Below are 72,089 nucleotides of genomic sequence, written 5' to 3'. Positions count from 1 at the left end.
ACCAATGAGTGTGATTTCTGAGACCTTGTTGTGAATAATGTAACCTGAGGGCACATAAAGTACGTGTTAAAAAATGATTTTATGACTTTGATCATTTCCCATGACTAAGATAGGGTGAGTAAGCTGCTGCTGATGTGTTGGGACCTGGGTTTATGAAGGCTGGTATGGTGCTCTTGCAAGCTAATGATGACCCAGACTATGGTTACATTCCTGGAATGATTAATGACTCAAACTGCCTGGAAAGGGGAACAGTATGTTTGGAGTACAGATAATTGTTGGGTCTTATTGCTTAATCCTGCCGGTGGATTATGGTTCTCATGACATGTGGCTATGTGTTATGCAGTAAATATGCACAGTATGTCGTATCAGCTTGAATCACCACTGCTCTGTCCTTTTTTGTTACACCAGCAGTATTATGAATAAGACTTTCATCACAGAAACAAGGCTCATGTGTTTATACCTTATCTATGGATGGATGTCCACCATAAATGAAAACCTCCCCCAATGCCTAGCAGTCTTCTTGAATTCATTCAGGCTGCACTAAACTGCACACACTCAGATATCAGACCCATAAATGTCAAGATCATTATCAAGATCCATCAATAATTCCCTGGGAAAACTGTGAAATGTCAAATAAAACCCCTATCTTACAATGTTAAACTTTGAAATATCACACTCATGTGGTATGTCTTTCAATGCAGCAGCACCCTCTGAACGCCTGCTGCAACATCACGACCTGCTTTACAGCGTACATCACACGCCAACAACCAAACGGGAGCTAGCCGCTATAAGAGATAACTATCTCGCCATTCTTAGTTTGGACATCAATGCAGAGTGACATTGTCAGAGTAAATGAAGACAAGAGAAAGTGAGTGAGTAAGACACCAAACAAGAGGGAATGTCGGGGCATATTGTTGGTGAGAGTTAAACAAGCCCAACGGATTCACGACAGATGGTGATCTGGTAAATTATAAACTTCCGCTTGTTTGCTATGTCTTGTGCTGCTCTGCTTGCTTAACATTGAGCAGTGTAAGTGAAGTTGTCTACATTTTAATAGAGGTTTAGCAAGTTAGCCAAATAATTAAAAGTGAAATGATGAGCGGCATGATCGGACAACGTTAACTACATTGGCTATTTGCTTGCTGTGTCAGATTGTATGCTACTGTTCTACTCTGGGTTGAGTCTAGTAAATGTGCAAACATTTACAGCCAGACCCCAAAAATTGTGTGAGAATGAATCTTTAACTCAGTCCAGGAGAAGTTTTCAAGACATAACGTAACAAGTGCTATGACGACTCTGACTTTTGTTTGTGGTTTGCACATAGATTATATTCGACAACATTTTACAGAAGCCAGCTGTTAAGTTTTACTTTAGCATTGCTGCTGTACACACTCACTAGTTTTTCATCATAAACAGGTAAACCCATTTCGTTATAGGTTTAGGCAGCAAGTTAGCCACTTTAGGGTTAGTCAGGCTCAGACCACAACTCATATTTAAGACTGCGAATTATGCATCCCACCTGTAGGGGGAGCTGGAGTAGAACTGAGAGCAAATCTTGCATTGTGGCGCTTAGAATTCCTATGATTAGGTCCAGTCCAAATGCATCTCCTGTATATCAGCCTTATTTCAGGTTAAACACAACCATTTACTAACACCACAGTGTCATGGAGACACACAATTGACTTCAACAGAATTGGAAACTAGGTTAGTACAAGGTATTTCCCCCCAAATCCCTGTGAATCCAAAACCAGGAAGCTGCACACGGTTTGATAAAAAAAGACAGACAAAATGGCACCACATTGTTGTTTACTGTACCTGTCCTGACAATTATTTTCCAACCCAACATCACACAACACAATGGAAGCCATCAGCGAATACATCAGTGTTAAAAATAGAAATGTGCCAGAATCACGTACTGCACAGGTAGACAATTGTTTTCTTTTCTTTTTTTAGGAATTATGTCAACTGGTGCAGGGGTGGGCGAGATTTGCAGACCGTGAACACATTGAGTTTTGTTTCATCACTATTACCCAGGAGGTTTCTTTTCACTCCTTCACACCAGGTTCCAGTCGAGGTGCGTTGCTTTATTTCACAGGGTGCGGCAGAAATTGCTTTAATACACTTAAATGCTTCTAAAAACATACAATCCATGGTGGTGGCATTGATGTATGAGGGAAGAGCCACATCTGATTCAAGCGGGCTCCACTCACATTTATTGGCTAACAAGACAAGTGAGGTTTGCAATAAAAATAAAGTGTATTTAACACAAGCAATATTTACTTCAGTTTTCTATTTGACATTTGACCCTATGTTTTGCATGTTTTGATGCTCCTGTGTGTTATATTTAACCTGCGAGGAAGGGAGAAATGTAACACATGTTGACATGAATTAGCAACGAGTAAACAAAGGAAAACAAAGGTCTGTCACTAAGCTCTGTGGAAAGTGTTAACTTCAGAACACACGTGTCATCACTGCGCTTACACAACACAATGGGAAGCTGTCAGTGCCACCATCAGCAGTCAGATAATTACAGAACACTTCAGTTGTGCTCAGAGAAGAGGTCTGGCTCGAGTATCAAAGCAAAGATTACACATAAGTGGTGACTCTCAATGAAGCAGCACAAATTTTTGCATTTGGAAAAAACAAGAAACGAGGCCGGATTATTATTAACCGTGATGTAAACCGAGTGGAGGAATAAGAAATGTCAGCAAATATTCTTCCCAGGGAAACTAGTAAAAGCAGGTACTGTCTCCTGGAGGCATCCTTTGAAATGAAACTGCAAAATTAAGCAAAATGGGAATCATGATGAACTAAATACAGTCCAGTGTCTGTTATCATTACACTCACATTGCATGATTCTGCATCGCATAATGCTGGATGGGTGTCTGGCTGCCATTCAAGAATTTTCAATGTTTTTTTTTCTTGGGGAATTTTTCCTTTTCCAAATCGAGCATCTAAGGACAGAGATGATGTGATGTTGAGCTTTCTAACTTCAGTCCTTATAACCACAATCTTCAAACCAAATGTCAATGCTAATACATTTACTCAATTACTGTAAGGAAATACAGTTTTAAGGTACTTTACTTTAGCAGCTCCATCTTATGATATTTTATACTCCTACTTCACTACATTTCAGATTGAATATTGTATTTTTAGCTACATCAGATTTACGTCTCCAGTTACTGGTAACATGAAGAACAACATTTTTTATAAGTATAAATAAATACAAATTAATAAATAATAATTTGGTGCTGATAAAACAGACTATTTCTGTATTTAAATATCTATTTAATTATTTATTTCAAATTATGTTATTTTTTGTTCTACATAGTCACAAGTGAAGGGTTTTATCTAATTTGTGTGGTGAGCTCAGTGACTCTGGTTGATTAATACTTGAGTGGGTGAAACTATTTTTGTGACCAAACTCAGTTAAAACAGGTAACTGTTCTTAATCAAGAAGAAAATCACATCAGTGATGGGTCAGAATGAACTATTTCAAAACATGGATATACACGAATCAGATGGATCCTTAAAACTACAGGGTAATATATGGCCCTGAAAATTTTACATACAATATATATGATGACATTACAGATAGGATGTATTATTACCGATTAAACTATCCTGAACAGAATTTGCTCTACCTTGAATAACAACAACAAGTAATATATAAATATCTACAACTGACAGACTCCACTCTGTGTAACAAGTGTCTTTACTTTTGCTTCTTTAGTTATATATTCCTGATAGTACTTAATATGTTGAATGTTTACACGTAACAGTTTTCCACCATAGTAAACTTGCTATAACCATAATCTTACCATAAAACAGTTAATGTAAAAGAAATTAAAAGCTTCTTTGACTGAAATCTTTAAATGTCACTGTTGTTTTCAGGTGATGTAGAGGTTGTATCATGTGCGCTTAACAACTTGCTTTCCATTTCACCTTTGACCTGCCCACTTGCACTCAGATGGCAAACAGCAGCCAGAACCTACTCTCACCATGTGGAGCAGTCAATTGCTCAAGGCAAGTCAACAAAAATATGCAAAATATGATATGCACAGTCCTTTAAAATCAGTAGTATGTTTACTAACAGTATACAAATATTCAGTATAAACACCTCCTTCAGAATAAACTGGCTCTAATCAGCCACAGGGAGGTAGTTTAAACGTCTTCAGACATCTAACAAAAGTAAAAGACATTTTAACCGGATTACTCTGCAGCTCTCTCTCACTGTGCTTCCCTCCGTCATGTCAAATACATGTGGGGACAAATGCATGACTTGTTCATTTTGCCTGTCGCACAGCCGTCCCAATTAAATGGCTCAGTGCATCCAAACACCAGGATGCAAACAGTTAATGCCAAATTCATGATTTCAGTCACAATGAAAAAAACAAACCTAAAGTGTGTTCGTCAGATGTGCTGGTGTTTGAGCATCAAGCAGCTGCAGGTGTGTCTACACTGTCGAGGCTATCTTAAAGCCATCAGTCAGCAAAAAGAGTTGCATAAGGTCGTCACAAAAAACCCTTATCCAAACGATCTGTTGCCTTGTAAAACTTAGTGACTGTGTCTTTTTGAATAAATGATGTGATGATCTCATTACTTGGCAAAATGTATTCTTCATCAGTGTGTGGTATTTCAACACTGTCTCGATCCTTTCATTTTCTCCTTGACTCTCACCTTTATAAGTAACACTGCCCTGACTCAGACAAACATGCTCCCTGTAAGCGTTGATTTCATTTTCCCTTTGTGCTGTCACCCTCCTGACTGTCCCAGAAACACCCCTCCAGCCCTGTTCCGCTGAGCCGAGCCCTTCTAGGGCTTTCAGCAAAAATCTTGATATCCATGAAAGCTTTGCATTTATCTGATGCAACAGACTCTTAATAGCTGCGCTGCAAATCCTCCCCTCCCCTGGTGGATCTTTTCGTGAGAAGATGGTGCGCCAGAGAGTTGTCAGGGCAGAGCCGCCGCACGTGATGGTAGTGCTGTAACAATAACTCGTCGACAGCTCATCTTACCCCTGAACACCCTCATCTGCTTCCACCCTAAGCAGCCAAGGACAAGCATATCATAACTCAAACTGGCTGTGAACATTTTGGAAAAGAGGCTGCTAATAACAAAGTAAACAGGAAAAAACTAAAGTAAGTCAATGCAAAACAAATGCATTTAGATTTTTGGTCTTCACAAACTTATGTTGCTAATACCTGGGGCATTCAGAATGTGTGCGTGTGCCTGCAGAGCATTTCTCCCAGCAGGCGTGTTTGCGTGCAAACGTGTGACTGTGAGACTCAGGAGATTACAGAGCATTGCGTGCTTCTACACTACAACCTGGTCCATCCAGTTTGGTGTGTCCCATTCAGCCTGACAAACACACTCCATTACCTGGTGACAAACAGGAATTTAAACTACTAAGAATGTCAATGTAAAAAAAATAAAACACTCACACACACAGGGCTGAACACAGGCACTTTTATGAATGGACACATACCATTCATAAATCCAACTGAATCTGCAGGGAGCATGTGTGCTGGAGAAAACAGGGTCTGAGCTGCAGAGAGGAAAATGATTGGCCTACTTCATCTCACAAACTGCACATACTGTATATATTTAAACACATAAATATACCTGAAGTTGCAATTTTCTCCTCCTAAAAAGTTGCAATACTTGTGCACTGTAAATGCACTTGACAGTAGACTGTGTCTCGTCCATGGCAGCCAAATTAAACACAGGGAGGAAGCGTACGTTCCTGGAGCTTGTAAAAGTTATCTGAGGCTGTCAGTGCACATCAAAGCCCTGCTGACACAGAAGTAATCCAGAGTGACAGGCCAGCCTCGCACCTCTCTGCTAGACTACCAGAGCCATGACAGCACTTCTTCTTTCTGTCCAATCTCAAGTCAGAGAAATAAACAATCCCAGGGATCCTGGCAGTGCTTTGTACACCTTGTTAGCTCCTTGGCAACCGCCCGGCTTTACACTGCGACTGGATATACAGAGCAGAGCAGCATGGGAAAAAAGTTGCAGGAATCTTAAAAAAAAAAGATTGTAATTGATCATTCGTCTGGATCCAGTATCAGAACAACGATTTTCTTTAATCAGGGGTCATACAGGGGCCACAGTTTACACAACCAATTATATGTCCAACATCCGTTCACGTGCACATTTAATTCTAATCCTTGTTTAACATTAGCTCTGTAGCTTTGAGCAAAGCCACAAATCATGAATATATTTCGCAAGTTATTCCTTGTTCAAGCCCATTGTGTTCTTCCAAAAAACTTAGTAGTGTTAGTAAGTGACTAGTTTACTGAAATTAAAAAAAGACCACTGACAGGACAGCGACACTTCAGGGCCCAATCAGATTTCAGTTGGGGCCAGTGGCCCGTGGCCCTGCTCCTGTCTGGATCGCACTGTAAATGGAGGGTTGGCGTTTCTGTTTGAAGGCCTCGGAAGAAAGAGAACACAACACTCTCAGCGGAAGGACCATGATGCATCAGCGCCTTGGAGATCTTATTGTATCAACAGTGAGCAGTTGGAGGTCCGTCTGTCAATTCAGACAAGACAATTAGCGTTCAGTCTGAGTTATTAGAGCATGTCGACCGTTGGAGAAACCCAAACATCCACTGGCACCTACATCCACTTGACCACAATTGGACCTGTCAACATTTGTATTGTTGGTTCATCTAAAACATAATGACCATTGTACACAAGCGTTCTATTTAGATTGGCCAAAGATGGCTTTGAAAGTATACATGGCTTTGAGAGTAAAGAATACTTTTTTGGAAGATATGATTGAGATATTGGTTTTATGGAAATACAGAATTCCATTTTAAATCAAATTCTAATTGCCCCTAGATAGATAGTGATGTTTACAACTTAAATTAAACAATTTTGATCCTAAAAAGCAAAAGTTATGGAAGTGTGGGGCCTTGTCGACACTACTGCAGCTATTCTTTGGGATATTCTCACCTCCAATTTTAAAACAAGTTTTACAAAATATTTCCATCCAGACAAGAACACAGAAGTGACTAAAAATGCTCAAATAAGCATGCGGGGCCAGTAGGTGGCGATAAAGTCGACATCAGCGATCCGTCAAATGTCAGAGCGTGGTCCGAGTAATATCGGTTGAGGCGTATGTTTGTGAACACTGGTAGCGTGGTGCAGTGATGCTACATTTAGCTGCAAACTTGTAATTAGACCTAGCAGTGCTAGCTAAATGTAGAGAAACAATACATAGTTCCCATTGTTGTTATTGTTTCTGGTGCATGCTCATAACAAAAAGCAACAGTGGGAATGTGCAATTAAACTGTGATGTCATAGTTTTTGAAAATCTGCACTTTGTGAAAATCTCTGTTTAAGTGATTAAAAAAGCTGTTTGCTTGTTGACGAAAGGCCCAAACGCAGAAGAAAAAGGTTGTTTTACAAAAAAAATCCACATAAGTAGGGTCAGAGCGTGAATTTGGAGTTGTTCAAAATACCATTAGGCTGTATTATTGGGCTGCTGAGTATGCTCGGCAAGCACAGTGGGATTAACAAACCTTTTTCACAAAAATCAGGCAAATTCTGCAAACAGAGCTGATGAGAGCCGTCAGAGTGAACCAAAATAGTAGACCTGTGATGCTTGGATTCAAAACAATTAGCTGAAAGATCCTAAAATGGTCTCCTATGGTTGAGGAGGAATCTGGAGTCAGGTGATAATTTTTTGTGAGTTCAAAACCACATGCAACTCTTTTCACACTGCACACAATCATTTGATTTTAATGTAAAAAACATATTCAAATGCAGTTTAATGCAACATTTAGCAATTTCTCTTCATTTCAAATTAAAGACGTCCCTCTCAAAGTGTAGATAGACTTTTGTTGACCATTGTTGCACCACTACTGCTGGAAAAATGGTTCACTGCTCATTGCTCCCATGCCCCCAAAATCCTTCGCCGCTTTTCAAATGGATTGTCCAAGTGTTACCCGGATCTCCGCTGTCACCTTTATCTGCAACATGTTGAGGAGCTGTGACATTCTGACAATGTTGTGGCAACACGATGAGAACGTCATGCTTGAGAGATCGGCCGCCACGGTCTCACAGGAATTCTTTTTTGTGTGTGTGTGAGACCGTTTCCTCCCATCACAACAGGGGCCCACCGCGCTCTATGGGTTATTTACTTGGCGATGGTTCTTTTGTCATATAGGGGACAAATGACCACTGTCCTTCTATCACACTGATTCCCACAATCATCTGGGGCCTAGAGTCTGAGGTCTGATTTAAATTGGATTTCGAAGTTCTGCCGCTTAAATTATTTAAGTCTCAGATAATGAGCTGGATAAAAATCACATCCATCATTGCAGTTAAAAATGAATACTCGCTCATTTGTTTGCCTTCCTCGTTGATGATGAGCGCTGCCATTAAATGTCAACCTGGAACAAAAATTAACCAGGGTAGATCAATTACATGAAGTTACACCTCATACCACTTGTTTTATTTGATTGTATTTCACACATCATTAGAGAAAGTGTGTCAATCAAAATAAATCACATGCTTATGTGACCTCTACCTCTTCTCCTAATGTCATCACACAGTTTCCTCACTCTTATCTGTTGAACTAAACCCGGATCACACAGCACACACTAGTTCTAACCAATGACAGTGATCACAGTTGCTAAATTTAAATCACTATTTAAATTAAAAAATAGTGTCCTAAATACTTATATTGAATTTAAACACATTAGTGCTAGTTTTCTTTTCCTGTGTTGATGCTCTGGAGCTACTGCAGAATTGTTCCTTGTCAGTAGTGAGTCCTCCTGAAACAGTTCTACAATATACTGTCACTTTTTATTGTTTATGTGCTGGATGTTGTGTGCAGATCTTTCTATAGCAGTCGATGGTGCAGAGTGAAGATAGAAAACATTTTGTTTATCCTACCTGGTTTATCTACAATGAAGGTTTTATAGTAATGTTTTTCATGAAAGAAATTGAATTTGCTTTCTACACATATGTGGTTTAGATATAAGTTTGGGTGATTTACTAAGCTGTCGTTATTTTTTCATACATTACATGTCAGCCAGTTCAGAGGTAAGCAATCGATAATCTTCAGACCTAATAAGAGCACAACTTTTTAAAATAAAAGCTCTGTAATTAGCACAATGTAAAGAATTGCAGCAACGAACGTTGTGCTTTTACTTTGAAGACAAATTGCCAAACAGAAAGTGATTCTATGAATCATGTCCAAATCAAATCACACTGCACTTTCTCGGGTAATTTACAATGCACATTCAGTGTGTGAAACCAATGAGATTAACGGCTTGTAAGATATGCATTCCATATACAGACAGACAGACAGACAGACAGAGACATTTGTGAAATTAGTAGGTAGATACTGCATGTTTCATGATTAACAGTTTCCCTCCAGCTGTCATATAATAAAACAAAACTCAGTGACCTTTACGTGTGTGTGTGTGTGTGTGTGTGTGTGTGTGTGTGTGTGTGTGTGTGTGTTTGTTTGTGCGCGCATTACTGATGCTTTTAGCTCAGATATGTTTTACTGCGCCACTCTCTCTGTACATGTATTTCTCCACCCTTCCTTCTCTCAATAGAATCAGATCCGCTGGGATTTTATTTTCTTACAGGGGTATTTAATCACTGGTGGAGGAAGAGGGATGTGGGTGGAGAGGAAGTAGTTTGTTTATACTGTAGGTTATAGAAACATATTATGCAGCGGTATTTCTTTCTTTTGGTAGCTCTTTATGAAGGACCACCCATACCTCGCTCTCTGTTCTCTCAGTATCATTTCTCAAATAATTAAGAAATGAGTTTTCTCTTGAATCTGTATCAAAGCATTATACAATTATACAATATATGATATTTAAGATTATAAAACATTCAGAGATGTACAAATTTAATTGTAAGAATTAACATTGAATCTATGGTTGACTTTAATAAGATATTTTAATAGCCAGCCACTGTGGATCCATTTTTAATTCAAATAAATAAATTACTGCCCTTTGCAGGCACAAAGTGATCAATTGAAAAACATAAAAAAAATCTATGAAATAGTCAGAAACAAATCATTAAATTAAGTCACAAATACATAAATACGTTTTTCTAATATTTTACTTGCCTTTTTTTGGTTGAACATATAAACCTGCAGCTTTGCAAGACAACTGGAAAAAACACAAGAGGAGGGGAAACAGAGAGACATTTCTATTCCTCAACTATGGCCAATTACATCAATCAAAACACCAAAAGATAAATTCTGTTGCTTTTGCACTGGAGCACAAACTGCAATAGATGATTTTCCCTCATTTTTGTCAACACCACAATCGATCCTGCTTGTTGAGCTGAGCCATCGATAAATCCATAGAGCAGAAACAGGTAATGAGGTCAAATTTAAAATGACAACAATACCAGTTAAACAAAAACTGCACTAGCATGACTTAACCTGCCTCCATATGACTCTACCTGATAGACGGTAACGGCGTATGAGCAGCACCCACAGGCCCAAAGGAAATGCCAATGCCCCGATGAAACAATGAGCTCAGAGCCTGAATAGACTCACATATGGGTCTGAAGGGGAGGGGTCTCATGGGGCTTTCACCTGCAAGACCCATGTCCACTCGATGCCCTCTATGAACTGTACACTGCTATAAAATGACAGAATTTGTCCAAATGCTACAATGTCCATTGACTGGGACGGATTAGACAACATACATTTCTGCTGTGATTGAGCAACATTTCCATAAAAACCTTTCATGTAAATCAAGAAGAGCATTCTCTATGTTCTGTTTCCAGCCTTAGGGGAAATCGGGCCGTAGACAGGAGACTTTGCTGGTTCAGCATTGACAACTGACAAAGCAACCTAAAAACTGAATTATTGTGTGTATAGGACATATATCGCGTGAACATATGAAGTGTGCTTGTTTGTTTGGAGGGGCTAAGGACCAGGAGGCTCCATTAAAATTTTTTAGCATTGATGTTCTTGGGGATGAGACTCAACAATCTACTATTTTTGTAGCTTCTGCAGCTTTAAGTCATTTGATTTTCATGTCAAAAAAGTTGTATGGATATATCATTAAATTTAAAATTAGACATCATGTTATTTAGAAATGATATGCTCTCGCTATATAATCTGTATTAAAGGTGCTTCAACACTTAAAAATGCTTCAGGGATTCAGGATATAAATCAGTGCTTCTATGATCTGCTTCCTCACCCAAAGTATCATTATGTACAAAGTAAAACACAAGTTCGATAACCGTCCACAAAAATCCAATGCTGACTATATCTGCTTCATAGTGATGGCAGGATTTATTCATAAAATTCCAAGACTTTACACATGCAAATCCAGTCGTACATCCAGCAGATATTTATCCTCAGTGTTCCAATATAACTGTGTATTTTCAGTGCATCATCAGAACAGTACAGGTCCACAGAAATGCATCAAAATTGAGAAGACAGTGGTTCCAGTATTTAGAAGCTAATATTTCCCATCAATTGCAATGATTTCCTGAGTCTTTATCGTAACTGCTTGGAACTGCGTTGAATCAATACATCCGAGATGAAGTAAATCCAGTGTCTCTTTTTCCAATGTTGTTATAGAGGAAGTCTGGGGAAAGAGATTCCCTGGAGCTGGAGCAGAGAATTTACCTGGGCAAGGACTATTTCTTGGAGAAAGCAGCTCAGATTCCATTAGAGGACCTACGAGTCCACTGTCCGAATACGTTCTTCCTGATGATGTTCCTCTAAAAACTCCAACACAGCATCTCTGTGACGTTCAGCATCGGAACGAAAAAAACAGTCTACTGCAAATACCCGTCTCCGCGTAAACGTTATGGTCCTGTCTGCAACATTCGCTGTCTTGGGTTCCCAAATCAGATCATCCCACTGTTGTGGCTGGGCATTTTATACACCCTTTGTTTTCACATGACTGGCAAAATAAGTCACAGTTTACTGCTTCAGAGGACTGATGCTGGGTTTGTTTGGGCTTTTCCAGCCATGAAGACACAAACATAAGACAACAATTTGTAATGTGATACAAAGACCATCGGAGCTGTGTTGAATAACTGGCTCATTACGTGCTTCTATTTATGTTTCGGTCATATAAAGAGATTCTGCGACAACAACGACTAATTATTATCACCGCTCCTGTCATTGTCATCCAGTTTTAGTTGAAATTAAAGGTGAACTTTATACATTAATGTCAGTTTGCTTATCTCATGTATAATACTTTTATAATAAAATACCTCAGTGATGTTATCTTTGATTTGGTTTGGATTCACATTTATAACAGAGAAACTTTACAATAAACACTGGGACTGGAGTGAAAAAGAACTGCACACTAGCAAGGCAGCTGCATGACAGCGGCGTGACAAGGCTGTCCCATTTTGAAGACTCCTCCAAATGTGTCCTTTCATTCCAGAGGAACAAAGGCTCCAACAGGTGGATCTTTCCCCCGGCCCATCCAATCCTAGAATTCCTTTCTCTTCAGTGATGAACTGTTTTTTAAAGAGATAATGGCTCCAGCAATCCAATGACGTCCGATGCTTGAGTATCACAACTCAACCAAACGGTTACAAAACCAAGGGGGATTAAAAATGTCCTTGTCGTGTTGCTAGGCAACAACAATAAGGGGACGAGACAAGGTTGTGACGCTGATCACGAAAAGCTAATGTAGAGCAGAACATCTCATTCCAGTTTGAACTTTGTGATCTATAGAAAACTGTGTCCTCTGAAGGATGCAGCCCCTGAATTGAAACACAGCACAGGAGAGGAAAAGGCCAGACAGTCATAAAAATGGGAAGGAGTAATCATGTTGGTCAAATAAATGTGTTCACTAGATTTAATGCCAAGTTAAATCTAGTGAAGTCCATCTTCAAAAGTCCAATCAGAATTGTCCAAACGATCGAGGCCTCTTTCTCGATGCTATTAGGTTGCATGATGGAAAATGTAGGATCCCGTGTTATGGGTGCTTGACTAATATAAGGGAGCAGAAGCTCTGCTGCTTTGAATTTTACCAATATATTAGTCTGTTATGGAAGGACAAAATTAAACTGCTGAAGTCTCCCTTTAAATTAGTCTTCATCTGTTCTTGAAAAGTCTGTGTTCGTGCCAACTTTTGTAATTCAGAACAAGGCTTTTTTGCTACATTGCAAGACAAACAGATTGCATAAGCTAGAGTTCTCCTCCCTCAGATCATTTCAAAGATTTGCCCCTGAGCTCTCTGCTGGGCTAATTACTGATCATCATGGGTCTCTCCCATCTGCTTCTTCACTTGTTGCTGCTTTGGTTAATGCAGCAGATATAGGAGCTCTCTGCCTGGGACAAGAAGCAGCACCTCGCGTGACTTCCACCTCTGCAGGCTGCAGCCTATCGTGCATGACTGTCTGTCATCATTACTATCTTGTAAAAACACCAAAGACAGGCCCGGGGAGGGGGTCGCAGGGGAGAAGCTTAGCTCTCCTTTGAGCGCTGCTTCACCTTTGACCTCTCACAGGAGGAAAGAGATAAACACAAGGGGGGAGACGACTAAGCTTCAGTGACTTTTAACGACAGAGCTGGTTTGGGTTAGAATAGCACTGCTGTCATCATGCAGAGACTAGATGAGATTAGGCCTCATCAGGCAGAGGGAAGGAGAAGTCGTAGCCTCTGGTGCTGGGTTTTCCTCTGGATTCATCTGCATACTGTGTGAGCACAGATGTGTGATTTTACAAATACACACTTAAAGCTAACATCGGATATGAATTATGCTGATTAGGTTCACAGTTTCCTGCAGTGACCATTCATAAGCGCACCACTGTTTGAGATGCAGTTTGGGACAAAATTCACAAAGAGTAAAAATGTCCTCATTTTTACATCTGAGGTCCTGAACAAACATTCACTTTTACATAATCCTTGGTTCATTCCTCTCACACAGTGATCCCTAAAAAACACCTCTGCCTTCATTAAAAGCTAGTCACATTCTATTCACTTGTTATTTTCCATAGACTTCTTCTCAGTCTCTTCAATTAGGCCAATAAAAGCAACGACTGACGACAACAGCTACAAGGACAGAAGCGGGCATGGCTTTTTTAGCTGGCATGGTTTTGAAAAGCGCAGTCATGCGGCGGAACGCGTAATAAGCCGCCCATTCTTTCCAAAGAAGTGCCAACAGTTCAAATGGACTCTGCAGACCCTGAAAAGGTTTTTCCCCCAGTTACACAAAAAAAAAAAATCGGACATGCACGCTGATTCGGAATTCGGGGGGAAAATGCCCTTTTAGTGTGAGAATGGAAGGGGAGACGCCTTCACGGGCTGCTGACTACGCTTTGGCAAGGGCCTCCGAAGCACTTGGCCGGAAAAAAATAAGGCCATACAGATGGAGGTACCTCAATGAGCACTCAGTTAGTCTGAAAGGTCATTAAGATACTCGAAACACTCATTAGCATCATTCTCATGAACTTAGATGGAGAGGGCTGTTTTTTTTCCAGCACTGGAAAAGAAAAGAAAAAGCACAGGATTTGTGGACTTCTGGGAAATATTGGGGTGGCGGTTGGGGAGGAGGGGTTGTTGGACAGTTTGACATTTGGAGTCACCGGGGTCATTCAGTCGTAATGAGGCGCTCGCGGTCCGACCAAAGTAAAAGGGTTTGCCCCAGCGTTCAACTCTCCCTGACTCATCGCCAAGCCAGTTGACAGTTTGGTTTGGTGGTAGTCAGACCAATCACACGGCGGCAGGTTGATTCATCTCCAATGGAAAGTAATTAACAAGATGGGGCTTAACACACAATCTTGATGTGTGTGTCTGTGTGTGTCTCCCTGTTACTGCATGTGGGTGCATGCACTTGACTATTTGCACGTTTTCCTAATTGTTACATAAAGACAAACAATAAGACGCACAATTTGTGACAGTGGATTGTGAATATTTGTGGTCTTATCAACAATGCATTTCAAATCCAGTGTTTGTGTTTCTATTTCCTTATTTGTCATGCTTGCCTGTCAAGCAGTATTACTTAATTAATAAAAAATGTTGGCAACTTGAGGCTGTAGAAGAAAGAAGTGCTCATATGACATAAGTGGTGTAGCCATTATTAAGTTATCCTAATGTAGTAATGTGTTGTTGTGTTGAATATTCATTCTCAGTCCTTGCAGGTCTCTAAACTGCCCACTGAAACAAAAGGATTCTGACTTGCTTTAAGTAACTTTTTGTAATTTTAGTGCCTATAGACACTCACGTTTCATTTTAGAATAAAGGTTAAAAAACACCAGGATTTTTCAGTTTTGGATTTTGGTCCTCAAAATGCATTTTTGTTAGTAAGTTTTATCATATCAGAAACTTCCTCTTACATCTTCTGCTAATTTAAACCCCACTGGCACATCAGGACCTACACAAACGTTTTAACCAAATCTAAGTGTGTTAGCAGCGCAGTATTCTAAGCCTAACCCTGACAAGCCTGCAGAGGGTAGACCTGTGAAGATGTCAGAGGCTTTCCCCTCACTTGTCACCCCTGTGATGAAGCACATGTGCGTGACTGCTCGGCACCTTCAGAATAGCCTCGGGCAGTCCCCTCTGTTCCTCTGTTTTCCCCAGAAGTTCACAGCATTGATTCAGGCAGTGAGATAAGCACCGTAAGTGCTGTAGAAGGTGCGCAGCTCTTACAGGTCCTGTGAATGCAAACACTAATTATAGAAATAATTTTTATTTTGCTCCTGATGACATCGCTTCCTGACATGGTTTATACTGACTTCCCCTGCACGTAACTATGCTCTGAATGTGAGAAATGTTGTGGGGATCAGGCGTGATCACTGCCCTGCCAGGCTGGAAGTTCACAGTGTAACTGTACCTTTATTGTCTGAGCAAATCATCACCTGCACACACCTTCTTGAGCTCCTCCCTGACCTCCATGCTCACTCACACGCAATGAGCAATTGAGCTGTCAGTCAAGTGGGAAGGGAAACTGGTGTTGAAACTGAACTTGCTCAGAGTGAGGAGCTTTTGGGGCCCAAAGGCAGAGGCCCGTCGGTTGTGGCCCCCCTCCCCCCCTCCCCGACAGGTTGTTCTGTGGCTGAAGTCGCCGCACTGCACCTTTTAGGCAGATTACGTCAAAGGTTCTCCGAAACACAAACAAATGTGGGGCTTCAGGGCTATTTTTAGGAGTCTGACACAGAAACTGTTTAATGATGATAGATTCTACTCAGGAAACAGCACTGATGTCTATTAATATTAATGTTTGTATTCTAACAAAGATTAATTTGAAATATTGATATCTCATGCAAATATATGTTGTAGTGGTCTCCCTGTGCAAGGGTCAGTGGTCTAATGTTTTATCTCCCTCTAAACAGTTGCCAAATAAATAAAAAATGTGGAAAAAAATACTTTATTGGATAGATTTTTGCAATTAAAAAAAGACTAAATATCAGATTTGAAGCCCAAAAACCTGTGAAAATGGAGGAAATTGTATCTATGTCATATTCCGTGTTTATTTTGTAATGTCTGGGTGCATGAAAAAAGCTGTTTGCCTTTTACCAAATAAAGCACAATTTCCCCTTTGTTGTGTGTGACATTTAATGTCCTGGGATATGGATTAATTTGCTGTAGATTTCACCATTTAAGCACATGTGGTCTTTTAACAAAAGAGTTAAACCAAAGACTTAGTAACAGACGTCAGTCAAGGGATGTTCAGGATCACACACACACACATTTGACAGAGGTACAATATATGCAAGTGTATCTTATAAAAAATAAACTATTCTGGCTGGTAAATTTCCTACTACTACATCTACTACTACGAATAACAACAACAACAATAATAATAATTTATTATCAATACTAATAACAATAAATAAACAAATAAAGATATTGTATTTTAAATTTTGTGTTATCAACAAACTATACAATCAGCCATAGAAAATATTAGTTTCAACAATTACTGTTTTGCAAAAATGTTTTCAGAAGGGATGAGAGTAAAATGCAGCATGCTCTTTATGTGAATAAAAGGCAGGGGGACCTGCTGGGGTCTGGTCTAATAACTGGGTGCCGCCAGTGAAGGAGGCTGGGACCAGTTGTTCATTCACCAGCTTGTCTCCACCCTCACTGATCCAGTCACTGCTGGAATAAAGCAAGATCAGATACTTTGTTAGAGGTTCATCAAGGGGAGGACGACTGGAGGGCCCTGACTCAGTAAGTGTCTGAATTTTACTCAAATATATTTCTTAATTCTTTCTAAATTCTTAGAAATTCAAAGTTAAACTGTAAATTAAATAATACTGTTATATTTGGATCGCAATTTAAATGCATTATAAATAATCTGCTGATGACAATAATTGTGAACCAAGGACAATTACGTGACGTTATGTTTTTATGTGCAATAATGAAGCTATAGGACACAGGATAGTTTAGAATAAACTAAGCATAAGCCTGATCAAACCTATAATTTTATAAAAAATTAAAAATATATACATATATACATATATACATATATATATATATATGTATATAGCTAGTCTGGTTTCTAAATAACATTAACATATATATATATATATATATATAATATTTATTATACTCTGTAGACTAGTCACACCATGGCAATCTAATTGCAACCAAGTAAAGCAGGCTACTTGATATTTACATATACAGTATGTGTACTCAGAGTACTTCAGTATTTCTAATGATTGTCCTATTCTTAGATTCAAAGTTTTTCATTTTTTTCATTTTCGTTTACTCCAAAACAAAACATTTATCATTATCAAATCAAATGTGGCGGTAGTTTCTATTAAAACCTCTATTAAAACCTGGAGGGTCAGAGTGCATCATCATCATCATCATCATCATCGCCGTGTTTATTCGAGCCGCTGTCCGCGGTGCTGAAGCTGGATCCCCGCTCAGTCCAGATCTGAGGGGCCCGGGGACCCAGACATCCTCCACAGACTGAATAAAAGCACCCATACAAACTAAGAGAGTAAGCATGGGTGTGGAAGCAGAAACACGGACTCGGGCTGTGAAGGTCGTCAGCGCAGAGGAGCGCAACATTTACTGAACAGGGGCCGATGATTATCTCTTAGCTTTGTTTCTAGACTCACTCGTGATTTAACATCATTATTTTCTATTAGAGGAGCATGAAAGTGAATAGCAGAGACATAGTTTGTTAATTAGGAGTTAATGAGCGACAACACGGGGTTCGCCTCCTCCTGGTGGTTTGATGGGAAAACGCACCCTCAATTATGATGCAGCCTGTGGCACCAAAGAGAAAACAACACACGCACGTACTTCCATTCTCCACAAATGCATTAACAACACGCTTCTTGTGGAGGGGGGGCGGATTCCTGTGTGTAACTAAACTCGTCCACACTCGGTTTTTATTGTTGTATTAATAGATGTTTTTTTACCACGCGGAGCCCTGGCTGCATGTGATGTATATCTTCTTTTAATATCCATCCACACCTTCCAGTAGCTCGCATCCCCTCATTCCAAAAACTGGAGAAAATATTGAATTGTTCGTTTGCATGAACATCTTAATACAGTTATAAATATGCAGCTTGTTTTATTTGAATTTGTAAATTTACACTTCACATCTGCGTCAAAGCGGACTTTAAATACAAATTAATATTGAAATTTGAGCCGGATAACCTATAATTTCTGTTAAAAAGGTTGAACTCCGCTGACTGGTACATGTCGTGTATTATTACCTCCCCGCAGGCGGCTCCGCATGTTGTCACAAGCACTGTGACTCCGAGCCTTTATTGATGAGGAAGCCATGTAAAAATGGATATGAACAATTTGAAATAACTGAAATAATAATAATTATTTAAATTATAGTGATGATAATAATAGTAACAAGTCTTACAATTTGTATTGTTGTTGTTCATGATTGAGCACATGTACATGTGTGCTTGTGTGCTTTATAGTGCTACTATACTGATAAAGGTATAACCAGCTCCTAAAAAATATAACAATAATAACAAATAATTATTATTATTTATTATTATTATTTATTATTATTATTATAACATAAAATATATTTTAACAAACTAAAAAATGAAAATATTGTATTTGCAATTTTCCATAAGACAATGTATCGTCGGCTATGGAAATATGAGTTTCAATAAGGTTTGTTTTCATTAAAGATGAGGGGAAATTCTTCAATCTGTGAGGATAAAAGGCAGGAGACTTCTAGTCTGGACTAATAACTGGGGCTGCCAGTAATAATAATAATAATAATAATAATAACAACAATAATAATCTAATCATAATCATAATCATTGTTGACAGTTTATACAGAATACAGCAGCGTTTCCTATTATTTTAAAACATGATTTAAGTTGGACAGATCTCTAAAAAACAGTTTATATACAATATATATATAGTTTTTTTTGACTGTGCACAACCGGAGCTTCCATTTACAGTGAGTCCTGTGAGGGAGGGAGACAGCAGGAGAAGGAGGTGGGTGGAGGATGATGAGGGAGGTGGTGATGTTGGGTGTGTGGGGTGACACCCTCCGCAGCAACCCTGCCCACCGTGACTGGGCTCTCTCGGGCACACGCATGGCGCGGACGGGCCGTGATGCTGCGCCTGTGCGCGGATAAATGACTTGACTCGGTGCAGTGGGGCTATAAAGCCTGGACAGGCTTCGGACAGCTCTCACACTCACTCACACACACACACACACACACACACCCACACACTGTGGATGTTCAACAGGCTGCACACACTCTGAATGACTGTTTTCATCTGGTTGGTTTTCTATCTGTTGTTTTGGGGAGATTTTTCAGACTAATAACTAAATATTTTGATGGATAAAATGTAGTCCATTCATTTTTTATTTCTCTTTATTTTATTTTATTTTTGGGGGAAACGAAATCACCAGTAAATATTTGGGGGGGAATCGCTCAAGCCGATGAATCCAGGACATATCTAGGTAATTAATGACCTTATTCACCAGAACTGCTTTAAATGATACTGTACAGCCAGAGCTTTACCTTTAATGACCTGTGCATCTAATGTGAATGTTTTTGTGACACCCCCGCTGCAGGATCCCCACCATGGATGTGACACTGGCGGGGATCGACCCTGCGACTCTCAGAGCTTTGTTACTGTCCTGCGTGACTCTGCTCTTCTCCCTCCACCTGTGGCGGTGGCTCGGGCAGCGCTCGGTCCCGGGACCGCCCGGTCCTCTCGCCTGGCCGCTCATCGGCAACGCGGCGCAACTCGGCAACCTACCGCACCTGTACCTTACGCGCATGGCACAGAAGTACGGCAACGTGTTCCAGATCAGACTGGGCAGCCGCACCGTGGTGGTGCTGAACGGGGACTCCATCAAGCAGGCGCTCGTCAAGCAGGGAACCGACTTCGCAGGGAGACCGGACTTCGCCTCCTTCAAGTACGTCTTCAACGGGGACAGCCTCGCCTTTGGCCCCTTCACGGACTGGTGGAAGGTGCACCGCAGAGTGGCGCAGTCCACCGTGCGCATGTTTTCCACCGGGAACACGAACACTAAACAGACTTTCGAGCATCACGTCCTGTGCGAGTTCAGGGAGCTGCTGCAGCTGTTCGTGGTCAAGACCAAGCAGCACCGCTTCTTCCAGCCCATGACCTATCTGGTGGTGTCCACGGCGAACATCATGAGCGCGGTGTGCTTCGGGAAGAGGTACTCCTACGAGGACGAGGAGTTTCGGCAGGTGGTGGGCAGGAACGACCAGTTCACCCGGACTGTGGGCGCAGGGAGCATCGTGGACGTGATGCCCTGGCTCCAGTACTTCCCCAACCCCATCAAAACTATGTTTGACAACTTCAAGAAGCTGAATCTGGAGTTTGGCGTGTTTATCCGTGATAAAGTCAGTGAGCACAGGAAAACAATCCAGTCGAGCATCATCAGGGACATGACGGATGCTTTTATTGTGGCGCTGGACAAACTGGGAGATAAGACTGAACTCACAGGAGGGAAGGACTACGTGAGTCCCACTGTGGGAGATATATTTGGAGCAAGTCAAGACACTCTGTCCACAGCTCTGCAGTGGATCATCCTCATACTCGTCAAGTAAGTAACTTTTCTTGTATTTCACACAGAACACTTGAATACCCTGACCACATACTATCCAACATGAAGATACCAGCAGACAGTGAACCAGGCAGCTGAGGCTCCACACTTGAGGAAGCTGGGTAGTGTTATGTAACAGTATATGTGGTGGAGCTGAGGCACAGGCAGGTACTGGCAGCAGAACATAAAGAACTGTAACTGCACACCAGTGAGAGGGAATGAAGTGCCAAGTCAGCGTTTTCACTATACAAGTATCAAAGACCTTTGCCAGATTTAACATGAGTTCATTTTCTAATCTTGCTTAATTGTTTAATCCCATCAGTGCCCTTGGATTAAACAATAAAACCGGCTGCTGTAATTCAACACCAGCCTGAGCTTCCTGTTTTAAATGAAGATACAGTAATTCTAGAAGTTTTCCACAACAAAGTGAAGAGTTGGGCGAGGAAGGGAAAATAAATTTGGTCCTCAGATAAAATGCCATGATGCTTTGTCCTCTGTTACCACAGTCTTACGTCGCTGATTGAGATTAAGAAGACATGCATGTAACGTCCATCCTCTACAGTCGCTAAAACATGCTCACTGTCTACACAGGTATCCTGAGATGCAGCTACGTATCCAGCAGGAGGTGGATAAGGTGGTGGACCGCACCCGACTCCCCTCCATCGAGGACCAGCTGCAGCTGCCCTACATCATGGCCTTCGTTTACGAGGTGATGCGCTTCACCAGCTTCGTCCCCCTCACCATCCCACACTCCACCATCACGGACACCTCCATCATGGGCTACAACATACCAAAGAACACGGTCATCTTCATCAACCAGTGGTCCATCAACCACGACCCAGCCTTGTGGTCCCACCCGGAGACCTTCAACCCCCAGCGCTTCCTGGACCAGAATGGTGCTCTGAACAAGGACCTGACCAGCAGCGTGCTCATCTTCTCGCTGGGCAAGCGGCGCTGCATCGGCGAGGAGCTGTCCAAGCTGCAGCTGTTCCTTTTCACCGCCCTCATCGCCCACCAGTGCCACATCACCGCGGACCCGGCCAGGCCGCTCAAACTAGACTACAACTATGGTCTGACTCTGAAACCTCACGCCTTCTCCATAGCAGTATCTCTGCGTGGAGATATGTCGCTGTTAGACGAGGCTACGGGGAGCGTAAGTGCTGAGGAGGTCAAAGGCGAGCCCTCATCAGACTCACAAAACAAAAACTGAATAAAATAAAAAACATACGCATTAAAAATGAAGGCTGAAACAAAAAAGACTTGTGTAGACTGTGTAGCTCATGTTTGTGGGCTGAACTGTATTTATAACCTAAAATCTGAGGATAAATTATTTTCCTCTAATGTTGTTTTGGATGTAACATTGAGCTGAGAGTGATTTAACAGTTGTGATCACCGATTACTGATTTCTAAGTATTGCAGTGCCAGACGGAAACAGATGTGTTTCACAGGAGACATGGCGTGTAGTGTAGACACGCAACGTCTCATACAAGCAGCAGTTCACCTGGAGTGAATCTCCTCCTACATCAAACGCAATCTGACAAAGCACTTAGGAAGCATAGCATTTTCTTTTGATTCATCAAGGCGGAGGACTCCAGTCAGCTGCACATCACCAGCAAACAGCCTCAGCCTCGACGCAGGCAAACAGGCCTTACAAGTCCCAACAGCTGCAGGAACGCAAACCTTGCGATTTTGGTGTGAATGCCATCGCTGAGGAATTTATTGGGGACTTCATGGTGTTGTCATGCTCTCTCTTAGCATTTTTTTTTTGCCGTCAGATAAAAATAAGACCTCGAGTCTGCAAACTTTAAGCTTTTCATGAATCCCTTTAATTTAGCCACCAGTTTTATTCACTTTTTATTCCAGATCCTTTCAATGCCATTCACAACTTCTCAAAACAAACAAAAAAAATTTGATACTTGAAGGTTAAACAATCAATACTGGAGTTTTAAGATTTCTATGTCAGGTTAGATGCCAGACCAGTAAGTGAATCTACATGAACAGGTGAATATGCTCATGTCTACTAACAAACTACTTATATTTCTAGATTTATTAAAATATCTATATAATATATCATAGTTACTCAGGAGTAAGGCCTGTGAAATTCATCATACTGTTTTAGCTACAATGCTTTGTACAGTCATATATTCTAATACTTACTGTAGTCGTTGTTTGACAGGAGTGTAAAGGGTACACCAGAGCTGCTGCAAGGACTGCTCTGTTGGTGCATGCACCTATATGGACAGATGAATATTCTATCACTGTTATTTTGGCTCTTTTTTGGTTTAACTATGTATTTTGAGGATGCTGTTCTCTGGAAAACCTTTTTGCCCGTAACCCATCATTTAATTTCCATACTCAAGATGCCAGTAACCAAATTATTTGGTCTTCATGTTGTTATATTTACAGAAACATTCATGCATTTGCTGTCTCAGCGAGACTGACGCACTGACTGTAAAGTCTTGGATTTGAGCGTTTGTTAGCTTACGACCAAAGTGATTTGGAGCTAGAGTATCACCCAGTAGAGTCCACACTTCTGCCAAGGCCCGATTTCAATTCAAATCAAGCTGCAACAAATTTCACACAATCATAGATTCAGTCCAATAAATATACCTGATGTTAAAGAAAGTGAAAGGATTCCTGGATCCATCCCCCTGATCTGGATCCTTCCACCAGGTTTTTGGGAAAGTTGTTTGTATTTCTGTGTAATCTTGCTAAAAAACAAACAAAAACAACTAACCTAAAACAGACAGGGGTGAAAACAACACCTTGGAGGAAGATCTAACAATGAGAGGTCTTCCCACTGGCTCTGGTCGAGGAAATGGGATGAGTGGTGTCGTGCGCTAACTGGACGGGGCCTGAAGTTAAGACCTGAAACACCTGATGACCTCAGGTTGATCACTGACGACGTGTCCAGGCTGCACCTCGATGTGTGTCATGGAGCCACAAGTAGTTATTCTTCAAAATATCACGTGACTTCAATAGATCTGTTGTGAATTATATGGGAATCTAATCCATTTAAACACAACATTTTGATTTTATGGAGTCTAATGAATCTACGACTCTGACATGTTGGCCTCCTTGTTAGACAAAGTGATAAGATGCAAGTGTACTGGTGAACCCAGCATGTTGACATGGGTTACTGTACCCAAGTGTTGGCATTCAAATAAAGTTTAAAAGCTAAAACCCAAGAAATACCTCACATCCAAACTGTACACTATCTTTACCTCAAATTCTTCTTTTTAAAGAACTAAACTTAGATGAGTGAAAGGTTGAAGGTGACCCAACATTTATTACCGCTCAGTCTGGCATTGAGGTTCTTTAAGCTTTGGACTACACACATAACTGCAGCTGTGAATTTTGCTCTTCTGAGTATTTCCTCAAGCCACTTGCCTGAAAGTTTGTTTGAAATATTGTAATAAACAGACACTTTAACTATCCCGGTCTCTCACTGATGTCATTTATTTCTTTGAATGGTTAAAAGGTGAAAAACAGGTCACATAACAACGCATGTGATATCACCAAGCAGAGAAAATCGTCTGCAATAGAATCAGGATTAGCCACCGTACATATATTCCCGTTGGTTTGTTCAAAATCTTTGAAACAGATGTGAGGCCGATCAGCGTTTTTAACAGTCTCGCTGTGAGCTTCTAAATACAAATGCAACTATCTGTTGGCGTCGTGCCTGGTCAGGTGGGAACAAAGGAGAAGTGTTTGGGAGATCCCTTTCCCTGCACAGCGTTTTTAGCTCACCCTGCCAGAACATCCTGTACTTGATCAGCGAGAGCCGGCCAGCCAGACAACTTTCAGAGTGCGTGACAAATTCAGATAGAACTGCAGCAGATGATTACTGATACAGCTCTAACCCGCCCCCCCCCCCCTCCTTTTTTCTTTTTTACTTATAGAGAATTAAAACTGAAGACTAAATAGTGCCAGTGAAGTAATGTGTGGCAGCACTCCAAGCATAACCTTTAGGAATGGGAAGGAAAACAAGTTTGTTTCTGCACCTTTTGGGTGAAACACGGAGTCGGAGGCTGAGCTGACAGATCATCAAACAATAATGAGCTAAAAAGTACAGAGACGCTGACAATGTCATGGTTAATAGGTCGGATTCAGTGGGATGATGACTTGGGTAATAATTCCAGACAATATCAAGCTTCAGGGGGTGTTGCTTTTGTTGCGTTTCCCTCCTTGTGTTACAGGGAGCTGCAGCGGGAAGCAGATATACAGCACGCGCTTTCATTCTGCAAATCACGGAACCCTCACTCACACTAAACCACAAAAATTGGAAGTGCACGCTGATTGAAAATGACAAGAGAAGCGTCACGCGTTGCACAGTTAAGCAGGTGCATTGAATAAGTTTGGCGGACACGCATGGTAAGAAGGGCTGTGGTGAATAAGCCAGCGCTGAGAAAGATAAAATATTGCATGAAGAGGTGGTGAGACAAATCCTGTGTCATTACAGCTTAGACCTGTCAAGAGCACATTAACAAGATTAGTGTGGATCTCTGCATTTAAGCTCGTATCCTGCACTGGCTGAGGATGAAACAGGCTCACATGCAGCACACACTCACAACAAGCTGCTTCAGCTGTTGAGCAGGAGTTGTGTAACTTAAGCATAGTTGAGCTCAGTGTGTGAACGGAAGGATACATGAAGATCTGAATGAAGGTGAGCAAGATTGTGCAGAGGTTACTGGGAGGCTGATAGGAGCTCAGGAATGAAACAGGAGTTATGAAATGTCAGCACAGGACTGATAAACACTATTCTCACTATGCAAAGAAAATTGTTGAACCAATTCGAAAAAAATACTTCACTTGGTGAGACACCGATAAAATTAGTTTCTATTTAAACAAAATTTAAAGTTTTATTAAGATAATTGATTACTGTTATTTGAAAAACCTTAATTAAGGCCCATTTATTTACTTTTTTGGGGTTGGTAAATAATTTTCTTTTTTCAGTTAAGATAAATCATAAGTAATGTGATTAGCATTGTCGCCTCAGAGGCTCTGGTTTGGCCTATATGGAGTTTGCATGTTCGTCCCATGTTTGCTTGCGTTTTGTCCAGGTACGGTGGCTTCCTCCCACAGTCCAAAGTCATTTGGATGGATAGGGGTTAGGTTTATTGCAGACTCGACCTTGTGTGATTTGTCTGTGATATCAAAGGTCAAAGGTCAAGACAACCCGGACCAAAGGGCTTGACCAGATTGAGAATTTAAGATGAAGCTAAAAAGTGTTTTAGACCGAGGCTGAAAAGAGGAGCTGCAGCAAGTGATGAGCATGTGAACCTGCATGTAATATAATGTAAATTATGAACCTGAATACAAGCATAATATGTCTCCCTTAAATATTAATTCTGCAAATCAGTAGCTCACTAACACACTATATCTTCTGACTTTCAAAGTTACAAAAACAAAGTTTAATAATAAAATTTGCTTCAGTTTGCAGCTAAATTGCTCTGCAACGTGCAGTTCTTAAACTTTTTACCAAACAGTTTATTATTACTTAAAATAAATACAAAGAACTTGCAGTATGGTATAGAATGATATTAATCTTCTCATCTACCTCTAGCAAATAAACTAAGTCCCTCAATCAGGCTCTGATTGGAATGACATTAAGAATTAAAATTTACTTAACTTTGTTTTTACTCTTTTCTAACCTGTAATATTTGTATTCTCATATTTGTTCTACTGTTGTCTAATACTGTGTGATGTTCAAAATGCTTCTAATTGTTTGACCTCAATAGCGACTGAGACTAAGAAAAAGTGGCATATAGACAGAAAGCCCCTAAGGAGGCTGGTGCTTTTCACCTGTTCAAGACAAATGGCATCTACCTGTTTATTTTTCTGGTATTTGGACGTCATGAGAAAACCAAACTCTTTTGCGTACAAGACGTCTTGTCTTGTACGCAAAAGCATGCACAGACAATCAAGATGAGATGCAATCAGACACAGTACCTTATGATGCCAGTGAACAAACATAAAAGTTTCCCTCATATTTAAGAAAAAACTGATGTGAGTTTTGCAGCTGTGTCAACTGAAAGGTTTGATTGAAGTGCGAATAAAGTCAGTTGTGGTGGGTTGAAGTTTTCTTGACTGCATAAACAAACACCCATGCTCATTTGGGAGTCACCTATTTAGAGTGGCTCTACCATGGAAAAAAATTCTGAAACATGACCAGACTGGTGAGACGTTGGCCTGAATCTGATCCAGTAGCTAATTCCCAAATGGCCTGGCACAAAATGTGCAGTCTGGGGAAAAAAGCGAAAGGGAAAACTCCACAAACATTCATACTCATGCAGGAGCCTGCTCGATACATTTTGCTTTGTTGTTGATTATGGATCAAGATCAATTTAGTCTATAATAAAATAAAAATCACATTAGATTTAATTACAAGTTACTGATGATATAACCTTTAGTGAGAGGGTATTCGCACAAACAAGCTCCTGTTTTCAAACAAGCGAGAAAATGAGAATCTGATAACTCCAATCAGGACAGCACAGATTTACTTATAGACTCCAGTAACAATTATCAGTTACAGCACACTGCCTATGACTGTACAGTATAATCTATATGTAGTGTATTAGATTTCAGATAGTCTTCATTAATGTTTTGCTTTGGCATTAAAAAAAAAAAAAAAAGGAAATACATTCATATTGCTGGTTGAAAAATCTGTAAAGTGACAAATTTAAACCCTTCTTCTAATTCTTACAATTAAAGTAATCCTTAATAAGAGTAATCTTAAATATAGTTAAGACTTTACAATGATAGAAAAAGAAGAATCCCCAAAAACAAATCTCCAAAATAAACAAAACTTAAGGTTTCATACAACATGCATCACACAAGACTGACAACAAACTCACATAATAATCTGGAATGACTAACATAAAATATTCCACCATTACCTCAGATATTAGTGGCGATATCCAGCCTGGAACGCATCACATCATGCTAAAGCAACAAGTGTGCCTCTTTTTTCATTAGTTTAAAGGAGAATTTCAGGGTTTATTCAACCTGGGCCCTATGTTCATAAATGTAGGTTTGTAAATGAATGGTACTTACAAAATCTTTGTAATCGTTCCAGTAGAATGTAATCTCGACGCAGCGGCTACAATGTAATAGTATGGGGCAACTTCAACAGTCCACAAAATTTCTGCTATAGATGCTTTTTTCAACCAATAAAAAGGCTCAAAATGTTGTTCTGGGTCTTTGCTAAAAGGCTGGCAACATTACACGTCTCACTTTCCCTGGGTTTGATGGCTGTCCTTACTTGATTGACTATATGCACAAATAGCTCCTACAAATTGAAGAGTTGATGAAGAGAGAGAGAGAGCGAGAGGCAGCAAACAGAGGAGGGACAACTGCAAGGTTGAGGGTGAGACTTCTCTTTAAGCGAGAAATGTATAATGTTGTCAGGGCAAAAATGAAGAATAACATTTTGAGCACTTTATTAGTAAGAATAACGCATTTTAAGTGGACATCTGATGAACTGTCACAGTTGCCCCATATGGTTACACTGTAGCCACTGCTGCTGTGTCACAGTGCTGGTGGACGGAATCTACAGCACCGATTCCAAAGGTTTTTACAATTACCACTTATTTACACACCCACATTTGTAAACACAGCGCCCAGGTTGAAAAATACCAGAATTTCCCATTTAACTTACTCTCACTTTCAATGAGATTTGAATATACATGCAAATCAGTCCGGTTTCTATTTAAACAACCTTGTCTAATATTAGTTCTTGATTGTACTAATGAGGCTTCATAATCACATATTGTCACTTCATGGAAAAACCATGTGGACTTATCCAGGTTGTTTTCTAAATTAATAGAAACCTGAGCAAAACTTAAATTGAACCTTAACCGGTACAATTAGATGTTGTATATAAACACAGTGAAACAGGATCCCTCTACAAACAGACTCTTTTTTAACTTGAGCTCGAGTGGTGTGCTGAGGAAGGCTCTCCTCTTTGTTTTACATAAAACGTTCAAAATGAAACGGATCAAATCTCAATAAAATTGGCTTTAAATCACACATATTTAAAAATAGAGTGTAAGGGAGCCAGAGCTCAATAGAGGAACATGTAGAAAATTAAAGGATTTAGGTCGTCATGCTAGAAGAAAACGCTTCCTGAAATATTTCAACAGGGTCGGAAAGGTATATTATTTAAAAATGCCACTAAGGGTGCTTATTGTTTAAAATTCTAAAAACATCAAATAGAATCAATCGATAAGCAGTAGATCAAAACAATTTAAGGAATGACATATCATGTCATAAAAGTCAATTGTGATAGATGCATGTCCTACTAAGAGTTCCAAGTAAAATAATTCAATCAGGCTTGTTGACAGATGTGTATAACAGCGGTCCAGGAAAAACATTACAAACCAACCGCACACGCATTGCAAATAGTGTACTAACTTGTCTTCCTGTTTGATGACTTAATAAACTGCAATTAAACCAGAGTGACATTACTGTCACAGGTACTGAATAGCAGGAGGTAACCAAGTAATGAAACGCTGCCAAAGTCAACAACCACAGAACATCACATCTCAAGAAAGAGATCATAAAAGAACATATTCACCTACATGTGTTCACCACATGATCAAATTATTTCAGAACGTGCGCATGTAGAAGTGTCCGGTGAGCTGTAATGGTGGTCTGAACGACAGCAGAGCGAAGAGGGCGAGAGGTCATCCAGTGGTCATGGCGTGCCGAGATCTTTGTTTGGGTGGGTCATTGTCTGATGTGCTTTTGTTATCGGCACTTGAATGTGTAGTGACAGAGAGACAGTGACACAACAAAAAAAAGGACAAAAGAGGAAGGAACAACAAGTCCCATGGGTCACTTTCCCAAAAAGTGACACATCTTTGTTGTCATAGAAACTCGCAGGAATCAGACCTCAGAGAGGATATGCACAACATGCTGCTGAACCAGATAGGAACAGATATAGAGACTATCAATCACATTAAATTTACTATTATCCATTCAATCAACAAAAACCCATCTCAAAGGCTTGATGAAGATTATTAGAGCGATGGAAGAAATAATTCTCTCACTGATTTAGTACAACCAGGTATGTGATGTTTATATAACTACACAGGATTAGAAATGTCTGATTGAAAAGAACACAGGATGGTTATGGCTGTTCCTATAGCTCGCACTGGTGGTAAAAAGCTACACCACACCTCCTTCCACTCACAGAGTGAATTAACATAAGGGCCTCAGCACACGCTGTGACCACCCACCCACCCACACACACACACACACACACACACACACACACCCACCCACCCACCCACCCCACCCCACCCACACACACACACACAGAGAGAGAATTAAAAGTCCAAATGAATGAGCTGCTGAGTCATCACACTCCGAGCGCTGGGCAGAGAAACTCCAGATCCTTTTGTGCGTCTTCATCCTGAGGGGAAAAAAACATGATTTAAAATATAATGAAACATAATTGTGACTGATTAGGCAGCCACCCAAACAACTAGTACATTTCTATTAAGAAAAACCGATGAGCCGATTTTCTTGAAATGTTTGGGAAACCATTACAGTTTGGCATGGATCCGGACAAAGGAATGTTTTTTCACTTCCACATTGCAAGATAGGGCGTTTTGTGATATTTTCACTGATTTCCGAAGGAATAATTCACAAATCTTGAATAGAAAATCAGACACATTTATGGAACTGATATCTATGAATGTGTGAAATTTTGTACAACTTGATTAGGGGGACTGTTAGGCATTTGCGGAGGTATGCGCTCTACTGAGTTACATTCTAGTTCCTAGTCTCTAATGCATTCTTAGAAGACAGATGAGAAAAGGCATGAGGAAAACTCCCTGTGAGACATAAATACAACCTTGCAACACAACAGTGATGGAGTCTCACCTCTTTGGAGACAGAATTCATTGAACAAGCCGTTTCACACATCGTCTTGGCTTTTTCTCGCTGCCCCAGGTCTCTGTAACACTGTCAAAGAAAAGACAAAGAAACTGTCAACATGTTGAGTCCCAGCAGGATCCTATAGAACCTTGTGACAAAGTTCCAGGTACTGACCTTGGCTAGATATACATAGTTGACTTTCGAATACCCTGGATGGATCTCCTCAACCTGAATACAAACACAGACAAAAAATGGTTTTGATTCATTATTAAAATATTTTAGCTCTATATGAATAATGTGTTAAAGGTAATTCACAAGTAAAAAGCTGGTGGTACATTGAGGCTGGGTTAACTGTTTGTTTGTATATCTGTATCTTCTCTATTTAAATAAAGATAGTGATCTAATGGCTAGAACTAGCATCTGTATCATCAAAAAACCAGAGACATTTTCCCTGACTCATCCTGATGTTCCAACACAACAGTTAGTCAAGTAAAGATAACCACAGGTTAGGAGCCAGGGATCTCCTGCTGTAACCCTGCAGGATGTGTCTGTTAAAAACTCTCCTCCAGTGTCACGAGCAACATGTCATAACAGGACCACTTAAATCAAAACGATGAGTGAGACACACAAGATGTGAGGAGGAGAGAACAGGTATATTGGCCACAGGCAAAAACTTAATTTCTCTGCTATATAAACATTGAAAATGTGGGAACACAGATTAAGTCTTTGTAAACAAGGGTTTGGTGTTTGGACTCTGGGCACAGGAGCAGCCTGGAGGCAAGTCGCAGAAGTATGCTGGACAAACAGGACACTGTGTGTTTTTTAGCTACATCAGTTTTTACAGTTTTGGTTCAGTACTTACTTTTACAGTTAAAACAGTTATTAAAAAAGATGATTTATGTCTTAGTTACATATGTTTCTGTTTAATTATGCTCATTGATATCAATGGAATTTACATGATTACTGCTTGACACACATTGGATTGCTTTAAGTCAATGTACTTATATGTGTAATTGACATCTTGCTGAATTATCTAACAGTGAGTTTGGATGATTATTATACTGTATGAAAATGCTCTGTATTTAGTAGTCTCAGATTTTTTTCTTTTTTCTTTTCTTTAGTTCTGATGGCATTTTGATGGAAATAAATGCCCGTAACCAAAAGAACGCCTTGTGTTTGTGTTTTAGCTGCAGGATCTCCATGTCACTTCTATCAGTTAAGTTCAGAGGACAACATGAAATTAATAGAACTGTGTGAAAATAAAAACAATCACATCTATGTCAGTCCCAATCCGAGTGCAGGTATTTACACACATTTCACGACTGGGCAAGTAAAGTCAATCATTTTTGCAGCTCTCTAAAATCCAAAGGCTTTGCCACTTCATGCAGTGTTTGTGCAGGTGTGCAGAGGTGAGAAAATAAACAGGTCTCCCAACACTTACACGATTTATTCCAATTCGTACAATTTGTGCAAATTTGATGTTTGGTGTGATGGTTGTAAACAAGTTTTCATTCCGATGTCAACACGCTGTGACTTGTTTGTTTTGAGAATAGTCCTGCGGTCGAAAACCCTGCAGACTGACATGTAAAGGGGTAAATTAAGAAACGGTACCTTAAGGAAATTATTTAGGGCATCTTCAATTGTGGCACTTGGAGGTTCTCCGAATAACGTGGCCGCCACTTTCCTTTCAATCCACGACAACTGAGCGACCTGCAAAACAAGCAAACACCTGACAATGACGGACAACTCTGCTAATTAGTCTGACAGTGAATTTACACCAGGATAGAGAAAACAAAAAAAAATGTATTAACTGGCTCCTTCACATGCTGGCAGCAACAAAAGCACATTTCTGACCACACCCAGCAGTGATGTCACAGTTGACCCATGAGGAGACCTGCACGTTGCTGCACTAGGGTGACATGTTGAATCACAGGAGGTCAGAAAAACAAGATTTCAGGTGTTGTCGAGATTCTCTTTAAGACTTTAAAGAGCAGTTGTGAATAACAGTGGTCATTAACTTCAAACAACTCATCACACCTCATCCGATTTCTAAAATAAAAGTTGGATTTTACTGCTGCTTCTCCTGAGATATGATGCAATGTGGAGGTTTATTTTCTATCGCATTATGTAGTTTTGGGTTTTAATGTCTTTAAGAAACCACCTGTAGAATAAGAGCTTGAGCAGTTGAAAGAACCAAAGTAACTGAGTTTCCTGCCACGACAGATTTTGACACATCATTTTTCTTCTTCGGTATTTCCATGACCACATGTTATGGGAGTTTCTTTCCTATCTTTATTTAAGAGCGTGGTCTTTCGGTTTGAGAGCAGGACTTAGGGCGTTCAGATTTTGCAATGGTCTCGCTCACACTCAGGTATACCCTGCTTGTGCTTAGATTTCCTGCACTCCGGCTTCAGCTCCTCGTGTTCATGCTGCTTCTATGCACGTGTGACACATCTGCTCTTTGAGTCTTTTTTCTGTGTTTGGACTTTTTGTGCAACAAGTCTGTAAAAAAACAAAAAAACAATAGAATTCCAGGTGTAGTGATGATAAATGAAACTGTCCAACCTTCGTTTTGGTTACTTTTGCTGAAGCTGGAGCACAGGAAATCTAAGGACAAGCAGGTTATATTTGAGTGAGAGCACTGCAGAATCTGAAAGTCCTGCTTAAAAACTGAAAGACCATACTCTTGAATAAAGATAGGAAAAAAGACCATACACGCTCCCTGTGCATTGACACTTTTCTACTGACACCTTAGAGTTGATAATAACCAGGAGAAGTCTGGGTCAAACATGTAATGTTCCTGCCTCACACCATTCATCAGAGCGATGTCTAATTGTAGGTGTAGCGTTGCTTTGGCGTCATCGCAGGACCTTTCAAATAGAACCTCTGGCTGAATGCAAACACTAAATCATTGTTGAACATGGGAGCAACACAGAACACATAAAACTCAAAGCTGGAAAATATCAGGTGTTACAGCTCCACTTACTTTACACAGTAGCTCACACCTTCTCTGGTACTAACAGTATAGGTGAGAGTTATATCATTTTATCAGGTCAATCTCCATAATAGCCTCCTTCCTTTCTGGAACTTAGTTTGACAACTGGCACCACATTCAGTAATAAATTACTCATTAAATAACAGCAGAACATCTGTAAACCTTTACCTCTAAATGAAAATAATTCATCATCATCACTCACTGTTTTTAAATAACAGCAAAGATTAAATAACTGACAGACAAAGAAACAATCATGAGCTACTTCAAAAACAAACAGCTGCACTGAAAGAACATGAAGTGAATAGAAACAGGATGGAAGTATGTCCATGGCACAATATTATATTAAAATAAACCAGATGGAAACCTAAACAGTTGGTTTAGGTTTAGAATGGGGGTAAATTGTGGGTGGGTTAGCAAAGGGAGGCAGGAGGCCAGGCAGACATGTCTATAAATCCCCTAATTGTGGATGTGAGGAGAGATGGGACAGACGTGTGCTGCGTGTCGGGACGGTCACATACGGAGTAGCACCAGCGGCCCAGCAGGTAGTAGGACAATGGGTCTTGCGGGTTCAGCTCAATGGCTTTATCCAGATGATCCTGGGAGGGGAGGCAGACAGACAGGGAGAAGATTTTCACTGTTGATTCATGACACGGCTGCTGTTTCCACTGCCTTCTGTTCTGACCTGATCTGTCCTGCTTCACCAACCCACAAGTATTTCACAAACACCTCACACACACGCGATCTAGCCGTGCAAGCACACACTCCTGCTGTCACGCAGTCTCCCTCCCTCCCTCATTCTTTTCCCTTCTTCCTCTGTCTGACTCAAGTTTTTTTAATGTATATATATACACATATACAACATATGTACATATATTCCTCTCCCGCCTCTATCTCCTTCTCTTTCACCTTTCAAGAGTTTGCAGGTACACAGTGTTCGGGGGAAGCTGCTGACAGAAGATAAAATGCTACGTGCTGTTGTTCCACACACGTCTTATGCAACTAGATGGCTAAAGGAGTGGCTAAGTGACATGAGCAGCTATTCCCCTCTACTCTTAGTACATGGGAGGAGCAATGTCCAGTATATATACACACAGTATGAAGATGCATTTCAGTCACAACAGTCACACCAAGTTACAGAATGAGAAGTCCAGGACACAACATACGACTAGAAAACTGTCTGTGTCCGACAACAACGTACCTTGAAGATGTATCCATTCTTTATCTTGTTCTGCACAGTGTCGTATTCCGTCATAATTCCACACATGATGGCATACCTGCGCAGAGAGCACATTATTGTTGATAAGGTGTCTGTAGGTTTTAGAGTTGGGCCCATCATTTGTAGTTTCTACATACTCTATTTATTGCCCCACAAAAAAATAAATAAACAGCACTTGAATTAAAGAAAGAAGAGAAAACAACCGAAAGAAAGTGAAAAAAAGTAAAACAAGTTAACAGAAAAATAGAGGAAAAACAGTTTGTAAGTTCTTTTATTCTTTTAGTCAAGTTCTTTTATATTCAAAATAAACACAGACAAACTTTAGGTAGCAACTATCAACAGAAACTCAGAGTGAGTTATTTATCAGTCAGAGGAGTAGCTTGCTTTTATTTATTCTGGCAGGGAGCATGGCTGTTATATTCCACTGGTGGACTCCTTCACATTCACACAGATGAAAACATTCAGAAATGTTATTAGAGACATCAGTGTGCTCTGGTCGTAGTGCTTTGTTGGATGGTTGAATTGTGTCTTGAATCCCCTCTGCCCAAAATTTTCCGTATAAGAATTGGTTGGGTTTTGTTTTGAAACCATAAAAACAGTTGGGAATCTGACATCCACTTTGTCTTCATGTATTCTTCGCACATCACTAATGTTACTTTATTAGTCCCTTTTCCTTTGATGGGTCGGAGCCAGAGCCTAATCTTGAACTTGTTGTTTGTACTTCGACAGCCGAAGTATTGGCTCTTGGCCAGAAAAACTTGTTGGTCTTTGGCACCAACCCTTCTCTGGTCTCGAAGGAAGAACCGCTTAAATCAGGGGCTGGAGGCTGTATTATCGCGACAAACAAGACCAAAAAGACCGAAACGAGCAACCAAAATATTGTAACCAATAGTCATGTTTAGTCTGCAAAAAAGAATTAAACTTTAAAACATTTTTTTACGATGGATGCCAAAGCACAGAAGCAGTAGTCCATGGAAGAGACAAACTTTCTGCTTCTCTTTACTGTAGTCCACCATTGTTGACAATGTTGCTTCAGAGACATTAGATGTGTCTCAATTCAGGGGCCGCATCCTTCAGAGGACGCAGTCTATGCAGCAAAAACCAGCTGCATCCTTCATCACCTGTTTAGACCGTGTCCTCCAAACGGAAAGAGACGGTGTGGTCTTCTTATTGCATCACCAGCTGGTTCCACCCTTACAGCAGTTTCTGAGCAACAGAGCTACAGACACTTATTTTTTTCAACATGTGTACCATTAGCTGTTCGTTTGAGTTGAAGCAGATACTTAAATTTAAAAATGAATTCTTCCTGACATTCGAAAAACAGTCAATGATGGGCAATAAAACTTGGGATATGTTGGGCCGGGAAGGATCCACCCTGTTGCTCGGGAGTGGAAGGACACATCTAATCTGTCTTCAAATGCAGCCTCTGAAGAATGTGGCCCCGTGATGTAATGACTTGGCTCCATGGTGGCTAGAGCCCACGGAAAAGCAGACTGGTTCTAAAAAGATTCGGAAGTGGAACCAACTCCAAACCCGGCCTAGCACCATCATAGCTGTAGCACCAGGTTCACCTTTATCAAAAAGGGGTATGCGTGTTTAAATGAATAAAGCACAATACATGGCCCTGAGGAATGACCGTGTGTGCTGTTGTCGTTACATCTGTCTCATCCCTTTCTATAAGAGCTGCTTTTTTCCTGTTTCCAACTATGTCTGTTTGGAACAGCTGTAAAAGCTTTTTAGGACATGGACCACCATGTGTTTGGGATTGAATGTCTTGTACAAAGGCACCGCTGCCCAGCTGGTTCACCAACTTGAATCTTTGACCTTGCTTGACAAGATCACGTCCGTCCTCATTGTGCAACATCTTTATAATGCCGACAAACTGTCACCTCAGCAAGGGTATGTTTTCATTGCTATTTGTTTGTCTTTTTGCGGAACTATGCAAAATTTACTGAACCGATTTTATTAAAACTTCCATTTTCTTCAACATTGTGAGATAGGGCATTTCTCAAGGAATAATTCATAGATCTCATAAATAAAACGCTGATATAGTGAATTTAAATGCAGTTGTTGGACCTTGGGGACTGTTGGCCTTGGCTAGTCTCTTATTATTCTAAGCTGATAATGCGTCCATACGTTATTGAAAACATTGGATCAAACTGGAAGAATTTAAATATTTTGAGCTTTTCTGACAAATTGGCATTAATATAAAACCTAGGATTTTCAATGCTGGTAGTCTGGTAGTCAGGTAGTGAAGTTTTGTGTTAGTGGGATTGGAGAGAAAGTTGGCACCACCTTTTAGTCACACCGTCTATTCTCTGGTTCAATAACAATGAGTCAACCTAAGGGGCACTGACAAAAAAATAACAACATTAAACGTTACTTAGGGAGACTCCTCATTAGACATCATCAGCAGAGATAAGCTGCTTCACCTTCTTCTCTCACTCCCTAATTAATACACCGACTTGGACCAATGGGCAGGTGGAGGGGGAAACAAGGAGTGATTTCAGCTTTGGAATCTGTAAGTCAGCATGACGCTGAGGGTTTGGAGAGGAGAGAGTTGATCAAAGTCTTTTCACCGCAAGGCTACTTTAATCCTGCTGGTACTTTGTCAAACACCACGGAGCGACATAAACACCCTTTTATTTGAAGGATCAGCCTCTACAAAGGTCATCTGACATGGTGGTGCTGATGGTAGATGGAATCTGCAACTGTGCGTGTGTGTGAGGTGTCTGGTATGTGTGAATGGATTATTTTTTAACAGGGCATGATTTGGAGGTAGGTTACTGTAGTGACTCACTTTTTTTAACTTCTAGTGCAGTTCCTGTTCTAAACCTGCCTGTTTGTGCTGTTTTCTTGGCTTGTGGTAATTCTCCGGAGCTACTTATGAATTATTTCTTCAATCTTTAGACCCAAGTTGTCTTGAACATGTCACATGTCCAGATCGCACCAAATTCAACACTGTAATTCATTCAGCCCTTAACAGTAGAAATGCAAAATGTGAAGCCGATAAGATGAACAGCTCTCGAGATATGTGTTCCCCATACAGACAGAGATTTCTGGAATTAGAAAAAAGATTGATTTGTAGATGGCTGGATAGTGATCAAGCACAGCCTTCTCACACAAATTACAACATGAAGACAAAAAGAAGGAATGGTGAGATATCAAACTATAGTATATTTAGCAGGTGAAGATAATGTTAGACAGTTTTGTCTTTCATTCTGTCAAGTAAGAAATCGTGATTGGACTACAGTTGACAATGCTCCATCTGGTAGGTAAACAAATCTACACAAGAAAGTAAAGAAAACCACACAGATGATTGAGGGGGCTGTAATTGGATGATACAGCATACAACTATCTTTGTGCAAACCCTCATTCATGTGGGTGGTGTGGACAATGAACAGTGATAAGACAAGTACCAGCCACTTTTAAGTGCCCCAAATATTCTCTGCAAAGCAAACAAAGGCAGATGAATTGTAAGGAACTGTAACTAAAAAGATCCATGTTTATTTTCTTAAGGTAGTGTAGGGTGCAACCACTCTGCCGCTGGTAGGCGCTCGATGAGTGCAGAGCTCAACAACATCACAGGAGCAGAGATGCTATCTGCCTGCAGTTGTGCTGCCTGGCTTCCAATCAAAACAGACTGTTGGATGTAAAGGCGTTGAGTAAATCCATCACCGGTGACTAAATATCTGCTGAGAGGAAATAGAGCCAGGACACTTGGCCACTGCATTTCAATCCAATTTGAGCTGCCCTCATACAAAGGGTGAGAGTTGCTCAGAGTATCCAGTTGTTCCTTAATCCAGGCAGCTACATGATACAATTCAAGTAATTTTAAGTGGATCAAGTAATTTCATTATCAATAAGAGTGAAACTATAGTTTGAAATTGGTGCATGGGAATACACACTAACAGCTAGGGAACATTTGTTCAATTTACACTGTTATCTCCATTCAGCAACGTTGGTCAGTTCACCACTTGGGTCTTGACTGAAATTCACAGGACGTACACTCCCTTCTGCACATTCTGGCTTTTCCTCTAGTACCACCACATTTTTGGTATTGAGTGAAATGTTTTGTACAACAATTGGATGCATTACCATGAAATTTGGTAATCCATGTTGCTCGTCAGAATAAAATAGAAAAATGTGCACTTTCCATATAGTGTAATCATCAGGTCAAACTATAACTTAGTCCAACACTTTGGTTTACGGCCAATACCTACAAAACTAATGACATCCAGTCTGAGCTATGCATTTTGTTTAATTTTAAATAGCAAAGGTTAGAATGCCATTATGCTAAACTAAGTAGGCAAACATGGTAAACATTACCTGCGAGGCATTGGCATGTTAGGATTTAAATTTTGAAGCATGTTAGCATGCTGACATTAGCATTTAGCTTTATACACAGAGCTAGAGATAGATAGAGCTAAAAAAAAAGATGGTGGCAGCTTCTAAATGAGGATTTGCTGCTTTTTCCATCTCTTTACTCGCTGTTACCAGGATGTTGTGCAGAAAACACTTTAGGCTGTGGGAAACTTTGTTCCCACAGGGTTCTTCTCTGTGGGAACACAGATGGGTTCTTCTCTGATACATACCACATCCTACCACAAAGTTTTGTGAAAATCGCTGGAGTTTTTTAGTGTAATCTTGCTTACAAAAAGGTTTTGAAATACAAAAAAACAATCAACAAACAGATGACAGGGGTGAAAACAGAACCTCCAAGGTTTGGTAAGTAATGAGTGCAGCTAGCTTTAATCTTACTTGAGCAGTTATGCTAACCAGTCAGTCACCCCTCTTTCTCCACTAGCATGTTGCTATGCTGTTGTGATTAAAAGCAATACATCTTAGCAGTGGTGGGATGAGAATAGGGACAATAGCAGCATTCCACAGAGGAATAGTAATCATAACTGATATTGAACATTTCCCAGGTGTGGGCTGTGGGAGAGATTGCTCAATATGCATGCTACCGCAAGACATATTTCTACTTCCATCTGATTGGCTCGCTGTAACATTATTCAGCATGTGGCAATTCTGGCAGTGTTTAATGAGAAGTATGTAAACCCAAGAGTCCCAGTGGCAGAGCTGCTCGTGATTGGAGAAGCATATAATAGTGTTGGCTCATCTCGGCACCTGGACTTTCCCCAATGGAGTTAGACTGGGTGGAGATGCCAGTTGTTAGTACATCAAAGTAAATCCTCCTCCTGTGTTTCTGTATTCTGTGTCTGTAATTAACAAACAGATTAAAGATTAACTTTTCTGCACTCTGCAGGAGATGTTGTTCTTGGTTATGCAACATATCTTTTGTGTGTAACAGCACCAGGCCTTCAGCGGAGAGGCAGAGATAGGAGCGGAGAGAAGTGAGGGGAGGGAGCAAATGGGGAGACAGGATGTGAAGGTGTGTCTACCCCCGAGGGTCTACCTGCTGTTGTTAATCTTTTCCTTTCTTCTCAGAGTTGAAATACTATCTCTTGACTGTCTAAGGCAAGAAAAAAGGAAATATCAAGAGGAGGAGGAAAGGTAGGCGGTGGCCAAACATGACAAGGGTGGAAGATGAGAGAAGGACAGAACACTTAATTGTGCAAGGTTAGTCCTTGTTTTTTGCAGCGGCTCAGTGAAATCCCCCACTCTGCTGGGCAGAAACAAAAGGGCCTGAGTGTCAGCTGCTTAGCGGAAACAGCAGATTGATTTCGGCCTTCAGATCCAAACATAGACAGCTCATTCAAAGGCAGAGAGGGCCAGGCAGGACTCCAAGCTAAAACATGTACAGAAACAGGAGGAGGAACTTGAGGAATTCAAGGACAACCTGTGTGAGACAATGAGTAGGAGTGTGTGAAGTGCGCTGATACACTTAGCGCATGACAGAATGAGCCGATAGTGTTTTCTTTGGAGGGGAGGTGGGATTTGAGGCTGTGTGTCAAGTGTTCCCACAGCGATGAGCCAAGGGACAGTCAGGGCTAAAGTTTACACACACTCAGGGTTTCCACAGCTACTAGGAACACAATGCTGCCACGGCGACACTAACGATGGCCGTGGTAAACAGAGGCACGAGTTCGAAATTAAAGTTGTCTTTGTAAGGTCAAAGTGACCCCATTCTCCCTCCGTTGACCGGGCTCTGCCACAGGCCGCCTGCTTAATCCATGGGCCTTTGTACCATCAGAGAGGCCCTATGGTCAGGGATTTACACAGGCTGAATTCACATGGTGGGATAAATGAAAACGCACCTACAAACAAAGCCGGCGATACACGAACAAATCACAGCTCCCAGCCATCAGCCTCTTGAGATTTTACAAATAGTTCTCACACTCACTGTCACGAAAGCACCTCATATAATCTTCGTCACACGCACACACACAAATCATATCTTACAGGACATCTCTTTCCACTTTCTTTTTCAGAATGGTTTACCAGAGAGCTCTACAGCAGACATGATATTAGTGGAGAGCTCTGGAGGCATGAAATGTGAGAGAGGAGAAGTAGAGGTGTCTCCTCTAAGTTAAACTGGGAATACAAATATTTGGCAGGTGACAGTGTGGAGAGCCGTGGAGATACTGACTGCATCCACCACACCAGGGAAAAGCACAGAGATTTGGTGCATGTCAGAGTTAGAAAGTATCTCTTGTGAAGTGATGACTGTTAAATGGACCTCACATTCATTCATCACTTCAGCTCTTCAAACGGACAGTGAACAAGTTCGGTAGGGATGCCGCATGTTCACAACTTCCAGCTCCATGTAAACAATTTCTGCATCTATGATAACATTCTGAGATCTTTCACTACAGGCATTGAACAAATAAATACAAACTTCATGGTTTTTAAAATTGTGAATGTGTATACCACAGCCCAACTGAGGCTGGATTTGAGCCAATACCAGAACATGCACCAATATCATTGTTACAGAGTTTAAAAACAAACCCCAAAGAAGTCTGTTTACAATACAGTACAAGTTGTGTTACTTACATATCTGTATCACATAAGCCACATTCTTAATAAGGATCATTTTAGGAATTTGCTACTTATTGGCAGAGATACTGGCAGGACACTCCACAGTTGAGAATTAATAATAATAAGTAATAAGTAATATCAGCCCCTTTATCAATATTGATCTTGAAAATGACTCAATTTCATTTAGTGAAAATGTAATGAGAAGCTAAAATCTTCAAAGAATTAGTGCATTAGTGTCATCTGCCATATATTTGTAATGTAATGCAAATATGATAAATCAGAATGTATATAAAAAAGGGATATAGAATCCAGGTCAGGAGATTAAAGCCAATAAGGAAGCGCCTGTATTCTCTCAGATGACCTGAAGACCAGACTGACCCTGCTCCTCTTCTCAGAACGTTTGACAACTTGACAGACACTCATCTGCTGCAATTGGAGTAGCCTGTGAAATGGGACTTTGTCACAAAGAAATTGTTCTAGATTCGGACATTTTCGGGACATAGTTACAGCGGTTGTACCTTTCCCAGAGAAACTGTGTATTCACCCATATCTGTGACTTGCCCGGCAGTGGAACAGATACAGCAGAGCAGGTTTGTTGAGACTGTCTTGCTTATCCTACCAGATACTTTGTCACTCAAAGGTCTGAGGGAAAATGCATTAGGTCATGAACAATAATTAGATACTTTGTGTAATTTAAAACTGGTTTAACACAACAGTGTCACACAACATCAGAGCTAGTTGTGCATCAGTCACTGAAAGTCTATGTAAGTAGTTTCAGTGGCAGAACAGAAACTAACTTGCAGCGCATCTAAACAACATCTGTCATATTGTGACAAGCTGGGCAGCATTCAGGAAAACAGGTGACAAGTTTTCTCACGGCATCGGAAGACTAAGTAAACAGTTACCTCAGACATAAACTTCCTTGCAACACTGCCTGGCACCGTCCCCGGTCCCTGCCTCCTCCCTTCTTAAAGTGCGGCTTTACCTACTTTGCCCTGTCCATTCAACTTAGACAGTGTTTCTGCTCGGTTTAAGAATCTTACAAATTCCATTAGTGGATATAGGATTAAGCATTAAGCTTTTTTAAAGCTGTTGCTCTTAATTAACTAAACAAACACGGCCTTCTATTTCACTTGACGTCTCAAGTGCTGAGGTATGTGTATGAGCTAATACTAATTATCCCCTAATGAACAGAGCAAACAGGGCTGCTGGCTCAAGAGGCCAGTTTGGGTCTGTTTGCCAGGAGAAATCTTCACACGCACGTATACAGAAAGTAGCCACATGATCTCAGTTACACAGGACACTAATTCAGGGAATGTAATTAATGGTAACAAATACGTACACTTTGGAGACCTATCATATAAACATGCAAACACACCAATGCAAGCAGTTCATATTTCCAGGCCCAACGTTGAACATGAGGTACACAGAGCTACTGCAAGTTAAAGCTGCCTTTTATCATTCTATTGAAGCTGTATTGGGAGCAGACTTTGCAGTTGTCTTCAAACCAGAGCTCAGAGTTGCATCTGGTGCAATCATCATCTCTCTATTCAAGCCAGGGATTCCATGTTTGATCAGCAGTCAAGTTTTGACATGAGCAGTGTTTCAGAAGGGGAATGCACCACTGGGGCCCCGCACAAACGCAAACGGGATTCATCTCACCAGCTCTGATGCACAGCTCCGCACAGATAATTAAAAGCAAGAGTTTTCCCTGAGTCACTGAGCAACCGGGGGGATAAACGAGGGGGGAAGAGGCTCTACTCATTTAATTTTCTGAGAATCACTTGAGGCTGCAAAACTTCCCTTAACTTAGTTTTATAAGAAGGTCCACACATAGAAAGTTGTTATTCACTGCACTAGCTGCAGCCAAAACCACTTTTACGATAACATTTTAGTAATTTTAGGACAAGTCAGACAATAAAACACTGCCACAAGATTACCACTATTAAATACAAACAAATATTACAAGCTGGACACAGTCTATCACCAGAGTAACCTTCACACTATATATGTACAGCTGTAAATATGCACAGCTTGTGCTGTGACGCAACAATCAAAATACAGGAACAGCAACTGCAATAACAAAGTCCATTAATTACATGAGTTATTCCTGTGCAACTGTCAATCTATCTGAACGAAGGTAACCTAGGCTGTGTTTACATTCCTGGAAGTGGATCTGATGCTATCGGTTGGATGAGGGGGTGATCTGCAGGACGGAGTAATTTGGGAGGCAAGCTGCTATTATCTCAGAAAAATGCACGTCTGCAAAGAATTTTGCAATGCTCCCCTGAAAACAACTTTTACCCTCTTATTTGAGGAAATATGCAACTTTCTTTTCATATTTTGGTCCATCTTGGTTTGCCCCAAAGTGTAAAAGACCATAATGGACATTTAAGTAGTTCTAACATCCACCCATGTGGGCTTTCTCTGAGTTTCCTTTTGATTTGTTCCTTTGCTAAACACCCCAAGTAATGCACGAGTCCAAGATCCAGTCAAACACGGAACAGTTGCTCCAGGCAGACATATCACTCAGCCCCCCCCATTAGACCTCTCATGTGGGGAAAGTACCTGTTTTATGCTTTTATTCTGTCTAATTCAAACGTCAGTTATTCCCATAATGGAACTAAATGACAGCAAGTCACATGCCATCAAAATGTATCATCAAGAATGCTTGATTGATTTTCTTTTGAAATGGCAGCTGGAAAGACTTTAGTCAAAAGAAACAAAGCAGCTGTTAAATGATGAAATGAAGGACGGAAGGAAACAACTCAAACCTACCACCGATGACTGTCAGCACATGTGGGGTTCAGGCTCACCGCCTCCTCGCCAACTTTCTTCCCTGAGAGGAAAGGAAATAAAGACAACAGACAATGATACTCAGCTGAAACACAATTTAAATGCACACAATTCACCCCGGACATTCTTGTTCACATGACAAAAGAGGAGCGTGGATTAGTGGAGTCAAAGGGTGCGTTGCCTGAGAAAACACAACAGGAAATATAGTGCATGAATCAAGAAACATCACGAGGCGCTGGACTAAAGCAATAAAAACAGATGTGATATGAAAATGCAATCCAGGAAGAAGGAACAGTTTTAAATCCTTCATCACCCAGTGGGAATTTTCTCACAGCATCTGCTCTATTAATATCTGAATGAATGTTAAATATGTTGCCCTATTGCTTTGAAAATCCACATGTCCAACACTTTCAGATGCTTTGACAAAGGTGTATTTGCAGAAGGCACCTGGCCTGCTCTGATGAGAGGCTCATTGACAAGGAAGAGAAACAGGTAAATCCAGTCTGAACTCCACAAGTGCAGAATCACAAACCAGCCGCTGTTAATGAAATAAAAGCATTACCGTCCACTGCACACAGTAGTGTAACAGAAGACAAGTGTACAGTTATTGTAACCTAAAGGGTTAGGTAAAAGGGCCTGTGACAGAAATAAATTTTGTATTCAAGAAGTTGACTTAAAGACTCTATGGTTTATCCAATACTTATTTATGGTGTGTGGAATAGACACACGATAACGATATGAAAAGCTCAGTGTATGTTAAACTGTGTGAGCTACTTAAAAAAAAATCTGTATCTGACTGTACACTATTGATTTTGAGCCACATCAGATGAATATCTGGTAAATCTCTGTCTTTTACTGAGTGACAAACATAGATTTCTCTACATTTCTCACGGCCACCAACCATTATTACTGATCCCCCAAAATTGCACCTCGTATAGAGGAGTTTAAAATCTCAACCTGAAATCGATGCACAGTGCCCACAAGTGACCCTCGAATTCACGTGCACTAGGATATAAATTAAAATAATAACTATGATGTAAGGTTTGGCTTTGGTGTGACCTTTGACTTGACAATATCAGTCCATAACAATGATCAGAGGGCAAAAGCTAAACTTTTCTCATGGTGGTGTTCATATTGCAGCACTTCATTTCAATAGTGGTGATATTTATGTAATAAAATCAGGTAGCCTATATATAGATACCAATCTAGATTTTGAGCTCTCTTTTTACCACATTGACTGTGCAACACGTAAAGATAACACTTGCAGTTAATCACATCTGATCCATTGTGGACTATTACCATGGGTAATGTCTAAGTTTGGTCACTTGCCAAATAGTGTTTCTTCCAATTCATTGTGGGTCAGCAACTAAAACCAGCTGACAGAGGTCACCACAGGATTGCATGGATTTGGGTTTCCTTATGAGACACTGACATTTGAGGTTTGTCTTGTAGAGCTGTGGTTGTGACATTATATTACCTCACATCTAGACTGAGACGCTTGGTAAATGATGTTGTTTGGTAAATTACCAGTTTGTGCAATGGTCTTCTTGTCCTCCAGAGTGGCACTGACGTCATGAACATCAGAGTAAGCTCGGAGCAGCCGCCAGAGAAGCCTTGAGTTCTGTCCAAACTACAGAGTTACAATACAAGTGTTAAAACACAGAAACCTCTATAAACTGGATATATTCAGTTAAAAAGCAATTTAACCTCCGCCTCTCTGTGCTCCAAAAGTGTGTTGAGACTCTCTCTTTTGTCCGATTCAGTGCCATGGTGCAAAGAGTCGATCCTCTCAAGGAGAATCGATAACTTGTCCGCAGGCTGTTCTTCCTCCCTCTGTTCTTCATCACTTATCTCTTCATCCTCAGAGTCTGTCAGAGCAGTCATATACCTGAAAAACCAAAAAACACAGAGAACATGTCAATAAAAGAAAAGGTACAGTTTCAGTTTGCCGTTGCAATCTGCTAACTGAGGACCTTGGTGTTTCCAATCACCAGGCCAGCTGGTCACCATCAAATTATTCTCAGAAGCATGAATAAACAGCCTGAATGTTATCAGTTTCTGTAAAAGTGATGGCCTGTGTCCCAGTAACTCAATCCAAAAACCATTTTCTACTTGTGAGGTGGATTTTTTCAGAAGAATCTAAATCGTGTCTTAACGAGCATTTTTACAGGTGGTTTTCTGCCAAGTGCTGATTATAAAGGATCAATCTACACTTCCTGTTCACACACATATCGTTTGTTTACATAAGTGGGAAGCTTAATTGTTTATAAATGCTAGCTGTAAAAAATGTCTTGACGTCTTAACGTGAAAACTTGAAAACGTTTGCATGAAGGGAGATTTGTTTGTCAGGGTGAAGCACGCAATGTTCTCATGAGATGTTATATAATACCTTTTCAACTATTGTAGTTGTATGAACTAACACCCTCAACTAACACTTAAGAAGCAGCAGTAGAAAGAATAGCCAAACAATATTAACAGTTCACGTTGAAATGAAAGACATAGACATGGGTATAAATATGAAAAGCATCTATTAAGTGTTGGCAGTGGCTGCATGTGCGTCATTGGTGGTTAAGGGAAAATGTTGGGCCACGAGCCATGGTTCTGGAGGGACGTGTCAGAGCGGGCCATAGACAGAAAGACTTTAGGCCCAAAAGGTGCCTCGTGCTAAAGGCTCCTTCCGCCCCACCCACAACACACGCCTCCAACGAAATGCCAGGTGCCAGGTAGCCATAAACAGAAATTGAATCTTGGTTCTGCGTATTGGTTCCTAAACTGCTCTGAAACCTTGGCCGAAAATGCAAAATGTCCACTATCTCATATTGCGGAATCGCCATTACTGCCATGGTTGCAGTTAGTCTAGCCTCCTGAGCTCTCTTTACTTAACTGATGCAACGAAACTTTCAAAAAATAAATGACTATAGAACACATGTACATGCAATTCATATAACCTCCACTAAGGTTTGTGTTTTCATCTGTATTTGTTCGTATATTAGTTAGCAGGACTACGCAAAAAATACTAGACAGATTACTATGAAACAAAGGATGGGATATGAGTCAGAAAATAACTCAATGAATTTATGTGCAAATACGGATCAGGGGATGGATCCAGAAGTTTCTTTTTCGACTTTCTTTAAAAATTGCAAGATTTTGTATTTTGTTGTTGTTTTAGCTTAGCATCATGATGTCATGGTATTATGGTATATCGTTGTTGGTTAGAGATTGTAAGCAAACCCAATGGTGGAAAGCATTGAATTAAATTTTAGAAAATGATGTAAAGAAAAAAATAAAGATTGCAAGATGGGTTTTTTCCCAAATTTTCGTTGATTTCTCAACACATTATTTATGGATCTTGATGAAACAGATCTCACATGTTTAGAAGTTGGATATTAACGAGTGTGTGCAATTTGGAGCAGTTAATAGTTTATATTAGCTTGAGATGAATGATAACCCTGAGATTGCAGACCAGCCAAGCAAATTCCAGTTAGCAACGTGGGAAAAAAGGAAAATTAATTGCATGCACTCTTACTCTCTATGGAGAAGTCACAGTGGAAACAAGGCTTAAATCGAAATTTACAACAGCACGAGCAGAGATCAGTCATAATGTGAATGAGCTGAAATAGAAAAAGTTCCGGCGCAATATCTACCTAAAGTATGCAAACACCACCAAGAACTATCTTCCATAAGCTACTGGTCACATCACACAGAGGAAGGCTGTGGTAGCAGAGATCCTCTGAGTGTACTAAATTGAGCAAGGATGTATTTTAGTACCTCCAACAAAGAGGTTGTGTTTTCATTGCTCTTTTTCTGGATTATGCAAAAACTCATTAATACATATTTTGAAACTTGGTGGATGGGTGGGGTATGGGCCACTTGGCAGAGATCTGGACAAAGGGGCGGATCCGGGTTTTGTCTTTTTCTTGAATATTGCGAATCCCTGGGAATAAGTCATGAATCTTGATGAAATAAATCAGGCATGTTGAGTGAACTGATATCTATAAGTGTGTGCAATTTGTCACAGCTTGATCAAATATCAGAAGACTGTTGTGCCTTGGTGAAAATATGGGCTCTACTGAGGGCCATTCTAATTATCAATAAATGAACTATTGTTACATTACATTTCATTTAGCTGACGCTTTTATCCAAAGCGACTTACAATAAGTTCATTACGTTCTTTCTTCTTTCAAAAGTTAAATATTTAAGCTTTAAAGAGCAGCTTGAAGATAATAGTTCAAATATTTTAAGGGTTCTTTTCACATTTAGTAGCTTAATAGGAAACAGACAAACAGCATACCTGAATGAGAAACTAGACTTTAGAAAATCTTTTTCTTTTAATCTTTTAACCATTGTTTTAGGATCCTGCTCCAAAGCCTTTTTACAGTTGTGTTCTCTTCACTAACCCCTGAGTAAACCATCAAACTTACAGAAAAAGCTCAAACCATTTATTGCCCAATACACCCCAGCTTAAAAAATGGGAATGGGTGCACTTTAGTGTTTACTGTGACTGCTGTGGTCTTTCTTTTTAGTCTGATCGCACCATATTATAGAGCACTGCCTTGCAATAAATAGACCAGACATTTAACTGTTGCATGACAGTCACATTACTGAACTTGGGTCATTCATTCATCCCAATTCATTCATCCTTTTGTTCTTTCATTCATGCAGCAGTCTGTTTTCCTTCCCTCGCAGCAGTTATTTACTCAGTAGAGCTGGAGAGACAGGGAGCACTGACTGATCAGCGCATTCCTGTCACGCCATTCCCCGGCTCATGAATGACTTGAGTTGAAAGAATAAAGAAACTAAGGGTCCATTTAGTAGTGCTGCATGTATATCTGTGCAGCAACCATTATTAACCTTGCGCTGTTACAATGCACAGCTGTGAGAAAAACAGCTTCTTAAATAAAGGTACACATTAAATGACAAGAAATTAAAGTATTTTCTGTGGGATGATTCAGATGGAGAGCAATATAGAATAAATTATGTTCATAGTGCTAATTCAATGCTAGCAGTTTTTAATGACATGGTATTTGACACTTTTGACCCATTCGGATGGGTTTCAGTGACAAACAATCTGACATTGAATGAATCATTTAATTGATAAAGATACTACACATTTGCCAATTACTGTTTCACAAATGTGAGCAGATGTTTGCTTTTCTTTTTAGTTTTTTCACTGCTAATAAACGTTAAGCTGTTACGGTTATTATTATTAGTGTGACAATCTTAAAAAGCTTTTTCTACTCACGAAACTGTCTGAAACCAAAAGATGTTTATTTAACAAAACATGAGCAAGCTGCCTTCAAACAAATGTTTGGCATGTCTGCATAGTAACTGTCTAAAAAGTACTTAATTATCAAAATTAACAGCAAACGATTCTCACTTGATCAAGTAACGAATCAATAAAGTCATTGTTTCGGCACAAATTAATTTAATTTATTTAGTTAGTACTGCTAAATAATACCACCTCTGAGCAGCGCTACTTCTTCAGAGCAGACTCAGTGGCGCACTATTACATAGGGATGGTATGGGCCTGCTGAGCCAACGCTAGCTGGTTAGCATGTTTACTTGGATCAAAGCACAAGTTAACATTAGTGTTGCTTTCCACCTCTGGAGACAGCTCTTGGCAAGTAAAGGAATGAAGTTTTATGCTGAATTTGTGATATTTAGAAAGGAATGGCGAGTAAACAGCTGGTCATGCTCACATTGGTTATGTAATAATAACAATACTCTATTTCGTTTTTAACAGGCTGTGAGCTCAGTTAGTGAGGTCATCCTTTCAGTATACAGACCCCAAGGGGCAATGAAGAGATCTCTCAATAGGGCTTAGCAACGGCAGTCTCTGTGGTTACACTGATCAAAACAAACCAGTTACCATCCCAACATCAGCAGGTCTCAGAACATGCAGCCTGGCTCATTCAGTGTGTGTAGCTGTGGTGACAGCATCAAAGAAAGCCTTCTCTACAACAATGGCCACTGGCTGATTGACCGACCCAAAAGGCTGGACAGGGTGTGAATCTTTAATCTAACTTTCACTTTCCCACTGATCAGTTGCTGAGCCACCTGTTGACAACAGGACTGGACTTTTTTTCTAACTATACCTTCCTCTGTTGTGGGAAGTATTACAGGTAGAAAATAAAGGTTGGACAAAAAAAAAACAACCGTCATTCATTTCTTACAGATACATGATGACATTACAAGTCAAGAATGAAGGCAGCAATTCATCTTGTATATTCATGCAACCATTACGATTTTGTTCAGATGTTGTAATGCTTTGTTCTTAAAATAGCACAAGGAAGAAGCTAATTCGGGTTTGTACAAACTCAGGGGTGTGGTCAAATGTTGTTATTTTGTGAAGAGGAAATTGATGCAATTGAGTAATTTGAGTAATTCGAATTTAACAATAAAACAAATTGTTAACAGAGCCTAATAGTCCATTTTATTTATTGTTACGGTTGTCTGTAGTAAATTAAATTTTTTTATTTTTTTATTTAGGATATTATAATATTTTTAACTCTAATTCAATTTTCAGACTGAATATTCTTTAGAATTAAGTTCATAAGTCTTTAAAAGGGTGTACTAGCATAAGTATGCTATAAAATTATCATTATACCAGTGGTTTAAAATGGTTTCACATTGATGACGATATCTTTTAATACAATAATCTCTGGGACAAAATATCATCCATCAAAATGTGTTATTGTGACAGGTCTACCTTAATATTTTTAATAATGCACTATGTTAGAGTTTCCTTGTTCCGTTTAAAGCCAGGCAAAGCCAGGCAATGCCAGGCAATATTGGTGTTGTACTATGAAATATCCTTACATTAACAATGTATATATGGGAACTGTCAAGAAAATGTATAATAGTGTATTATTGCTGTGCCAAAAGGTGCAATGAAAAATGTAGACTGGTTCTAAATGACATCTTCAGTGCAAGATAGCAACGTTCGTATCCTAGATATTTTGCCCTTTTTTCTGCATAGTGGGAGGAAGTGGAGACATGCTGGTCAATTTTTATATACAGACTATGGTGTGGATGCATCAGTTTGTCATAGTTGTTTAGAACCACTTCCAAATTGTTAACCAGTTTTCCATTTTCATTAATGATATGTGATCCATTGCCAGTATGATAAAATATTGGTTATAGCAAATGTAATGGGTAAAAATGTATCAGTTAGTTTGATCCAAATTGTTTTCTCAAAAATACATTTCAAAGAGAGACTGAAGTTAATGCAACTTATAAAGTAACATTGATTTCATAATTTAATCCATTTGTATTTAGGGCCTAAAATTTTAACAATTGGATTTTCTGATAATTACATGAAGGGCCTTTTGCAGTGGAGGCTGTCGAACTATTGAATATGAATAGAAGATGTGGGTGGTCAGAGTCAAACTTGACAGATATAGGTCAGACAAACTGACTTGGCCAAAACCAACAACAGAATGTGTCTGTGCTGTGTAGACATTGTATTCAGAGCTAGGTTCAATAAATGTTTTTGTTTGGCTGTAAGCCTTTCACTGAGGTATGAGGGTATAAATCAGAATGTCTTAAACACTGACAGCTACAGAGCAACACGTACCATGAAATCCCAGAGAAGATAGACGGAAGCTTTTAATCACAAATTAGACAATGAGCTCCTTTTTCTCTCTCTAAACATGTCTATGTGTGTTTTTGATCAGGCTTGCCCCTCACTAAACAAAACTGCTCCTGCTTAAATCTGCTTAAATCAACAACTATCCAGTGCCATAGATGCCATTTTTTGGAAAAGGAAAAAAAGAAGTGGTCATGTCCTTGAGCTACAGAGATGTGTTGTGAATAATAAACGTAGTGGGAACTGTTCGAGGAATTACAAGTTCCTACAAGACACTTTTAAATGAGGCCTCTGACAGCTTGGCACACGGACAGGGTGATTGATGGGTCTCCTTATCTGCAGAGATGTAGCTCTGAGGAAGCAGTTGTGACATATGAGGAGTCAATGAAGTAAACAGCTGGAACTTAAGTGGATGGGTCAACATTTACATTGTGTCTCACTCATTGTTCCTTTAGTGGTGAATGTTTTTACAGAAGTACTGCATCATGAGTTTTCTTATCAGACAATTCGCCACCACTGGTCCCACTAGAAACATCTAGACACATTGGATCTACAAAGATTTTTAATGATCAGCTGCATTAATGCAAATAAAAGCAACATATCAACAGGTTAGAAAACCATTAAGCCAAAAAGCAATTAACTCCACACAGTCATGAAAACATACATTAGCCTATTCATGGTGTGCATATATCAGGTGCAGCAGCACAGCTCTCTCTGTGAACATTTGGTAAAGGCCCTATTCATACTTGTATGATACCCCCTATTGGAAATCTACTGCCCCACTTATGTATGTTATATATATTAGTGATATTTACAATTCACGTTTTTTCCCCAACTATTTGTCAAATCACTTTGCTACTATGATTATAGGAGATGCAAGTTTAAGATGTGCTCAACACATCTCTGATGCAGCAAAATCTTTGACTGACATGTTTGCACTCTTACATTTTGCACAAAGCAAAAAATATGCCATTCTTAATCGTTTAAAATATATTGTTTGGGCCTATATTTGAACAAACATACTATGATCATGTCCCAGTCTTGAGAATCATGGCCGTTGCAGGGATATTGTGTGGAGACAGTGTGGAAAGATATTTTGCTCCAACACTTCCAATCAAACCGAACACACACAAAGAGCCCTTTAAAATGGATGTGCGGATTAGGGGTGTAACTGGCTCCTCTGGGGGAAAGCTACTCATTCCCTAAGGTGCTGGAATTTCTCCATTGCACTATTCCCACTCACCCCCACACCCTCTGCTCATACAAATAACAGAGCGGCAGGAAGGGCTCTTTAATTATGGGAGGTGTGTGCGTGATGCGATTTCTTTTAAAGCATAATAACCCGAGCTGTAATTAAGAGCATTTGATGCAGCCAACGACTGTCACTCTGTGAACCAGAGTGAACCAGAGTGAACCAAACCTGCTAGAGGGCTGTCTTGCACCTCCATCTGGCCCTTAAGCAAATGAGCAGGGTGATGGTAACATAAGTATAGGAAGGGTGACTTGAAATGTTTACCCGTCATGAAAGAAAACTCATATGATATGGTGTTATTACCCATCGAGGAACTGTCTGTGTTCTTTTGCCAACAAATGTATAGGACCTGAAATACTTTTATGGTGAGAGCAGGACTTATTTATATGTTATTGTTGACACGACAATGGTGAAATATCATCTTCTGCTGGAAAAGGAAATGAGAACAATTTCTCTCCAGATGATACACTAATGTCCAAGAGACAAATGCCTCGCAAACTAAGTAGGAATTATGATATCTTTTTTCTCCAGTTAGATTTGTTTATGCCTTCATGCATCTGTTTGAATCCGAATTATCTCGAGAATCTCGAACACTATGTAACAATTGACATTGGCTTCTTGCCTGGAAAAAAAAACATGAAAGCAAAACAAAACAAAAAAACACACACACTCAACCCAACCTCTGCATGGAATGTAATTCATAAAGGACACAGACGCTACAACACACTGGATTGGATTGTTAAGTTGGCCTCATTAATGTGCTGTAGTTGTAAAATTCGCTTCAAGGCAACTGATTCATATTTGCAAGTGACAGTGACAGAGGTGGGGAGGAGCCATTCAGCTCTGATCTATGGTTCACTGCACACCTAAAAATAAGATGTGGTTAGGAAGAGCAGCTGCATGTAGCGTTTTTAAGGCTTCCTGGCATTTCACGTGCTCCACTCCCTTCAGTGGTCAATCAAGGTTAATTACTCAAACGGCAGGTACAAATCTCCATCAACCTTGCATAGATCTGCATGTGCTACAACATCCAACCCCTGATTTGCTCCCTGGATTTGTTACAATTTCTGAGCCACGTGTTGAGAAAACATATACTCGTGTCTAAGAAACACTAAAGCCTGCCTGAGTGCTTAATCATCATTTCACTGTTGATATCTGTTTTAATAACATGAGATTTTAAATGGTAGTCCATTCAAAAGGAACACATCTGTTGTTTATGTTACCCAAGGTTGGCACGAGTTCAAGGCATTTAGCTGAGGGTGGAGGCGGATGACTCGGCATGCGGTGCTCGATTAGTCTGCTTTTCTCTGCAGCACCTGAGGCTAATGTACATACTGTCAAAACTATAATTTACTGCATAAAATGAGCAGGCAAGTTCCACTGGTACAGTAGGAAAGTTTTCATCCACACACGAGGTGGAAATTACCCTGAAATAAAGCTAATGTTTGTCATCTGTTGAATGTCACCAGGCATGATATAGAGAAATAACAAGGGTCTGCTGTAAGTTGGTGGCCAATGCTGAAATTGATTCTAATATATCAGTCAATATTTACATAAATGTTGATGTTGGTGATCTAAAGAATGAAACAAATATATTTGAACAAAATCTTAAAGCATTTTGCAGCAACTTCTCCTCAGCTGTAGTTCTGGGTTGACTCTTGAGCAACAGCAGCAGTTTCTAAGTATTGTAAACAGTGAAGTCTGCTGGACAAACCATGTAATGATGACAGTGACTCTTAAGTATTACAAGCATCGTTCCCGCACGATGACCTGAAAAAGTGTCATTATTTAATAACAGCATCAATGTGTAAAAGACAGGCTCTAATCTTGATTAATTTCACAATTTTCAATGTGTGAAAATTGTGAATTTGATCCAACATCTAATGGACTCTATTAGATGGATTAGATTCACAAGTTAGCCAGAAAATTCATGCCAAATCATCTGGTCAAATCTGCTTTTGTAGAGCAAGAAACAACTTTCATCTACTCGATTGACTGGCTTTCACACCAACTTTTACATATTTAAAATATTATTTTCTCATCACTGCTCTGTCACCCTGGCAATCAATCTAAACTACTATTTGCACACAGACTATACCGAGGTGTGCGTGAGTGTAGCAGCCTCCGTTGCTTTCTATTTCGCTCTGGTATCGAATTTGGTGTCAAGAATTAGGTAATTTTAATGGTATTAGTAGTAGTACCAACAACCAAATTTCTGCTATTGTGACATCCCTGATATTTACTATAATGTGTAATTACTATTCATCATAGGAGAGAAAAAAAAATGTCTAAAGTCTAGTAAAAGGCAGTCACTGTTGTGACACAGAACTTATTGATACTGTGCGTGTCCACCAGAGATGCAATACAGTATGCTGTCGTTTTTTAATAATGGCCACAGTCAAAAAGTCACATGACACCAAGGATCCAGATAGACTCACTAGGTATCTTTCAAAAAACAGCACTTCAATTTTTTACGATTAAAGCCGTCAGTCTATATTATTTATGTATTTAAAAGCCATCAGTCATGCTGATGTGTTACTTTCATGTGATATCATGAGTGTGCGCAGTGGCTCAGCCAGAATAAGACCCTCATGTGGTTGCATTATATACCTGTCACTTTCTATAGTAAAAGGTAAGTGGAGAAAAGGGGATGTACTTTTTCAGGACATCTGAGAAAGAGGAGATGTTTTATGATGATATGATACAAGTAAAAAGTGCATGTGTACGTGTTTTCTCCTCTCATATAAGTCAAAGAATGGATAAGGGTCCTAAGAATGTTTAAATGTTTAGTCAAACTAGGATGAAAATGTGGCAGTATTACTCTTGTGACTAGCTCTGAGGGGATTCAGAAAAATACACTACTGTCATAAAATCTAAAGTGTGTTTGGGTAATTTGAACTATGCAAGGATACATGTCTGGGAAATTACTAATTATAGATTTTAAAAACGAAATACTGAAAGTGTTACACGTTCTCCGGGATTTAGGAGCATTTAAAGTACTCACCCTCCCTCACTCTCTGCCTCTTCTGAGCTCCGAGCCTCAGCTCTGGTGCTACTGATGGCGCCCACAGCTCTTTTCCTCCGTGTTGGCGTGGTCCTGTGCAGAGGGCTGGCTCGCCGTGCTTCATCACGCCCCCTCAGCTCCTCCCTGACTTGCTCTTGCAGTGTAGGCAGAGCACTCTTCAATGCCTTCATCTCATCCTTGAGCTCAGATACACACTGGTGTAGGGCCTCGAGGCGATCCAGCACCTCAACCTGACCCATTGGCAGGGAGTATGGCCCTGCCCAAGAGGCTCTTCGTCGTGAACTAAAGCCCTGGTAACACATCACAGCCAAACTGACACCAGCCACTCCAGCCAACGCTCCCAGAACCAGCACCTTGCCGTCTGCCAGAGCCATCCTGGATCTCTGCAAAGATCATAAAGAAATAAAGTGTTTTAGGTCATTGATGTCAAAAACATTCAGCTTAATTTGTATATACGAAAGGTGAATAAAATGTTTGTCTTCTTTCCATTTGGTGAGGCTGAGAACTATACATAAAACTGAATATTTAAACATGGATTTGACAGATTTCAGAGGATATAAAAAGAAAAAAGAAAATCAAGTGCTGAAAAAATATATTTAAATGAACACAAGATATAAAAAGACATATTTAAAAAGACAACCTCATCTGATTTGACATGGAATGTCCCAAAAAACATTTGCACCTTTCCCAGACCTCCCAAAGTAGGGTGTTAATATGCATTGGCTTTCTCACCAGCTGACTACAAAAGCACATGGGTATTTAGGTATCATTGTATCATAGTGAATGTTTCACTCTTTTCCCTACAGAAATTACTCACAATAAAGAGTCCGGTAAATTCACGATTTTAGCCATGATTTTTTGAATCACCTGCATGTTATGGAGATCATGGACCAAACCCTCTCTATCGCTATTTGACTTGTGAACTGTTTAAGTCGTGACCCAAAAGAGTCACCAATACATCATTGATGGCCAAAAGATATCGCAGCATAGATGTTGGAAGTAGGGGTGCAGAGGGTATGACAGTCCTCCATATTGATTACTTCTCTGTATCAAACCATTTTTTGTAAAATAAAGAATTCCTGCTTGAATTTGTCTGACTTTAATTTATTCATTTTATATTTCTGCACAACATAGATACTATATTTTTTCACAGCCTATGTGGTTGTCAGAAATGATAGCCTGGCTCCATAGCCTATATGCAGTGGTGGGAAAAGTACTGAATACCTTTGCTCAAGCAAAAGTAGCCTACATTTACGCATTATGCAAATGTAGTCAAGTAAAAGGCTTAAAAAACGTGTACAGTTGTTAAAGTGTCTGAATGTGCAAGGTGCCACCCACCAGCTAAGTGAACTGCAGGTGCCATAGCCTCATGTACAGATTCACATAGTTTACTTTGAGATATATTACTATAATAACAGACAGCTTTCATACAAAAGTGTCATCTAATTTAAGTATGCTGCAAATATTTGTACATTTAATGGGTTTTATTTGCCTAACAACTTTTGATTTTGCACATTTTATTAATGGTTTCATGATTGATATAAGCATGCATGACATAAGCTATGACTCTTTGGCATGACCTATCACTAAAGATGCTTTGAAAACATCTAAATCTTACTTTCTTGTTTTATTGATAGCTCTATAATTACAAAATTATTTGATCTCACATTTATTGCATGTGCTGTCACTGTCTTATCTCACTGGAAACTTTACCTTGAGAGAGCCTGTGAGTCTGTGCTCCTCGTTCTCTACAAGTCAACGTATCTGCTGTGAAAAAAGGCCTTTGTAAGATACCTCAACTTTGTGATTTGTAAAGAGGATGGTTAAGTTAATAACTCTCATGTTTATCTTGGGCATCACAATAAGCATGACAAACTGGAGAGACGTTAAATGAGAAGACATAGGATCCACATTTTTAGTTGCATTAACGACAAGATTTCACAACCTCCTCCATGTATATGTACACTGTAAATATAAAACTATTGCTTAAAAGGCAACCTTAAGTAAATTCCACTTTATGTATTTAGGATAATGTTTATATCCTGTCGTAAAAACCTGTTCTGAAGATAAATTCATGTTGCACACAGAGAGATACTACATCCACACTACAGGCAGTCTTAAATATCCAATATGTGCTCGTATGTTTAAGGATCAATCGTTTCAACTTTCAAACACAAGTGTACAAAGCTTGACGATTTCAAGATTCCTGATTACAAGGCAACAAGTTGTGTATAGTGACCAACAAAGCAATCTGATGACTTGTAACAAGGACATGTCACAACTCAAGGAGAAGGACAGGGACAGAGCAACATGCAGCTCCTCCAAAAATAAAACACTAATCTCTTATCTGTGTTTATGCATCATGCTGCCTGCTTGCGTCCCCCAAATATAACTGTTGTTGTTTGAGTCAATCCAAACGCACACTAACCAGGTGGTCAGTGGTCGGATCCCACTCGCTGAACCCAAAAATGCCCCTCAGCCTGACGACTATGCCACTAGTGTGCAATTAATGTGTGATAGAGAAAGCACCGCACATAGACGAACCGTATGAATGTGTGTGTTAACGGGTGAATGGCAAAACGAGGGGGTCTAATCAAGACTAGACATTTACAACAGGAGATGAATGCTAGCTTTTCAATCTTATTCTGAAAGTTAGTTACAGTAAACATACCATTTAACTGTAGACTTTGCGTTCAAGTCCGTGTTGCTTAAGCAACCACCATGGGGAACAAAAACCTCTATAAGACAGCAGACATTTTAACGTGTCATAACAGGAAAACCAAACCAGTCACACACTGTTTACGAGCAGCTGCTTTAAGAATGGCTGCTCCACCAGCTTAGATAATTGGATCAACACGTCTCTAAGAAGGCGTGTTAGCCAGCAGACACACTTTTTACACCATGACAACAGCGAGAGAGTCATCGTCAGACGCGGGGCTCGAGCTTCACCCTCTGGGTAAAAGCTGTTTTCATCCACACGACTGTTCCAATGAGCTGCCAGTGACCCTGCTGCTGCCACAACGTTAATGCTAACACCAACACACCGAGGCTAACACTGAAAAACAAGGTCACTCACCGAGACTATGGACTCAAAACTGTTCTTACACAACACACAAGTACAGAAGCTGTGTGCACGAGCTTGTTTTTTTTAAATACCAACCAAACAGACGACATTAGAGACCTCACTGTGCAGCTAGCAGCCTCCTCTGTTGGCTTGACAGCTCTGTCTGGTGCAACCGTCTAATGATTCCGGGCGGGATCAAGCGCCACTATGAGACGTTCCGGCAGGGGGATCCTCTGCCACAAACTGCCGTTCAGTGGAAAACTGACTTTTAGGAGTTGTACTAAATATTAAATATATTTAAACTGGACATAAGGACATGATTGGTGACGAGATAAAATAATGCACAGTCATGTAGACAACTGCAAATAGATGATTTTATTATTTTAATATGTAACCAAACTAAATCAGTAATGTAAGTAATGATATCATATGAAGGATATTAGACACACATCTACCAAACACATCCGACACAATTGTATAACCAATAATCGATGACTCTCAGTGTCATGCCTGATTATGCCCTAAATTGCAAAAACCTATTTAGCCACAAATGTGATTATTCGATGAGCAGGAGAAATAAAATTCCACAAACCAGGGACATAAGGTTTAGTGTGTGTGCAAGTTATGACTCTTTGATCCTGATTTTGTTTTTTAAGTTGTAGATGTACATAAACTGGGTAAAACATCTGTAAAAGGCTGCACTATCCCTTTGTGGTGCAGTATTAAGTTGCCAGTGTTACAATAAATTTACTAAAGATGTGTGTGAAATCTAGTGGCACATTTAAGACGTTCGGATCTTTTGCAACAGAATTATTTTCTTTGAGAGGAGCTCTCATCAGTCTTATCGTCACAAAACGCGAGTGAATAATCTGAGGCCAAAGTTCGAAAAAGATCTACAGCAGTGCAAAGAGTTTGTTGTTAAAAAGTAGCCTGGACATGCAACAAAAAAATGTCTCTCAAGGGAGTTATATGTTGCAGTTTCCTTTTAGGCTGATAATTCCCAGTCTCATCTGCATCTTTTATAGCACATATACTTATTTCTGTCTGAGTAAACAGTATAATGACATTTTACATATTATATGTTATATTATATTATAATTATACATATTATACGGCTCATAATCAAAATTCCATAATAATGAGCTCAAATACTGACTCACCCTTTAAGACTTGCTCCTCTCTCAAGTGTGTCCCTGCAGTGGACTTGGATAGAACGGGCAACGGGATTTAAGAAGTTAATAAACACATGTATTATCACAGCAACCTTGGACCTGCAGTCAGTGAACTCAGAGCTGCCCTGGCAGATTTTTATTCAACTCTTGTCATTCAACACACGACATTTGGCTGCAGAGGAGCATTAGAATGGCTAACTAGAGGTTCAATGTATGTTCTGTGTTCCAAATTTGCACAAAGATAAAATTTAAAAAAAAATGTTTGTCCATATATCTGATATAGTTATCATTTTATTGTTTATTTTTTTACACATTTATTTCTTTGCAAAAGATGTTTGTCAGATGCTTGAGTTTTTACACTTTCTCTTATTAATCAACACATTAAAACTAAATTGTGACGACGTATGTCTGTGGAGATTCTCAGTCATCCTGGTCATGCTATATATCCATGGTTGTACCTCTGGGAGGCCATCCCCTGCATTTACGGACTCCTCAAGATACACAAGGAAGGAGCCCCACTCAGCCACAATTATCTCTCCTCTGGTTGGCAACACCCCACACCAAATAAAGAACTCGCAAGATTTTACCAACAAGGTCGGAAAGAATCAGACTAGACTGTGACGAAATCATGGTATCATATGATGTCACATGCATCCCCACCACAGAAGCAGTAAAGACAGCAAGGAAACTACTGTGGCAGGACAATACCCTACCCAGCAGAACCAACCTCAGTCCAGACCACATCTGCACCCTGGTGGACCTGTGCCTGACCACCACCTATTTCCTATCAATGAGGGCTTCTACAGACAAAAACACAGTTGTGCCAAGGGGTCACCAGTGACTCCTATAGTAGCCAATCTCTCGATGGAAGGGGTAGAGAACAGAGCCCTGAGCTCCTTCATAGGAACCACTCTCACCCATTGGTTCAGATACGTGGATGACACCTGGGTTAAAATGAAAACACACAAAGTGGAAGCCCTCACAAAACACATCAATACAGTGGACAGCAACTTCAAGTTCACTCTGGAAGATGTAGTCTGGCCTTCTTGGACTGTGCAGTGAATATTGAAGGTGATGGAAATGTCAACATTTAGGTATATAGAAAATCTACACACAGGTCAATCTTTACTATTTGACTCACAAAACCCACTTGAGCATAAGTTGGGGTTATCAGAACCCGGCAAAGAGAAGGAACCAACACATATCAAAAAAGCACTTAAAACATGTGGTTATCCCAACTGGGCCTTTGCCAAAATCACAAAAAGGAGAAACAGAACAGAAAGGGAGGAAAAGAAGGATCAACTGACCAATGTTGTGATCACCTATGTTGCTGGAGTATTTGAAAAACTCACAAGGATTTTCAACGAACACCACATCCCAGTACATTTCAAGCCTACCAACACACTGAGGCAAAAAATGCACATAAGCACACAATGTAGTATATGCAGAACCAGCTCCTCAGGTTAGGACTCAGCAGTCCACCTGCATCTAAAAGACAAGGGACATTCAGTTTAATACAACAATGTCCACATTTTGGCCAGGGAAGACAAATGGTTTGAAAGTGGAATGAATGAAGTAATCTACGTCAAACTAGAGAAACCATCTCTGAACAGAGGAGGAGGTTTAAGACACTACCTATCAGCCACATATAATACAGTCTTAACTTCCATCCCCAGGAAGTTTCATTACAATTCACACCTTTGGACTCATGACTCACGACCCACAAGTTTGATACCTGGGACTCCCAGCAGTCAGTTGGCCTCTTGGATGAGAGCTGCAACGTCTTAAAGAAACTCAACTAAGTCCAGTTGACCTGTTTCTAGCACCTGGATAAATTGTGATGAGTAGTTTGGAGATATTCAATCGAATAAATATATAAATTGATAAAAAACCAAGAGCAGTGACTTTGAGAATGAGTTATTGTCTCTTTCTGCGGTGACCATGTGACTTTGCAGAGGCGTGTGAACTCTAACTGAAAGATAGAAAGGCGTACTACCTTGGGAACAGGGGTAACTGGGAGTTCCCTTGCATAATACGATGTGGGGATCGCTACGTGCAGTTTCGGCCCTGCTCTCTGAGCACAGTATTGTTCCGTAGCCCACAGCCTGCATTCTGCCTGCACAGAGAACAAAAAGCCCACCTGAAACCTGGAGGCATGGCGGTGTTTTAAAAAAAAAGCTTGGCCAGCGGCTGTGGGTTGGCCCCGCAGACGTACACATGGCGATAAGGGAGGCGCATCCAGCCGTGGCCTTGCTCCCATCAGGTCAAAGCCATCAGATAAGGAGATATTGTCAACACTGTCGTTTTTATCCACCCACTACACATCTGCTTGAGCTACCATACCGCATGGGAAGGAATAAAACCAGCCTCAGATTTGCCGCTGTGAAGAGAAATAAGCCCATTACAGATGTCAAACAATACATGGGAGAAGAATCAGGGTGAAATAAGGCATCACTATCAGGACTGTACTGACATACCACAGAGCGTGAAGCCCAATTGTTGCCTGTCAGTAATGCACGAGTTCATGTATGAGCCGCCTGCCTCAGTGGGACAAAAGCAAACCCTGTTTACAGATAGTTTAAAGATTCATTCAGCCAGAAAGATTTGGCAAGTGTTGCATTACAAACTCACAGTATTATTTAACTATGGTTTGTAAGGAACTGGGGTAGTCCAACCCATAGGCCCACAGGCTCTGTTGATGTTTACCTCAGCTTCAGGCACTCGGTGTTCTTATCCTGAGGCCTAACAAGAAAATCAACTAGTTCTTCATTGACTTACACATTTTTTAGAAAAGAGCAGTTTATTATCTGACGCTGCAGTGTCATAGCTGTGGTAGAAGATGTAGATAACTGGAAACTTTCACAACAAACTATTGTCATTAGACTGTGTCCATGATTGAGAGTTTATGAATATTTTTCTACACTAATCCCAGTTCAATATACTGTAGTGGTTCAAAACATTGAAAGTTCAAAACATTTTGCACCATCCATATCTGAATAGGTGCCCTTTTTGCAAGTAAGGATGAGGATGAGGAAGTTGTGTAAAATTTTTTAATTTGACTAAAATATAAGTCAGGAATATTTAAATTTTTTCCCCCTGTACTTTTCCCATGTCATAGACTTACTAAACCTCTAATTCGGTATTCATCAAACATGACAAAGAAAATGTACCAAATATTAAAAATATTAAAGTCAGTTCAATAACTCTACATACAAACAAAAGGGAAATTGATAAAAATTAAAACATTTTGAAAAACAATAAAAAAGTACAAAATCAGCAATAACTTTAAGTAATATACAAAGTTTGTATGTGTTACATACATATACGTACAAAGCTGTTTGTGGACATAATTTAGTACATACAGTGCTTGTTTTTCTCAGAAGAGATTCGTTGAATTAATTTTTTTATAGGAACACAAACCTATATTTTAGTCTTAATCTGTGGTTGAAATGTCCAGTTACCTAAACTGTTTAGATAAGGTCAGAATGTTAGTAGGCCCTGTGGAAGCAAACAGTATTCTAACATAGACATGTTGGCTCTTGTACAACCAAGTAGTCACAGTTGTGCTCTCAGGGTCTTTGCAGAGGTTGTTCATTGTTAGTTCAAATTCAAGCAAAAAAAACAAACACACACACACCCGACCTACCTTATTGAAACCCCTGTTTCCCTTGTCAGTCACTGTCTTGTCAGACCCAGCATATGCTTTATGTTCTGAAACAAGAATTGTGACAATAACCAGATAAGTACTTCCACATTGCGTGTTGGAAAAATATGAAAAAATTTCAAAGCATTATTAAAATTCTAGTCTGTGTAATGGACATAAATGACATATAAAATGAACTATAGGTGAATGAGAGAAGCAGTCAAACTTAAACTACACCCATGTGTCCAACTTCTTGTGTTTGTTCGGTTGTTTCAACTCAGTTATTAACTATTAATTTGACTTCACTATTATCTCAAAACACACGTTATACTGACATTTATGTTCAGTTTAAAACAAGGGTGTCGGGGGGGGGTTTCCTATCAAGAGTCATTTCATTTTTATATCCTTCCAGGGCCATTCTTAGTTGTGAAACTCACACTTACCTCTCTGATGCAAACACTGGAACAGCTTTTCTTTAGCACGGTGTCTGATGTCACATGGTTGTGATGATGATGATGCTTCTCGCAGCTGGTTTCCCAGTGTTGAGCAGAACCAAGTCTTTGCAAGAGTCCGTTTGGAAAAGAACTGCTCACTTCTGCAGGTCCTCCCCAAAAAAGATGCAAACTTCAGTGCACCGCTCCTCATAATTGGAAAATCCTCAGGAGGTGCATAGACAGTTTATAAAACTCGAGCAGAGAGAGGTTGCTGAATCTCACTTGAACATAATGCTTTGCAGCTCATGTAGTTGATTGACATTTACTTAGCTTAACAAATATGTACAGTGCCTTTTGTGTATTTTTCACTTCATGAAATGGAACTAAATGCCTTAAGCAGATTTTTTTTCTTGCAGAGTAGGAACATGCAGTGTTTGCACTATTTTAGTTTGTCTGGTTGTAGCAGCTCCACTGCAGCAACACGGTTTCTTCACTAATTCTGCTTCTGAACAAGGTTTTAGCCTCTTTGCTATTAGCTCAATCACCACAAACCTGCCTGTATAACATTGTCTTGTCGTGTTGGGGACGTAGTCATGTAAAAGCTATGTGTTCGAGATTGGTCTTTTCACCGTGACCACATTCCAGCAAACTAGACACACTGTGTTGTCTTTTACTAAAGCAAAATGTAATTGTCCAGTTCTGTTGGAAAGTGCAACATTGCATATCTACTTTTCTTTTCTTGCCTGTGTCGGGCCTCAATGAACCAGGGCTGAGCCAGAAAAGGCCTGGGTCCTACTCCAGCTCTGTGTCCAAGTACTGCTGTTCACCAGAGTTCACTTTTAGATAAACAATCTGGTCAATCTTCCAAACACATGTCTGTTCATGCAATATCACAAACAAAATTCCCATTACATTTCCCCCATTTGAGCATTTTATGCTCACTATTCACTAATCATTTTTATACACACTGATCATCCTGGAGTGGAAGATTCCATTCTAGATGGGATTCAGGAAGTTGAACATATTGTCCAATTGTAGACTTGATTAAGGAAGTAACCATAGACTTAACACAAGGAACAATAAAACAGGCCAACAACACTAATATACAAAGGAAAATCAGAATAGGTGTCAAAAACTTCAATAACACATTTTTCCAACCATTTAAAGTTAACCATGACCACCAATTCCACCCTTCAGTAATCTGAGAGTCCTTGTTCTTTTCCTCGAACAATAGGTCCTTCAAATGGGAAACTATATGCGTCATATTGTCAGAAATGTCCGTTATGTATGTGCAGCAATCCGTCCCGATTATGTGGCTGGCGAGCATCATGTCCAAAGCCATCCTATTTTGCAGAGCCACATTTCTGAGGCCCTGGACACTGGGGGAAAGAGTTGAAAACCCCAAATTTCTGAGTACTAGATTGTAAACCTAAAGTTGCCCTTTTAGATAAACAATCTTGTCAATCTTCCACACACATGTCTGTTCATGCAATATCACAAACACAAATCACAAAATTTCCATTACAGCACTCAAAAGAAAGCTACTGGAATCGTTCAGAGTGCGTTGAAATGGAGTATTATTGTTATTCAGTTCTATCAGACAGCATCCAAAACAAACCAGAGCCTGTCTGGACAGACTGAAGAAAATCGACGAAACTATCCTATTTATGCGATGAGGTGATGGTTTCTCTAGTTTGACATAGATGGCTTCCTTCACTCCTCTTTCAAACTATCAGTCTTCCCTGGCCAAAATGTGGACATTGTTGTCTTCAAATGAATGTCCTGTGAGATAAATGTGAAACTTTCCTAAGACACAAAATTTCTAGCAGCGGTAAAACATTGAGCTCAAAACGGGTGGAAGCCATCCTCAAGATTCCAAAACCGTGTACCAAAAGACAATAAATGTCATTTTTTGGGATGACAGGCTACTGTAGACAGTGGATCTGTGATTATGCATCCCTGGAGGCTCCACTCTTGTCTATTATGCATGGCCAAGGGCTGAGACCAACAGACAACCTGACGTGGACGACAGACGCTGACACAGCATTTACTCAGCTAACACAGACTGACTACTATACCTACACTGGGACTACCAGATCAAAACAGAAAGGGGGTTTCATGACAACAGTATAGTTACAAGAACATGGTGGAAAACAACGACCAGTGGCGTATTTCTCCTTAAAATTAGACAGCGTAGCATTGGGTCAGCCTCTCTGTCTAAGAGCAGTAGCCACAGCAGAAAAGGCGATAAACGCCTCATGTGATATTGTAGGATATCAAGAGGTCACATTGTTAGTGCCACATTCTGTATCTTATTCTGCTAGAGCAACAACCTAATGCCTAATATCAAAGTCAAACCGTGAACAGCACTAAATCCTGCTACTTTACTCCCCACCATAGATGATGGTGAGCCACAATCTATTAACAGCCATTTTACTCCCTACAGAGATATCTGTAAGTGTGAAGCTCACACTAAAGGTGATTCTGTTTCAACATGTAATGCTTAAGCAGATACAGCAGCAAAGGAAGCGGCAGAACAAACATAACAACATACTGTAAATGTCACAATTGATTGCTACTCCTCTTGCCTCTCTCACAGATTTAGCAGAAGCACAGAGCCATGCTGACAACATAGAGAAAGCAGCCTGGAAAAGGGCTGAATGTACATATGTTAATAACATATTGCAATCTGAGGACGGATGTCCCTGTCTGGTTAAATGTTTGTTTGTTTTGTTTGTTTTTTATGCAAAAATTGGAGGGCTTCAGAAATTACTCACAATGTTTTTTTCAAAATGTTTAATTTGTCTGACAAGCAACACTACAAGAGGCCAGGACATACTAGCCTCTAGCCACCCTCCCCCTGGCCAACCATTTGATCACTTGCAAATGGATTTCATTGAACTAAGACCATGTCAAGGAAAGAAATATTGTCTTGTGGCTGTTGACATGTTTTCTAAATGGGTTGAAGTTTTCCCTACAGGTAAAGCAGATGCCTCTGCAGTGGCAAAGGTGTTGGTACGAGAAATCATCATTTCCATGGGGAATCCCACATAAAATCAGCAGTAACAACGGAACTCATTTTGTAAATAATGCAATTAATTAACTTTCAACATTTTGCAGATTGCACATTGCAGAAAGGTGCCGCCACTTGAGACGGAGGCCCAGGGAGAGAGTCCCGCTCCACTCACAGACGAAGAGAAGCAGACGAAAGAAGGCTGTTCTCACTGCAGTTTTTTAGGTCGCACACAGATTGATCAATCAAAAGTAATTTATTTAACTTAACTCATACATCATATTAATTAACTGGTGAGGTGTGTATGTATGAAGGACATCAGCTGGTGCAGAAGGCCCTGTTGAGAGATAGACAGACACTCCCAGAAGACCAGTGTTTTATGCCTTCTTGGAAGGCCCACCCAGATGGGCAGGTAGGTGGGTGTAGCTCCACCCACCAGCACAGAGCAAGGCACACAGGCAGGTAGAGTAAGAGGGTTGTCACACCCCTTCCCTTAAGATGGGGGTCCTCCTTTGGATCCCCAAAATTTGACAACTACCAAATACCCATTGAATAGTTAAACAACATATAATAACTAAGGATTTTAATCCAATGCAATTACATTAATGTTAACCTGTTAACCGGCTGGTCCAACTATGGGGCTGCAAGGACAGGGGCAGAACACAATAACGTCTTGGCAGACTCGAAGGCTTCCTGACAAGTGAGAGACCACTCAAACTTAACCTTTGGGCTAAGAAGAGAAGTGAGTGGGGCAACCACTGTGGAAAAATCTTTACAAAACCCACGATAGTACCCCAACATACCCAAGAAACGAGAGAGTTCTTTCTTGGTAGTCGGAACAGGAAACTGATCAACTGCCAATACCTTTGCTCTTACTGGGCGCACCTGCCCTTGGCCAACTACTTTTCCCAGATACATTACTGTTGCCTTAGCAAACTCACATTTTGCCAGATTAATGGTCAGATGAGCCCAGGCCAGACGATCAAACAGTGCCCGAATGCGCTGAAGATGATTCTCCCAAGTGTCACTGTAAATCACCACGTCATCCAAATACACAGTGCAGCCGACCAACCCTGACACCACCTTGTTCATTAGGCGCTGGAAGGTGGCTGGGGCATTACGTAACCCAACTGGCATAACGGTATAGGAATACAAACCACTGGATGTAATGAAGGTGACAATCTCCCTATCTCTGGAAGTTAAAGGAACTTGCCAGTAGCCTTTAAGTAGGTCAAACTTAATGACAAACTTAGCAGAGCCAACCTGGTTCACACAGTCCTCCATACGTGGGAGTAGAAAAGAGTCTGGCTTGGTCACTTGATTCACCTTTCGGAGATCAGTACATGGTCTAAACGTACCATCTGGCTTCGTTACAAGTAAGCATGGGGAAGACCAACTAGATGCACATGGCTCAGCAATGTTATTTTCCAGCATATATCTGACCTCTGCTTCTAAATGCTCTTGTTTACCTGGAGACACGATAAAAGCGTTGTCTGACTGGATGGGCCTCTCCCACGTCAATATCATGCTCAAGAAGATGAGTACGAGAAGGTGTATCTGCAAACAGGCAGGGATAACCTTTAATACGATTCACCAACTCTGTTCGCTTTGGTTTAGGTAAATATTTCAATATTACATCAAGATTGGAAAGTGACTCAGAGTTTTTAAGACACCCTTTCAAAATGCCATCATCTGGTGTATAACACTCTCCCTCAAATTCCCCTGTCGGATCAAGAGGTGGAGGTGAATGACCCACTGGAACCGCTGCATCAACAGGTGAAAACGACGACCCAGGACCTGGCACAGGGGAGCGAGCAAAGTATGGTTTTAACAAATTAATGTGACACAACTGCACAGACCTCTTCCGGTCAGGGGGCGAGATTAAATAATTAAGGTCCAACAAGTGCCAGAACTTGATCCCCAGTACTAAATTCTCGGCGTTCTGCATCCCGATCATACAGACTATTCATTTTATTTTGAACTGCCTGTAAGTTTTCTCTCACCATTTTATTTGCCTGGTACAGCCGCTGTTTAAAAACCATTTACATGATCTATTCATTTTTTTGGGGCCTCCTCGGCTTGCCAGTCACTGTGCAGGGAGGCTAAAGGGCCTCGCACTGTGTGGGGATAGGCAGCAGGATAGCCCGTAGCCTAACACATCAATGTAAACAAAAACTTACTACCAACTTTGAAGTGTGGCAAGGGACCAACGCAGTCAATGATCAGATGCTCAAATGTTTTTTCAGCAACTGGAATGGTATACAGAGGGGCAGGCTTAATTATCTGATTGGGTTTTCCCGTCAATTGACATATGTGGCAAGTTTTGATGAAAGCAGAAATGTCTCTTTTCAAAAGAGGCCAGTAAAAATGTCTCCTTACTTTATCATACCCCTAAATGACCTGCAGCGCCATCATGAGCAGCCTGAAGTACAGCGAGTCTTCCACTAGAGGGCAGAACAATTTGTAAAGTTTCATCCCCCATAAAACAGTCCCCCTGGGGAACTCGTTTTCTCACCAACATGCCATCTTTGAGAAAATAACCATGGGCTGCACTCTCCACCTCATCATCCGGAAGAACCTGGTTGTACAGAGCCTGAAGTGTGGGTTCTTGAGCCCAAACCGGAGCTTCAATTATTGACACCTGTTGTTTCCTGTTTTGCAGCCTCTTCAGCAAAATGGTTACCCTTGGCTATGAGGGTGTCTGTTTTCTGATTTGCACAACATTTGATGATTGCCACCACTGTGGGGAGTTGCTTAGCTTTAACAGATGGTAAATGGCTTACCCATGCATCACTGGTGTGCCGGCTGCTCTGTCAAAATCTCTGTTTCCAAATGTTTGAGTGAATATGACATACTTCATAGACATATGCAGGATCAGTGTATACATTAACATGTTTACCTGCAGTTAGTTTAAATGCAGCAGTTAAAGCCTCAATTTCAGTGAGTTGGGCGGAGCATGGCTAATCAATTTTCTTTGTCTAGCCTGTGGTAAAAGTGGCTCCATCATAGTTTAGCTGGACAACTATATCCTGAATATATATTATATATGTTACTTCACGAAAACAAGAGCCACCTACAAACAGTGTGACATCTGCCAAGATTGGTTGGTTGGGTAAATCTTTGCGAGCGCAGATTCAAATTTCAGTGTCTTGGAAGCAGTCACATGGAGCGCCATCCACCGGCAACACCAGCTTAGAATATTGCTTTTTTTTCTGGCCTGTGTTCACACAAATCGTGGACGAGTGAGCAGCGCATGTAACTGATGGGACATGTATAAGGGTTACTGGGTGCCCCATCTTCTGTGAGGAAGCTTTTTGAAAAGTGAATACTGATTAAGTAATTAATTTATTATCAGTGGGCTTTCATTCCTGTACCTGCAATGCAGCTTTCACCATGGGGCCTTGTTCATGAGAAGTTTTTCCGGAAACTTTGCTGCTGCAGCTGCATCTTGTGCTCCTTTGTATATACTGTATCTTCATTCATGATGAGGAATGGTTCTGTGTTAATTAGTTCTTCCCAAACTGTTTCACAGTCTTTGTAACTTTGGTTCTCACCATACATGAGAATACAGTGCAATGACAGAATGGGCTCATCAGCTTTACCCACTTGGAGTCTCACCCACGGCTCTGACTGCCAGTGTGAACATCAAATGCTGCGAGATCACGGCGTTGCCATCATGCGTTTCACACAGCCATTGTGGCACACACCATGCTTCAGGCATCATTGTATTAGGTGGCTGTTCAGGAAAGTCTATGTGGAGGTCATTTTGTGTGCATGTGATGTTAGCCTCAAGCGGACAAAAATGCCTCCGAGCAAAGGTGGTCTTTATGAGGGGTATTCTTTTTGTTTTCTCAAAGAAGCCTATGGTCTTCAAAGACGAGCTGGAGAGGAGAGGTTTGAAGTTCTTCCCAATTCAGGATTTGGTTGCAGCTGTGTCCACCGTGGAAGAATATTCTTGGATTTTAACTATGTTGTGCTCATTGTGAGGCTGTGATGAGACGATTGGTGTCATAGTCTCCATCTCAGGCTTTTCTGGGCACACCTATTGACAGTCTGTGTTCTAATGACCTTGCT

General features: G+C 40.3%; 2 protein-coding genes across 6 annotated transcripts; one reads left to right on the top strand and one right to left on the bottom strand.

The window, feature by feature from the left end:
• The first annotated feature begins 17,002 nt into the window (after positions 1-17,002).
• LOC118119456 (cytochrome P450 1B1) lies at positions 17,003-24,427 on the top strand. 2 transcript variants are annotated; one of them, XM_035173472.2, is made up of 3 exons: positions 17,003-17,137; positions 19,986-20,990; positions 21,582-24,427. In XM_035173472.2, exons 2-3 carry the CDS (start codon positions 19,996-19,998, stop codon positions 22,198-22,200), a joined length of 1,614 nt encoding a protein of 537 aa, XP_035029363.2. In that variant the 5' UTR covers positions 17,003-17,137; positions 19,986-19,995; the 3' UTR covers positions 22,201-24,427. The 2 variants fall into 2 exon arrangements, with proteins under 2 accessions (XP_035029363.2, XP_035029361.2); XM_035173470.2 differs by lacking the exon at positions 17,003-17,137 and adding an exon at positions 19,451-19,871.
• A 5,856-nt stretch (positions 24,428-30,283) lies between these two features.
• On the bottom strand, positions 30,284-60,955 carry LOC118119408 (regulator of microtubule dynamics protein 2). 4 transcript variants are annotated; one of them, XM_035173370.2, is made up of 11 exons: positions 60,914-60,955; positions 56,669-57,072; positions 46,532-46,712; positions 46,352-46,454; positions 44,807-44,867; positions 35,069-35,144; positions 34,389-34,466; positions 32,487-32,585; positions 31,050-31,103; positions 30,882-30,962; positions 30,284-30,408 (listed from the first exon to the last, which is right to left on the bottom strand). In XM_035173370.2, the coding sequence occupies exons 2-11, from the start codon at positions 57,061-57,063 to the stop codon at positions 30,355-30,357; spliced, it is 1,182 nt and encodes a 393-aa protein (XP_035029261.1). In that variant the 5' UTR covers positions 57,064-57,072; positions 60,914-60,955; the 3' UTR covers positions 30,284-30,354. The 4 variants fall into 4 exon arrangements, with proteins under 4 accessions (XP_035029261.1, XP_035029259.1, XP_035029257.1 ...); XM_035173368.2 differs by lacking the exon at positions 60,914-60,955 and adding an exon at positions 59,871-59,940; XM_035173366.2 differs by lacking the exon at positions 60,914-60,955 and adding an exon at positions 59,850-59,934.
• Positions 60,956-72,089: the final 11,134 nt, after the last annotated feature.

The sequence above is a fragment of the Hippoglossus stenolepis genome, chromosome 12 (genome assembly GCF_022539355.2).
Source record: "Hippoglossus stenolepis isolate QCI-W04-F060 chromosome 12, HSTE1.2, whole genome shotgun sequence".
In the NCBI taxonomy this organism is placed as follows: domain Eukaryota; kingdom Metazoa; phylum Chordata; class Actinopteri; order Pleuronectiformes; family Pleuronectidae; genus Hippoglossus; species Hippoglossus stenolepis.
The sequence above is the reverse complement of the archived record's forward strand: the minus strand, read 5'-3'. Positions and strand labels throughout refer to the sequence as shown.

Excerpts from the sequence above, each read along its gene's own strand:
- LOC118119456 (XM_035173472.2), top strand. The coding sequence starts at position 19,996 with ATGGATGTGACACTGGCGGGGATCGACCCTGCGACTCTCAGAGCTTTG. Across the intron at positions 20,991-21,581 it reads ATCATCCTCATACTCGTCAA|GTATCCTGAGATGCAGCTAC; the intron begins GTAAGTAACTTT and ends CTGTCTACACAG.
- LOC118119408 (XM_035173370.2), bottom strand. The coding sequence starts at position 57,063 with ATGGCTCTGGCAGACGGCAAGGTGCTGGTTCTGGGAGCGTTGGCTGGA. Across the intron at positions 44,868-46,351 it reads GAAGACCATTGCACAAACTG|GGAAGAAAGTTGGCGAGGAG; the intron begins GTAATTTACCAA and ends CTTTCCTCTCAG. Across the intron at positions 30,409-30,881 it reads TGAATTCTGTCTCCAAAGAG|GATGAAGACGCACAAAAGGA; the intron begins GTGAGACTCCAT and ends TTTTCCCCTCAG.